Source organism: Hevea brasiliensis, chromosome 6 (genome assembly GCF_030052815.1).
Source record: "Hevea brasiliensis isolate MT/VB/25A 57/8 chromosome 6, ASM3005281v1, whole genome shotgun sequence".
NCBI classification, from domain to species: domain Eukaryota; kingdom Viridiplantae; phylum Streptophyta; class Magnoliopsida; order Malpighiales; family Euphorbiaceae; genus Hevea; species Hevea brasiliensis.
Genome location: NC_079498.1, coordinates 75,754,768 through 75,826,856, shown reverse-complemented (window position 1 = coordinate 75,826,856; position 72,089 = coordinate 75,754,768). Strand labels below are relative to the sequence as shown.

At 31.6% G+C, this 72,089-nt stretch overlaps 1 protein-coding gene, 1 non-coding gene and 2 pseudogenes across 2 annotated transcripts; 1 reads left to right on the top strand and 3 right to left on the bottom strand.

The window, feature by feature from the left end:
• Positions 1-21,966: 21,966 nt before the first annotated feature.
• LOC110664269 (serine carboxypeptidase-like 35) lies at positions 21,967-42,976 on the bottom strand. Its single transcript, XM_058148574.1, has 8 exons — positions 42,594-42,976; positions 38,432-38,539; positions 37,928-38,116; positions 37,735-37,823; positions 37,317-37,598; positions 36,682-36,818; positions 26,340-26,432; positions 21,967-22,355 (listed from the first exon to the last, which is right to left on the bottom strand). The coding sequence occupies exons 1-8, from the start codon at positions 42,892-42,894 to the stop codon at positions 22,103-22,105; spliced, it is 1,452 nt and encodes a 483-aa protein (XP_058004557.1). The 5' UTR covers positions 42,895-42,976; the 3' UTR covers positions 21,967-22,102.
• A 559-nt stretch (positions 42,977-43,535) lies between these two features.
• LOC110651920 (serine carboxypeptidase-like 35) lies at positions 43,536-60,339 on the bottom strand (annotated as a pseudogene).
• Positions 60,340-61,628: 1,289 nt separating this feature from the next.
• Positions 61,629-64,654, bottom strand: LOC110638865 (serine carboxypeptidase-like 35; annotated as a pseudogene).
• Positions 64,655-67,996: 3,342 nt separating this feature from the next.
• On the top strand, positions 67,997-68,146 carry LOC131181286 (small nucleolar RNA snoR145). Its single transcript, XR_009149912.1, has one exon. It is a non-coding gene; the product is annotated as a small nucleolar RNA snoR145 (small nucleolar RNA).
• Positions 68,147-72,089: the final 3,943 nt, after the last annotated feature.

Below are 72,089 nucleotides of genomic sequence, written 5' to 3'. Positions count from 1 at the left end.
TTTGCGGTGCAGGAGCAGGTCTGTCTGTTTGTGTTGGAGCAGCTGTATTAGTTCTGTGTGGACAGTTCTTCAATTGATGCTCTGTTGACCCATACCTTAAACAGGCACCAGTCACTCTCCAACACTCCCCCTTGTGCCACTTCAGACAGTGTGGACATGCAGAAGATGCTGGGGCTGGTCCCCTGAACCATATCCCTGGAGAGCTGCCCACTGATGGTGTGGACTGACCTCTCCTAGGGGTGAACTGTGGCCTGGGCCCCTGAGACTGACCCTGACCGTGTGGTTGACCTGAACTCTGTGCAGGTGGACCCTTGAACCTCTTCCTAGGTGCAGGAGATGAACTAGACTGACCCGGGTCCCTCTTCTGCTGTCTATCCCTTCTGGTCTGCTCACTGATTCTTACTTTTTCAACCTTTATTACAGCTTCCACTAACTTGGTAAATTCTGTGATTCCCAGGGCAGTGAGCTGGATCTTTATGTTGTCATTCAGTCCCTCTTCAAATCTCTTACACCTTTCAGCTTCATTAGGGACTATCTCCCTTCCGTAGCGGCTTAATCTAACGAATTCCTTCTCATACTCGGCCACTGACAGCTGTCTCTGCCTCAGGTTAATGAATTCGCTTCTTCTCTCTTCTAGGTATACAGTACCCACATATTTCTTCTTAAATTCGGAGAGGAAGAAATCCCATGTTACTATTTCTGGCTGCACTTCACTGGACACAGTATCCCACCATTCATAAGCATCATCTTGCAGCAAAGATACAGCAGCTTCTAGATTTTGCTCTGGAGTGCAGTGGAGTTGTTTTAAAACTCTGCTCATTCAACCAATTTTCTACCGCAATGTAATCATCTTCTCTCTTGCCAAAGAAGTCCACTGCTCTAAATTTTCTTAATATTTCCAAGTGTGATTTCTGCTGTGGAGCTGGTGGTGGTGCTAGTGGTACTGGCATTACCCAGGCCATTTGTCTGAAGAATTCGGCCATTTGCTGAAACATGGCCTGTGGAGGCTGAGCAGGCTCGGCTTGAGCTGGCGGAGCAGGTTCTCCCATACCCCCAGTCTCAGCTGCTGCAGGTGGAGCATGACTCTCCACTTCCTCCTCAACTGCTCTCTTTGATGTAGGGTCCATATCCTATTCAAAATAAGAAAGACAAACAGATCTGCATTAGTGTCACCTCGACTCTTACAAATGCAATGCATGGTATGGACTCAATCTAGGCCCAGAAATGCCTAAACCGTGCTCTGATACCACTAAATGTGACACCCCTTACCCGTGTACAGTATACCCGAGTAAGCAATGTCCCACGGTGTATCGGCACCCTCTATTTTAATTTAATCAATTTTTGTCATAGTTTTGAATATATCTTGTGAAATATAATATATTTGAGCCATTTGTCAAAATTATAATTTATTTGGGGTTCCGAAAATTTTAAAGAAAATCCGGCAGAGTACCGGCTAAAAATGGAGAAAACAGTTCTTCGGAACCTGTGAAAAACACTTCCAAAAATCATTTCAAACAATCCCAACTCCTTTATATCAACAAAGTCTCAATATGATTTTCAACAACCTTTCCATTACTCAAACATTCATTTCTCATGATACTCATATATAAGCTATAAATAAATGCTCAAATTTTACATTCATAACCACAATTCTCATTATTTATATGAGCATCAAAATACATTACATAAGTTTCATTTACACAAAGGAAAATAAAAATCAATTACAAAATACCAAAAAGAAGCCTAGTGTCCTACCAATGCACTGTAGATGGTGAGGTGACATGGACACTGTGCGGAGTCGCGAGATGGACTCGCCCGATCTGCGGTCTCTTTGAGCTCACGTTCAGTATCTCCAGAACCTACGCGTGGCAAAAGCAACGCGCTAAGCAATAATGCTTAGTGGTGCAATAATAAAATAAAAGAAAATAGCAGAAAATAAATATGTATATGTCTTATTTGTTTGTGTTTGTTATATTCATTTATTTCATTAACTTTGTCCATTTTCATTCATTAGGTTGCCCAAGTAACCTATCTTTGACGATCGATGGATAAGCGGGTAAACCGCACTTTGGGTATCAAGTACCTCGGGCGTCACACCATCGGTCACATATGTATCTCCGGTGTGCATGAGCGGCTAACAAGTAAATAATATTAGGCACGAGGCCAAGTCTCAACACAATATCAAAATGGCTAAAAGCCATAAAATCCTGAGAATGGCATAATGCCATGTGCGATCGCTAATCGAACCCTATTGGCATGCCAAACTATCCAAACCAATCTTGTTAGGTATACTAGGGCATTTGATACTTTTAAATTCTTCAATTTGTGAATTTCAAGTTTTGGTGTCACTATTCACCTCATTGGTCAACAAAAATGTTGACTTTTGGATAGAAAATAGGTGCATTAGTTTTAACACCCCCAATGTACCACATTTTGCATTTAAAACTTGTTGGAATTAAGCATTTATACCATTTCTAAGTTTAAACCAAGGGAAGCAGAATTTCAGTTTTTGTAACCAATTTTACTGTTCCATTGGGCACTGTTGCAGTGGGAATTTGAGGAAATAGAAAACATGAAAGTTGTTCCTTATTTTGTCTAGTTGAATTTCTTTTTTTGAATCACTCCATTTGGAGTTTTGTAGCCCCAGATATGGTCTAAAAACCACAGCTGGCCGGATTTCAAATCTGCAGAATTTATCAAATCTATAGTACCATAAACAGTGATTGTGACTGCCATTTGGGTTAGGTTCTGGTCATAATTTGGGGTAGGTTTCTTCATGAAAGTTGTTTTTCTATGTCTCATCTTGTTTCTATAAAAATTTCAGGTCAATTGACCTTATCTACAGTGAGTTATGGCTAAATGAACAGTTACTGTTCATTTGGTCATTCTGCAGAATCAGTTTGCAGGGTATCCGGATTGGGGCCAACTTTTGGTCCATTTTCTTTGGTCTTTTGGACATGGTTTCTTCAGAAAAATTGTGCCATTATAAGTCTAGTTTCATGTCCAATTGGCCAAACACCAATTGGACCTACACAGCCAAAGTTATGGCTGTCTAAGTAGGCTGGAATCACAGCCACCCTTCTTTCTTGTCCTAGGCAGCCTACCATTCCACTTTGCCATTCTATATTTCAGTCCAAATTATGGTCAACTTACCTCAAATGGTCACTAATTGACCATTATAATGTTCTTTAACAATTTCATAAGCCAAGTCCACATTTTACTCTCAAAACCCTAGTTTCCATTTTAAATTTTCACAACATACCTTAATTACTAACTCATTCACTAACCACATGCATACATGCTTTAAACATGATCTCTAATCCACTTCAAGTCCATCAAAAAACTCCATCATTGTTCCTTCCTTAGGGCTGCCGAAATTCATGGTAGGCATACACACAAATTTGGTTCATTTAATTCACAAATTCATGTTGATTTCAAGTCCCTAACATGGAAAATAAGAGTTTTAAGTAGATAGGTGCACTAACCTTTAAGTGGCACTTCTTGGACTTGTATTCTCCTTAGAATTCTCCTTTTTGTGGCTGCGTAGAGCTTCCTTAGGGTGTGTGGATTAATTTTAGTGAAGATGACTTAGGGTTTTGGGGTGAGGTTTGAGAGGTTTTTAAGCTTGATTGAAGATGTTAATGGAGGTTTAGGTATGGCTTGGGTTTCGGCTGGTTTGGGGAAGGAGATGGCTGCTGGCTTTTTGATTTTCTTTTGGTCTCAATTTGTCTCTTTTATTAGTTAGTTAATTGGTTGTTTAATTGTGATTGGTTATAGCTTTTAAATGACATCATCAAGATGTCATAAATGAGCCTTTTTTGATTTTTTTTTTCTTTTCTTTTCATCACTACTCAATTTCAATTTTATTTTTAGTAATGTTTATTCATATTTTAGATCATAATAATTATTTACTCAACTGGACAAGTCGGCCAAAAATCATTTCTGAAGGCGAAATGACCAAAATGCCCTCCGTTTGGCTTAACGGGTCAAAATTGTCTGTACCGATGGAAAAAAATTTCTAGATATTTTCTTGGCATTCTAATGTCATAGGGACCTCAATAACCCTTCTCTGGAGTCCAAAAAATTATTTTATAATTTTTCCCTGGGTCTAGGGCTCCTAGTTTCGAGAACCGCAACTTCCCTCTGGGTTACCCATCGCTTGGGCCCCAGCTCGTTTAACTTGGTTATATTTTATTTCTAAAATTTTTACTAAATTTTTCTTATTAATATTTGAGTTAATTATGGTCCCTCACTTTAATTTAAATATTTTTTCGAACGTTCTAGCTGTCCGGACCAACACCGGTCACCGGAACAGTAGAATGTACGGAGTTGCTACCGGGAGGGTGTTACATGACTCCTGACCTAACTGTCAAATAAAATCAAAAAAAAAAAAAAGAAAATTTTGAGATCAAGAATTAAATTAAAGAACTATGGAAAAAGAAAGGAAAAAAGAAAAGAAAAGAAAATTTGAATTATGACATCATCATGGATGACACATGCATGACCCAATAAATGATAATTTTTAATTTAAGAAACTTTGAGATAATTTTGACTTAAAAGAGAATTAAAAGAAAAAAATGAAATGATGAAAATTTCAAAATATAATTGAATTATGACCTCATCCATGACATAATAAATATTAATTTTTAAAATTTGAAAATTTGGAGATAATGCAACATAAAAATGAGCCAATAAGAATTAAAAGAAGAAAAAAATTCATTTTTTTCCCTTTCTTCTTCTTCTTGCCGTGAGCCTATTCTCTCCTCTCTCTCATTTTTCTTTTCCTTTCTTCCATTAAAGCTCTCTTTGAGCTTTTGAAACCCCAAAATTAACCATAAATTCCATAAATTCCTTCATTAAACCTTGTTTTTGAAGCTTGGTAAAACTATTGACAACAAAAAGAAGAGGAAAGAAAGGAGATTTGAAAAGGAAAAAAATTCAATAAAAGAGGTTAGTGGTTAGTTTTCAATTTTATGTTTAAATTCATAATTAAGTAGTTGAATTACACTAGAAATTGTGAAAAAATGAAACAAAAATAACATGTATAGAATTCCATGGAATTTTAGCCAACTTGAGATGTGGTAGGAATTGATAGAGTTTGATTAAATTAAAAGTTTACATGCACTTGAATAAGTTGATTGGTAATGTTTATATACTTTGATTTAGTGAGATGTAACAATTAGTGAATTAGGGTTCTTGACATAGGGTTTGGGAGACAAAATTTGGAGAAATGGTCAAATGGTATATTTGACCTTGTTTGAGCTAAAAAAATGGTCATGTGTGACCAATTGTGGTGTGTAGGAAGTGTTGGAATTGCGTTTAAATTCGGATTGGTTATAGGCATTCTGCAGGCAGCAGGACCAAGGTCCTTTTCAGGGATCAAAACTGAAAAATTACCAACCCAATTGGTGTGAGGCCAATTGGGAATGAAACTAGACACAAAATGACACATTTTTCATTTAGGAATCATGCCTAAAAAGTGACCATAGCATAGTGAACAAATTGGCCAAATCCAGAAGTGAGTGTTCTGCCCTATACAAAAATGACCAAATGAATAGTATTTGTTCATTTAGCCATAACTTGGGCTAGGCAGGTCCAAATGACCTGAAAATTTACCAGTAAAAAGCTGAGATATAGACCTACAACTTTCATGAAGAACATAAACCCAAAATATGCCCTTAACCAAGTCATTTAGCCACCCAAATTTAGTGACCTAAAACTGCCATAACCAGTTTTGGCACCCATAAATCTAGGTTAGGCCAATCCGGCCAACCATGTTCAAATGGCTATAACTTGAGCTACAAAACTCCAAATGGAGTGATTCAAAAAGGGAAATAAATTTAAGACATTAAGGAACAACTTCTATGAAGGAAACTTAGCTAAATTCTAACAACAACATGACCAATGGAACAGTACAAATTAGGACACTAAAACTAAAAATTTGAAAGTTTGCCTAAAAGACTTAAGTTTTGAGAAAATGACCAAAACCAACAAGTTAGGTGACCAAATGTGGTATGTGAGTATAATTGGATTTCCCATACCTGTTAAGCATAAGAAAGTCAATATTTTGACTTGAATAGTATGATGAATAGTAACCTCAATATGAAAATTTTCAAGAATATAAGTTTAAGCATATTGGAGCTAGAATTGAACATATATAAATTAATTATTGGAATTATTGTGAGATAAGATACTGAAACACTATAAATTTCGTGTTTCAGCAAAAAAAGACCTAGAAAATGATAGGGCAAACTGAGTCAAGGCCTAGAGGCGACTCACATCAGGTTTGTGCACAACAAACTTAAAATTCTTTGTTTCTACTTGACAATTCTTAAAATAAATGTTGTGAGTAATTTTAATTATTATGGCTTTGAAAATATTATTTGAAAAATAGTGTGTTGCCTACTTTGTAAATAAAAAGTTTGGAATGAAATATGATTTGTGAATTGTATGAAATGTTTGAACAACTTGATTTAAATTGTTTTTTTTATTCACACTTGGCATGGCAATATTAATATGTTCCTCTTCCACTTGTGGGGTGAGTTTGATATAAGACTGCATTCCTCCCTCTCTGGCTTCCCAGTCTGAGGGGTGAGTTTGGATGAGTACTCATTAGCTAGCTAGCCACCTCCCTCATTGATTTCGATTAATGGGGTGAGTTTGCCTTGTCGTGGTGTACAACACGGCATGTTTGGAAATTTTGTGTCATGGCCTAAGTTGTGTTATTGATTGGCAACACTATGATTATTAAATTGTTTGATCAAATTTGTGTTATATTAAGTTTTGAAAATTATGAAATATTTAAATTATGATTTGCTATAAATGTGATTTGAAAATTTGTGAAATGTGATTGTGAGATTTTTGAATTATGAATTGTTCATAAATATTTTATATTACACATTTTGTATTTTATTATGCACCACTGAGTATTTTTATACTCAGAGATAGCTTATTTTGCTGTCGCAGATAAGACAAGGAAAAAGCAGTAGAGTGAGCTACTGATTATTGGGACTTCACTGATCTTTTTGTACGGGTATTTATTTATACCCTTGTAGTTATTTGATGTAAATATTGTAATGTCTTATGTATCAATGTAAAGTTGAGCAGTTGTATAATAAATTGTAATAATGATATTTTGAATTTTCTTTTTGTAAATTAAGATCTGTATTTGTAAATTTAGTACTATTGGCAATGTGAATGAATTTGTGAATTATTTTGAGATGACAATTTTCAGTTGAGTTGTGGATTTAAATTGAATTGTGTTGACTTGAGTTTATTTGGATTGGGAGTTGTGAAAAAAATTATTATTGGAAGTGTTTTTTTCAGGTATTTGAAGAACTGTTTTCTCAAAATACAGACGGCACTCTGCCGAAATTTTTATAAAATTTACGGAAATATAAAGTGGAACAAAAAATTTTTCTAGTTTTGAACTTCAATTAAATGTCTTTAATTTCTACCAAAATGCTCACCACTTCCAAAATGTAAGAAAATGATTTTAAAATCCCTTGTAGTATACTTAATGAGTTATCGGTAGGTGAAGTTCGATAGTTCATTAGGTATTCTACGGGATCATGTTGTGCCTTACAGAGGGGTAAGGTGTGACATGTTTTAATGGTATCAGAGCATGGTTTTGCAATGAATTTTGACTATGTATGTGAATATTTCTTTGATAAGTACAACTGCTCAAGTGTCTTTAATTGATACGTATGACATATTTACATCATGAATATGCACTAACGGAGGTCAACCTCCTTGTGTTTGATCTCAGAAAGTAGAAATTTATGGGAAACGGAATGGAAAAGGGAGATCATTTCGTGGAGCAATCTGTCGAGGCTGAGGTCCAAGGGGAAGCCCCAGCACTCCAGAATGTGAGTGGGTCAGCCACTCTAGCTCCTACTCCAGCACCGCAGTTTCCTGCTCAGTTTGCACAGCAGATGGCTGCATTTTTCCAACAAATGGCGGGAAATGTGCTACCTCAAGCTCAAATGCAAGCACCTGCAGCACAACCACAGCCCTCAGCTTGGCAATATGAAAAATTAATGAAATTTGGGGCCACCAAGTTTAAGGGCATTGTGGATCCACTGGAGGCAGAATAGTGGTTAGAAAGAATGGAACAGTTTTTCAGAAAGCTGTAGTGTGTAGAAGAGTTGAAGTTCGAATATTCAGTATCACTTTTGTAAGAGGATGCATATGAGTGGTGGAAGAACATCCCCCACAGCCTGGTAGAGCCACCAGTCCTCACATGGAGAGACATTTTAAGGGAATTTTGGCAAAAGTGGGTCCCCAATACTTATGTAGACATGAAACTGTAAGAGTTTTGAAGTTTGAAGCAAGGGGACAGAACTGTAGCAGAGTATGAGCGGGATTTCTCTCGACTAAGCCACTATGCCGGAAGTTTGGTCACCACCCTTAGAGACCGGTGTAAGAGGTTTGAGGCTGGGTTGAGGCCTAGCTTGAGAATGCAAGTGGTAGGGTTTTGACACCATAACTTTTTTGAATTAATTTCACAAGCCCTGGAACTGGAAAGGATAGAATCATAATGGGCAGTGAAAAAGAGTACAAAAGAGAAAGAGAAAACTGAAAAGGTTACTGGCCAAGCTACTGAGAGTGGCTCTGGAAAAAGAAAACATTTTGGAGGATCTAGCTCACGTGAATCGGGTAGAGGTAGATCTTCTGGACAGAAATCATCCCAATCCGATCAGCAAACTCAACAGACACGCAGAATTATGCTGTCAGATCGACTTTGTAAAACTTGTGGTAAACCACATAGTGGAGTATGTTATAGAGCTATAGGAGCATATTTTAATTGTGGAGGGACTGGTCAGTTTGCTAAGGATTGTGTAAGTCCATGCCATTATGGATCATTTACCACGTCAGAAGGATCAACCCAAGTTTCTACCCCGAAGAGTTCACCAGCAGTTGGTAAAGGCAGAGGCAGAGGTAGGGGTAGTACACCTAGAAGTCAGAGTACTGTGAATCAACCAGGACAAGGTGATGCTCCAGTGAGAGTATACACTATGCGACAGAGGGACGAGGATGAGACTTTTGATATTGTAACACCCTCCCTGTCGCAACTCCCTACATTCTACTATTCCGGTGACCAGTGTCGGTCCGGACAGCTAGAACGTCCGGAAAAATATTTAAACTAAAGTGAGGAACCATAATTAACTCAAATATTAATAAGAAAAATTTAGTAAAAATTTTAGAAATAAAATACAACTAAGTCAAATGAGCCGGTGCCCAAGCAATGGGTAACCCAGTGGGAAGTTGCGGTCAGCTGACGGGATTAGAGTAGATCCCAAGAAAATAGAAGCAGTGATGGAATGGAAGCCTCCTAGAAATACAACTGAGGTCAGAAGCTTCTTGGGGCTAGCTGGGTATTACAGAAGATTTGTGAAGGGATTTTCCTTAATAGCTGCTCCAATGACCAAGTTGTTACACAAGAATGTCAGATTTGACTGGAATGACAAGTGTCAGACCAGTTTTGAGAAGCTGAAGGCTATGTTGACAGAGGCACCGCAGTGTGCACACGCCGGTGTCGAGAAAGGACTTTGTGGTCTACAGTGATGCCTCTCATAATGGGTTAGGGTGTGTATTGATGCAAGAGGGGAAGGTGGTCGCTTATGCTTCCAAGCAGCTAAGGCCACATGAACAAAATTACCCTACCCATGATCTAGAGCTTGCAGCAATTATCTTCGCACTGAAGATATGGAGGCATTACTTGTATGGTGAAAAGTGCTACATTTACACGGACCACAAAAGCCTGAAATACTTACCAACCCAGAAGGAGCTCAACCTTAGACAGAGACGATGGATTGAGTTCCTGAAGGATTATGATTGTGTAATTGACTACCATCCTGGGAAGGCAAATGTAGTTGTTGATGCTTTGAGCAGAAAATCCATCACAGCTTTGAGATCATTGAATGCCCATCTATCTTTGGTTCGAGATGGAGCTATTTTGGCTGAGTTGCAAGTGAGGCCAAACCTGCTACAGTAGATTTTAGATGGGCAAAAGGCAGATGAAAAGTTAATGGCTATTATGAGCAAAATCTCAGAGGGAAAAGCAACTGACTATGAGGTGAAAGCAGATGGGTGTCTGTACTACAAAGGAAGAGTATGTGTACCAGATGATGGGGAATTAAAGGCCAGTATTCTGAAAGAGGCACATACCAGTGTTTATGCTATGCACCCAGGAAGTACAAAAATATATCATGATCTAAAGCTTCAGTATTGGTGGCCTGGTATGAAGAAGGACATAGTTGACTATGTGACTAAATGTTTGACATGTCAGCAAGTCAAGGCAGAACATCAAGTTCCATCAGGTTTGCTACAGCCTATACGCATACCAGAATGGAAATGGGATCGGGTCACCATGGATTTTGTGAGTGGTCTACCTTTCACCCAGAAGAAACATGATGCAGTATGGGTGATAGTAGATAGATTGACAAAGTCAGCACACTTTCTGCCAGTTAGGACTGACTACTCACTGGAGAAGTTAGCAGAATTGTATATCAGTGAGATAGTTAGACTACATGGAATTCCACTTTCCATCATATCTGATCGAGACCCAAGGTTTACATAGAGATTTTGGAAGAAGTTGCATGAGTCCTTGGGTACACAACTCCACTTCAGCACAGCTTTCCATCCTCAGACGGATGGGCAATCAGAAAGAGTAATCCAGGTAAACAATTGAAACCAATGGAATTGATACAAATATTGAATTAAAATGATAATAATAACATGAAATATATGCCAGGTCCTTGAGGATATGCTGAGGGGTTGTGTCATTGAATTTGAGGCAAGTTGGGATAGATACCTCCCACTGGCAGAATTTGCATACAACAATAGCTACCAAGCTAGTATCCAAATGGCCCCGTATGAAGCACTGTATGGGAGGAAATGTAGAACTCCAGTGTGCTGGATTGAATTGGGCGAAGACAAACTGGTAGGGCCAGACTTGGTGAAACAGACTGAGGAGAAAGTAAAACTAATCAAAGCCAATCTGAAGGTTGCCTCGCATGCATGAGTAAATCTTATGCCGACCTGAAGAGAAAAGAAATAGAATATGTGGTTGGTGACAAAGTGTTCCTCAAGGTGTCACCGTGGAAGAAGGTATTGAGATTTGGAAGAAAAGGTAAGTTGAGCCCTAGGTTCATTGGCCCATATGAAGTCATGGAACGTGTGGGTCCAGTGGCCTATAGGCTAGCTTTACCACCAGAGCTGGACAAGATCCACAATGTGTTTCACGTATCTATGCTAAGAAGATACCACTCAGATCCTTCACATGTCATCTCCAGGGAAGAAATTGAAATACAACCGGATTTGACATATGAAGAAGAACCCATACGGATCCTGGCTCGAGAAGTGAAAGACTTGAGGAATAAGCAGATTCCACTGGTGAAAGTGCTTTGGAGGCACCACAATACCGAAGAGGCAACTTGGGAAAGTGAAAAGACGATGAGGCAACAGTTTCCTCAACTATTTGCATCAGGTAAATTTCGAGGACGAAATTTAAATTAGAGGGGAAGAGTTGTAACACCCTTCCTGTCGCAACTCCGTACATTCTACTGTTCCGGTGACTGATTAGGTCCTGGCTAGAACGTCCGAAAAAATATTTAAACTAAAGTGAGGAACCATAATTAACTCAAATATTAATAAGAAAAATTTAGTAAAAATTTTAGAAATAAAATACAACTAAGTCAAATGAGCCGGTGCCCAAGCGATGGGTAACCCAGTGGGAAGTTGCAGTTCTCGCAACTAGGAGCCTTAGATCCGAGAGAAAATTTATAAAATAATTTGTGGGACTCCAAAGAAGGGTTATTGAGGTTCCTATGGCATTAGAATGCCAAGAAAATATTTAGAAAAATTTTTCAATCGGTACAGACAATTTTGACCCGTTAAGCCAAACGGAGGGCATTTTGGTCATTTCGCCTTCAGAGGCGATTTTTGGCCGACTTGTCCAGTTAAGTAAATAATTATTATGACATAAAATATGAATAAATATTGCTAAAAATTAAATTGAAATTTGGTAGAAAAGAAAAGAAAAGAAAAATGAAGGAAATTAGGGATAATGACATCACATGATGTCATTTACATACCCTCCACCAATCACCATTCAACAAGCCTTCTTAAAACAATTAAAAGAGACAAAATGGACCCAAAAATTCTGGTGTTTTCTCCTTCTTCTTCAGCCAACCGTGAGTTTCTCCTTCTTCCTCCATAACTCTCATTCTCTCATACCTTCAATCTTTGATTTCTCACCCCAAAACCCTTAGGTCCCTTCACTAAAATTTGTCACCCAACCTTGCTAGAGTGTTTGGCAGCCAAGAAAACAAAAGAAAGTGGAAGAAAGTGAGGTATGAACAAGCTTAGAAAATCACCAAAGAGGTTAGTGCCATAACTTTTGCTTTTACATCTTTCTAATCATGAATTTGAGCTAAGTTAAAAATTTGACAAAAATTGAATAAATGAAGCATGGTTATATTCCATGAAGTTTTGGCAGCCTTGACATGAGTTAGGGTTAGGAGAAATCTTTGGTTTAAAGTGACATATTGCTGCCCCTCTTATAAATTATATGATTAGTATACCAAATTAGGAGTGGGATGCATGAATTGGAGCCTTGGTCAATTAGGGTTAGGGTTTTGGAGAGAAACTTGGACCTTGCTTAGGTAATGGTGAATGAACATTTTAATGGTCAATTAGTGACCATTTGAGGTAAGTTGACCATGACTTAGAGTGAATTATAGCATTACAAACTGATTTGGTATGCTGCCTAGTGAAACCAGCAGGGTGGCTGTGAGTCCAGCCTGTTTGGACTGCCATAACTCTGGCTGTGTAGGTTCAATTGGTGTTTGGCCAATTGGACATGAAACTAGACACATAATGGCACAATTTTGGTGAAGAAACCATGCCCAAAAGACCAAAGCAAGTGGACCAAAAACTGGCCCCAATCCGGATGTCCTGCAACTAGATTCTGCAGAATGACCAAATGAACAGTAATTGTTCATTTGGCCATAACTCATTGTAGAATGGCTCAATTGACTTGAAATTTTTACAACAATATATAGACCAACAACTTTCATGAAGAAACCTACCCCAAATTATGACCAGAACCTATCCAACAAGGCAGTTGCAGTCACTGTTCACTGCACTGTAGATATGGTCACATTTAGAATTTTGGTGAAGAAACTATGCCCAAAAGACCAAAGGAAGTGGACCAAAAACTGGCCCCAATCCGGATGTCCTACAACCAGATTCTGCAGAATGACCAAATGAATAGTAATTGTTCATTTAGCCATAACTCATTGTAGAATGGCCCAATTGACCTGAAATTTTTACAGCAACAAGTTAAGATATAGACCAACAACTTTCATGAAGAAACCTACCCCAAATTATGACCAGAACCTATCCAACAAGGCAGTTGCAGTCACTGTTTACTGCACTATAGATATGGTCACATTTAGGCTTCATTTATTCAATTTTTGTCAAATTTTTAACTTAACTTAGCTCAAATTCATGATTAGAAAGATGTAAAAGCAAAAGTTATGGCACTAACCTCTTTGGTGATTTTCTAAGCTTGTTCACACCTCACTTTCTTCCACTTTCTTTTGTTTTCTTGGCTGCCAAACACTCTAGAAAGGTTGGGTGACAAATTTTAGTGAAGGGACCTAAGGGTTTTGGGGTGAGAAATCAAAGATTGAAGGTATGAGAGAATGAGAGTTATGGAGGAAGAAGGAGAAACTCACGGCTGGCTGAAGAAGAAGGAGAAAACACCAGAATTTTTGGGTCCATTTTGTCTCTTTTAATTGTTTTAAGAAGGCTTGTTGAATGGTGATTGGTGGAGGGTATGTAAATGACATCATGTGATGTCATTATCCCTAATTTCCTTTATTTTTCTTTTCTTTTCTTTTCTTTTCTACCAAATTTTAATTTAATTTTTAGCAATATTTATTCATATTTTATATCATAATAATTATTTACTTAACTGGACAAGTCGGCCAAAAATCGCCTCTGAAGGCGAAATGACCAAAATGCCCTCCGTTTGGCTTAACGGGTCAAAATTGTCTGTACCGATTGAAAAATTTTTCTAAATATTTTCTTGGCATTCTAATGCCATAAGAACCTCAATAACCCTTCTCTGGAGTCTCAAAAATTATTTTATAAATTTTCTCTCGGATCTAGGGCTCCTAGTTGCGAGAACCGCAACTTCCCACTGGGTTACCCATCGCTTGGGCACCGGCTCATTTGACTTAGTTGTATTTTATTTCTAAAATTTTTACTAAATTTTTCTTATTAATATTTGAGTTAATTATGGTTCCTCACTTTAGTTTAAATATTTTTCCGGACGTTCTAGCTGTCCGGACCGACACTGGTCACCGGAACAGTAGAATGTACAGAGTTGCGACAGGGAGGGTGTTACAGATATGGTTGCTGGTATTTTCTCATTTCTTAACTAAGATATGTGTAGGTGTAAAAAAAAAAATTTTTTTGATATGTTAGTGACTAGTCTTTTTAAAATTAATTTTGAAAGAGTTTGTCAGTGAAAAATATTTGCTAGCATACAAGAATTTATAAAATTAATTAGTAAGCCTAATTAGGTAAGGCAAGAGAACCTAAAAGTAAGTTATAGTAATATAGCTACCTTAGATGCGGGTAAAGGTATTACTGCTGATAGGTGTCAATGGATACCATAATCAAAATAAGTTTAAGATATTAGTGGATTTGAAAGAAATAAGATATAGGGAAGTTTGATCTATTGGGATGTATCGTAGTAACCATGCAATATTCTTTATATTTGTGCTGTAAGCTGTAGATTATAATACTGACTTGGGTTTTATTGTGTAGAGCTACGTACTACCCAGTAGTACACAAGGATAAGAATAGTTGCAAACGGCATCTGTTTGGTATAGTTATGATAAGATAAAGTTTTCTTATTGGAAAGGAGTTGGAAAATCCTAACCTGGGATTTAAAACTCTAAAGTTAGAATATTGAAAGGTTATAGTTCAGTACAAAAGAAAGTAATGACTACACATCAATGCAAAATAAGCTATAGAATATTAATAGAATAAAAAAAAAAGATTACAAAGAAAAATAATTGCTAAAACAACAGCAAGAAAAGACTAAAATATTTTAAACTAAACTGAAGGTTACATCAAATGATTAAGAGATTTGATAAGAAAAGAGTAAAACTAAGTTATCACCCATACGATCATACGAAGTCCTAGAAAAAGTAGATCCATTAGCACACAGATTTGCTTACCTCTAAAATTGAAATGAATTTGAATCTAACTTATGACAAAAGCTCATAAGAAACTTGGCACACGAGGTAAGCAATGGATGAGTAAATAGTATTGGTTAAAGTGCTACGGACCATTATTTCGATTATGAAGCTACGTAGAAATATGAGAAAAACATGAAAAAACAACACGTATGACTATTTGAGGACAGATAGTGGACACAATTTTGAGGACAAAATTTATTTTCAGAGGGGAAGAATTGTAACACCCCTATTTGCATAGCCTGGTAAACTACACTATTCCAGAGACCGGTGTTGGTCCGGACAATTAAGAGGATTAAAACTATGTTTAAGACACCTAGAGAAGCCTTGAACACAAATAATTAGTAATTGTCAAATAATTAAGTATAAATAAGAAAAACATAACATAAAAAGTTAAGTGAGCTGAGAGTCACAGCGACGGGTCACCTTCTCGGGAAGGACTGCGAGGTTGATTTAAACTCAAATTTCAAACCATAAAATGTGACGCCGTGGTCCTTAGGACTATTGCGAACATAGTGGAAAAGAGAAAATCACGAAAAAGAATTGTTAAGCAGGTCAAATAATTAGGTCAGGGATCCGGAAGAAATATTGAATTATTTGCAAACCGGATCGAATGGGCGAGGGGCAATTTGGTCAATTGACCCCTAGAGCTGACTCCTGACCTAACTGTCAAATAAAATCGAAAAAATAGAAAATTTTGGGATCAAAAATTAAATTAAAGAACTATGGAAAAAGAAAGGAAAAAGAAAAGAAAATAAAATTTGAATTATGACATTATCATGGATGACACATGCATGACCCAATAAATGATAATTTTTAATTTAAGAAACTTTGAGATAATTTTGACTTAAAAGAGAATTAAAAGAAAAAAAAAATGAAATGATGAAAATTTCAAAATATAATTGAATTATGACCTCATCCATGACATAATAAATATTAATTTTTAAAATTTGAAAATTTGGAGATAATACAACATAAAAAGGAGCCAATAAGAATTAAAAGAAAAAAAATTCATTTTTTTCCCCTTTCTTCTTCTTCTTGCCGTGAACCTATTCTCTCCTCTCTCTCATTTTTCTTTTCCTTTCTTCCATTAAAGCTCTCTTTGAGCTTTTGAAACCCCAAAAATTTACCATAAATTCCATAAATTCCTTCATTAAACCTTGTTTTTGAAGCTTGGTAAAACTATTGACAACAAAAAGAAGAGGAAAGTTAGTGGTTAGTTTTCAATTTTATGTTTAAATTCATAATTAAGTAGTTGAATTACACTAGAAATTACGAAAAAATGAAACAAAAATAACATGTATAGAATTCCATGGAATTTCAGCCAACTTGAGATGTGGTAGGAATTGATTGAGTTTGATTGAATTAAAAGTATACATGAAATTGAATAAGTTGATTGGTAATGTTTATATACTTTGATTTAGTGAGATGTAATGATTAGTGAATTAGGGTTCTTGACCTAGGGTTTGGGAGATAAAATTTGAAGAAATGGTCAAATGGTGTGTTTGACCTTGTTTGAGCTGAAAAATGGTCATATGTGACCAATTGTGGTGTGTAGGAAGTGTTGGAATTGCGTTTAAATTCGGATTGGTTATAGGCATTTTGTAGGCAGCAGGACCAAGGTCCTTTTCAGGAGCCAAAACTGAAAAATTACCAACCCAATTGGTGTGAGGCCAATTGGGAATGAAACTAGACACAAAATAACACTTTTTTCATTTAGGAATCATACCCAAAAAGTGACTATAGCACAGTGAACAAATTGGCCAAATCCGGAAGTGAGTGTTCTACCCTGTACAAAAATGACCAAATGAATTGGCCATAACTTGAACTAGGCAGGTCCAAATGACCTAAAATTTTACTAGTAAAAAGCTGAGATATAGACCTACAACTTTCATGAAGACACAAACCCAAATTATGCCCTTAACCAAGTCATTTAGCCACCCAAAATTAGTGACCTCAAACTGCCAGAATCAGTTTTTGCGCCCAAAAATCTGGGTTAGGCCAATCCAGCCAGCCATGTTCAAATTGCTATAACTTGAGCTACAAAACTCCAAATGGAGTTATTCAAAAAGGAAAATAAATTTAAGACTTTAAGGAACAACTTCTATGAAGGAAACTTAGTCAAATTCTAACAGCAACATGACCAATAGAATAGTACAAATTATGACACCAAAACTGAAAATTTGACAGTTTGCCTAAAAGACTTAAGTTTTGAGAAAATGACCAAAACAAACAAGTTAGGTAACCAAAATGTGGTATGTGGGTATAATTGGATTTCACATACCTATTAAGCATAAGAAAGTCAATATTTTGACTTGAATAGTACCATGAATAGTAACCTCATTATAAAAATTTTGAAGAATATAAGTTTAAGCATATTGCGGCTAGAATTGAACATATATAAATTAATTATTGGAATTATTGTGAGATAGGATACAGAAACATTATAAATTTCGTATTTCAGCTGAAAAGGACCTGGAAAAGGATAGGGCAAACTGAGTCAAGGCCTAGAGGCGACTCATATCAGGTTTGTGTGTAATAAACTTAAAATTCTTTATTTCTATTTGACAATTCTTGAAATAAATGTTGTGAGTAATTTTGATTATTATGGCTTTGAAAATATTATTTGAAAAATAGTGTGTTGCCTACTTTGTAAATAAAAAGTTTGAAATGAAATATGATTTGTGAATTGTATGAAATGTTTGAATAACTTGATTTAAATTGTTTTTTTTTTATTCACACTTGGCATAGCAATATTAATATGTTACTCCTCCACTTGTGGGATGAGTTTGATATTTGACTACATTTCTCCCTCTCTGGCTTCCCAGTCTGAGGAGTGAGTTTGGATGAGTGAGTTTGGATGAGTACTCATTAGCTAGCTAGCCACCTCCCTCATTGATTTCGATTAGTGGGGTGAGTTTGCCTTGTCGTGGTGTACAACACGGCATATTTAGAAATTTTGTGTCATGGCCTAAGTTGTGTTATTGATTGGTAACACTATGATTATTAAATTGTTTGATCAAATTTGCGTTATATTAAGTTTTGAAAATTATGAAATATTTAAATTATGATTTGCTATAAATGTGATTTGAAAAATTGTGAAATGTGATTGTGAGATTTTTGAATTATGAATTGTTCATAAATGTTTATATTATGCATTTTGTATTTTATTGTGCACCACTGAGTATTTTTATACTCAGCGATAGCTTATTTTGCTGTCGCAGATAAGACAAGGAAAAAGCAGTAGAGTGAGCTACTGATTGTTGGGACTTCACTGATCTTTTTGTACAGGTATTTATTTATACCCTTGTAGTTATTTGATGTAAATATTGTAATGTCTTATGTATCAATGTAAAGTTGAGCAGTTGTATAATAAATTGTAATAATGATATTTTAAATTTTCTTTTTGTAAATTAAGATCTGTATTTGTAAATTTAGTACTATTGGCAATGTGAATGAATTTGTGAAGTATTTTGAGATGATAATTTTCAGTTGAGTTGTAGAATTAAATTGAATTATGTTGACTTGAGTTGATTTGGGTTGGGAGTTGTGAAAAAAAAAATTATTGGAAGTGTTTTTTTCAGGTATTTGAAGAATTATTTTCTCAAAATACAGACGGCACTCTGCCGAAATTTTTATAAAATTTGTGATAAAATAAAGTGAAACAAAAATTTTTACTAGTTTTGAAACTTCAATTAAATATTTTTAATTTCTACCAAAATGCTCACCACTTCCAAAATGTAAGAAAATGATTTTAAAATCCCTTGTAGTATACTTAATGAGTTATCGGTAGGTGAAGTTCGATAGTTCATTAGATATTCTACGGGATCATGTTATGCCTTACAGAGGGGTAAGGTGTGACAGAGAAAATAGAACAGAAGAAGAATATTGAGAATGATTGAAGAGCTTGATTATTCCCTCAAGCCAATGGTGACAATTTATAATCTATACAGGACAAATAAATAGGAAATATAATCCTAATTAAAATACGTAATTATAGCCATGATTCTAGCACCTAAATATATTCACACAGTCAGTACAGATACACATATCCTAGCTATTTATGATACATATCTTAACAGCATTTAATTAAAATAAATAATATATATTCAGGAATACATATAAATAACGCAAAGAAACAACAATACTAAAAAAATGCTTTACACACACACACACACACACACACATATATATATATTCTAAATATCTACCATAATTATAGATATTCAATACTGAAAGCATTAACTTCAAACTTATAGGGAAAAGTCTATTCAAAAAGATAACAACTGTAGTACACTTTAACAAGCATCGAATCTCTTAATACTTTCATTTGTTTAGGATCAGGCTTATAGTCCACTTTAGGTATTAAATTCCCCATCAGTTTTTTCTTCTTGCTTTAGCACAAGAAATTTATAGCGACCATTATTGTTTTCATTTAGTTTGCACCACAGTGCATCAAGAATTCTCTTCTGATTTGGGATAATTAAGGTTCCCCTGAAAACCATATATCTTTCATTTTCTTGTAAAAGGCCACCTTCCTGAATAAACCCATTAATTTTGATAATATAATTAACTAAATGAATCATTGCATCATTGTAACTAATAGGGTCTATTTGATGACTAGCAAAGTTATTAATCATTCCATTGACTTTGTCTCTCTCTTGGACAGTTAGAATCCTCCTAGGGGTTCGCACAGTTCACACCATGATCTGTAACAAATACAAATATAAAAATAAGTTTTAAAAAAATAATATCATTTTCATAAAAAAAAAAATGACTTCTTTAAAACAAATATCATTTTACAAAAAAAAATTATCATAATAATAAAACAAAATTTAATATTATTAAAAAATATCAGTTCATACAAAAATGATGCACATAATAATAAAACAAATTTATTATTATTAAAAAAATATCATTTTACATAAAAATGATGCCATAATAATAAAACAAATTTATTATTATCATTAGCAATGAAATAAAATAAAATTTCTGGATAGGAAAAAAATTTTATCAATTATTTTTTTAAATAAAATAAATAAATAATTTTTTTTATTTTATATTCTAGAAGAAAATATATTCTTATCACTACTACAATTTTTTTTAATTTAGAACTAATTATTTATTTTATCACTACTATAATTTTTTTAATTTAGAACTAATTATTTATTTATTTATTTATTTATTAAAATTTATAGACAGGTCTAAAACAACCTATCATCTGGACCAAATGACATGTAGTTTACCCAAAACTACACGCTGTTTGGCACGAACTATATGAGAGCTACTTAGCGGACCGAGTGCGCATGAGCAGACCGGCACACGTCGCTGGGCTATACTACATGCTAGGCCTAGCACCAGCCAGGCCAAGCTCTAGCAAGTGGGATGCATGTGACACACACATACGCTTGTCAATGAGCCAGAGGAAGCGCCTGTAAGCCATATGCTAGCAAGATGGCCTCTATTGGCAGTGAAAAAAATTTTAGTAGGGGGTTTTGGGCATTCTGAGTATTATGGGATGGTCAGTTTTTACAAACAAAAGCTCTAACTAAGTTTTGACAAGCATTCCATTGAGCTAAAATTGGGATAAACTAGAAAGGGCTTTGTTCAACCTCTACCTAGGGCAAATTTCTATGCGATTTCAGCAAATTTTTAGCAATTTTAAGAGGTCATAACTTTCTTAATTTAAGTCCAAATTATGCAAATAAGGTACCTTTGAAAAGCTCGCAATATGTACTTAGCTATAGATTCAAAAAAGACCCAAATAATGATCAAACATAAAGTTATAAGGTCTCAAAGAAGGATCATTGATCATGTTTGTAAAAATTCCAGAACAGAAAATTAAAACTCCAAATTTAATATGTAGCATATTTTGACATATTTGACACATCAAACATCACAAATAGGCTATTTACATGTCTAACACCTATGTTGGAATATTAAAACAAAGGTCTAAGTGTATAAATATGCATCAAGACATAGCTAAACTTGTATTACATAGCCACATATATAATCACACTATTTTAGATGAACTGTATATATAGATTTCACGATCTAAATGTACCTTAACATTAGTGAATCTTCAGAAAAAGATAGACTTTTGTGAGAAGAGCACCCGCGGCAGAGAAAAACTTCTTTTTCTTACTATTCTTGCAGGTTATGAAAAAACAAGCATAAAGTCACTTTTTCCTAATAAGTTAAATCTCTTGTTATGCCATTATCAATTCCCATAATTCCTTAATTATGAGCTACATAATTTCAATTTACCATTATAGAGAATATGAGTAGATTATTGACAATTATAAGAGATTCTTGCATATAATTTTCTGCATATGTTCTATACACTTCTACATGGACTAAGACCTATCATAAGTGGTATATGCATATATGGTTTTTAGGCCAAGACCCAACTTATTACTTATTCCATAATTCTTCATTTTAAAATCAAATTTAAATTTTAGAAAATAACAATTACAGTATATATATATATATATAAACTATGTTAATTTTTATCAATACATATTAATTTATATATTTATATATACACTCTCCATAAGCGATGTGCAATCCACGCATTTGAGATGCTAAAAGTAGTGTATAACGCCAAACCACATACGAATTACTTTATAATTAATATTAGAACTCAATGGTTTTTAAATTACCTATAAATTTATAATTAAGAAAGGAATTAATAAAAAATATAGCAATTATACTATCTGATATCATATTGATCTCTACCATGCAATAATCCAAAATGTCTACATTGAAATAATAATATTTAATTTGGTCTGGAAAACATTGAATATATAATAATTGCCGGTGAGCTAAAAACTGGGCAAGGTCTTGCCAGAGAGGAAATGGGAAAAGAGAGAGAGAGACTGTTGAGGTGCAATGACAGGGACCTGATGGCCAGCACCTCTCACAGTGGCCAATATGAGGCCACCTTCATATGTCTCCACCCAACCTGCCACTTGAGTTTTATGAAACCACGCCCTCCATTCTTCCTTTATTTTTAACCTCATTTTGTTGATGCTGTACCTTGTTGATGTCACCGGCACTCTCCCATCTGTGTCCCCACTGCAACATTGTTTTATTATTATTATTATTATTATTATTATTATTATAATCATAATATCTTATCATAATCACAATTGGTTAACATTGAATTTACAAAACGAATAAAAAGTTACCATTTTTAATATTTTTTCAATACTTATATTTATTTTTCCAAGTAAATAGGCTTTCTAAAATTTATAAATAAAAATATTATATTAAATTTTGAAATTTAGTGGTCTATTTAATTTGAGAATTACGGTCAATTGTTAGTGATTAACGTTTAATTATCAATGTTGATGATGTGAACAATTATGTGCTTAATTATAAAAAGAAAATTTAATTTTTATTACAATTTTTAAAAATAATCCAGAATTTTATTTTTTTAATTATTAATATGAAATTTTAAATTTATATTAATTATAGTATGTCGTTGGTTTCTGGTCAATTGATTAATGGAATTTGCTTACATAGCACCCAACTTGAAAAATCAAAAAAAGTAACAATAAAGTGAAAACTAAAAAGGGTAATTGTTTTTTTTTTTTAGAAACAATAATGTATCTCTCAAAGTCTTAATGATTTTTCTAAAGAAGAAATTCATCATTGCTATAATTTTTGGCAGAATCTATATCATCGTAGGGGGATCATAAATGCCTACGGTGGTATCGGTAGATTTTTTTTTTTTAATTAAATTACACACCGTTGTTATTTTGTCGAAAATTTCATCATATTTTAAATAATTTCTGATGAATTTAAATCTGTTAGAATCATCGCTGATGTCAGTGTACTGAACATTTCAAAGAGGAGTTTGCATGATCAATTAGTTATTAACGAGGTCCTTTTTATATATACTTTTAACTACGATGCTGGTTCAGGATCTAATCAATTAGTTATTAATGAGGTCCAGTGGAGCTTGCGTGATGCATTGGGTGTGGTTAGATTTTTGGTGAATAAGCGATTTTTGATTAGGCGGCGGCACTTTGGAGATTGAGCTGTCCGGGAATCTTGGGGCATGGGCAATTGAACAAATTTGTTGCATGCAAGGAAGTTTTTGGTGTTCCTTGGCGGACGTAGCGTATAAAATGAAGCGTCAATTGATTTTTTTTTTTTTTAGATATATATATATATATATATATATATATATATATATATATATATTCAAAGGTTTATATACTTTTAAAATTTTAGTTAACTTTTTTAATAATACATTTTATTAAAATAAAGTAATATAATTATATATGTAATAAATAGACTATTATTTACTTACATAAAGAGGTATATATTTGATATATGAAAAAAAAAAATTAGCAATCGACTTAATCTATTAAAATTGATTACTAATCGATTTAGTAATCGATTCAGTCGATCACAATGAAGTTGATCGTTAAATCAATTAACAACTACTGATAAATTCATTGCTATTAACAATAAAAAACTGATTTGGTTGCTAAAACAATTAAATTTATAAAAAATTATTAGAAATTATCGATTACTATTAATAATCGGTTGCGAAAGAATCGGTGCCTTTAATTTGACAATTTTACAATCACTTTATAAGTCAGTTGCTATTTGTAACCGATTTAACAATCGATTGATAATTGTTAATTTAAAAATAAAAAATTTTAAAAATTTAAATTTCCACATAACAAATAAAAATTTTCATAAATAAATTGTTCTAAAAGTTACTAAAATAATAATTTATTAATAAAATATTAATACTACAAAATTAATATAAAATACTATAAAAACAAATTACTAATAGTAATTATTAACCAAAATAATAACAAAAAATTAAATATAAAATATATTTATAAGACAAATTAGTAGAAGACATATATATTATAACAAAAAATTAAGAAAAAAATTAGTTAGCATTAAAAATTAGTACTACAAATAAATAACTAACAAAAAATATATGAAAAAAAATAAATTATAATAAAAATAAATTAAATAAAAAAGATAAGAAAGAAAAAGAAGATGAAAAAGAAATTAAATGAGAAAGAAAAAGAACAAGATGATGAAGAAGAAATTAGATGAGCAAAAAATATGATGAAAAAGAAAAATGAGAAATAAAAAAATAATGAAGAAGAAAATAAATGACAAAGAACAAGATGATGAAAAAAATATATTATAAATGAAAAGATAATAAATAAAATAAATGAGAAAGAAAAAGATGATAAAAAAATAATAGAAGAGAGAAGAAAAAGAAAAAGAAAATGAGTAGTGGAAAATAAAAATGAATAATAGTTTATATAAGAGAATTAACAATTGATTGTTAATTTTTTTTTTAACTATTGGGTGAGAATTTTTAAAGAGAAAATTTTGTAACCAATTCACAATCAGCTGCAAAATCTATTGTCAATCACAATCAATTTCAATCGATTGTAAAAATTCATTACTATTAGTAACCGATTTGTAAATCGGTTACAAATAAAAAAAAAATGGACAGGAATTGTTGGAAGAAATTTTGCAACCAATTTCCTATCGGTTATAAAATCGATTGCTAAATAGCAATCAATTTTATTTAGTTGTAAAAAATGATTACAGTTAGCAACTAATTTATAAATTAGTTATAAATAAAAAAATATATATTAAAAATTAAATAGAAATTTTTAAGAAAAAAAATTTTAATAATCGATCTACAATTGATTTCTAATAGCAATTGGCAAGAAATCGATTGCAAATTTAGAGCCTTTTCAAAAAATTTCTAAATGTAATAATCGATTCGCCAATGGGTTGTTAATAATAACTAATTTTACTAACCGATTCACAAATTGATTGCTACTAACGATCGATTTTAAATTTGAGAATTAATTAAAATAATTATTTAATTTAATAATTGATTCTTAAATCAATTGCTAAATAGTAATTGATTTTAAAATTGGTTGCTAATTGTATATTCAAGTTTTATTTTCTAATATCGATTAGTAACTTATTTAACAATCAATTATAGATCCGTTGCTATTAACAACCGATTGAGCAATTTATTCTTGAATCGGTTGCTAAATTTAAAAAAAAAAATAACTATTTTACTAAAAAAAAATTAAAATCTTAAATTGATTGTTAATAACAATCAATTTCAGTTAGTTACAAAAGTAATTATTTTTTTTAGTGATATTGTAACTTTTTATATTTTTAAGGGCATTCAATTTTGTTGGGTCTAATTATTATATATTAATGTTTTATTTTTAACTTTTTATAATTTTTTATTTTTTTATTTTTTATACGTTAAGAGAGAAATTATCAAAAATTTTTGGATTGATTTAAGCCAAAATTTTGGAAAAGAAAGAGAAATTATTTGGATTGATTTAAGCTAAAGTTTTGAGTTGGAAAGGTTTGATCGACTGCAATTGAAAATTATGGGCATATTTGATTATTAGATTAAAGTAAAGGGTTATTAGATAATTAATTTACTGCAAACTGAACATGTGCTATAATTAATATAAATTTAAAATTTTATCTAAATAATTGAAAATTTAGAATATAAATTTAAATTATTGATAAAAATTATGATAAAATTTAAAATTATCTATAATTAACTCAAAATTTTAAGTCGGTTTATAACCCTGCCGCATATAAATTGCTTTTTTCATTTATCGTTAACACACATAGTATATAATAAGAAATTAAAATATCAAAATAATGTTTCAATAAGTAATTCATTATAAGTACATGTTAAAAGTTATAAATAAAATTAAGCATATATAAATTAATTTTAATATTTTTAATTTTTCATATAAGTTGACGTAATTATAATTAAAAAAAAGTTGTTTGAAATCCAGAAATTATAATTTTTTATTGAAAATTTAGCTTTTAATTTAAAATTTTTAAAAATTAACATTTGAAAAAAAAAAGCTTTATGTTTGATTTATCAAACACTCATTTTCAGGAATTAGTTCAATATCGAAATAGCAAAGAGCTAAAAAGCTAAAAATCAACTAAACATGATTATATATTATATTATTGAATAATTAATTGAAAATTAAGAAATATTGAAATAAAAAGTACCTGTAGACCCAGATGCGCAATCCGGCATTCATGAGCTTGCGAATGATTGGCAATATTGTATCCGCCGAGTCATTCCACCTCTCAATCACACGGCTGCCATGCATATTATCAAAGAGATCATACGCCTTAATGGAATTTAAGTAATAAAAATGAAAAATTATATTTTAAATAATAATTTACAATGTATATAAAAATATAAATAAAAGAATACACAAACTTACTAAAAAAATTATATATGCCCTTAAATTTAAATAACTTTACCTTTCCATGTGTTTATATTAATTTCAATTATTTATAGCTATAATTTGATCACAAGAGAAATTAAATCCTACAATTTTTTTTTTTAACCTTAATTCTTATTTTCAAATTTAGAACCTTTTATCAAGGTTTTGAGTTCCTTAAAGGGAATTTAATCCCATATTTTTACTCTTATTTTTTTTTCTTAAAACTAATTATGTTTAAATTTATTAATATATAAATTAAAAAAGAAAAAACGAAAGGAAGGATTTTGATAAGAAAGGGACATTGGTTGGACTGATATTTGTAGGATTGCTAGCTTATTTGACAAGCATTTAAGGATTTTTCTTTTTTTTTTTTATCTGAATCGAATAATTATAGGCATACTTGTCCTTTTTCTTCATATACACTCCTATTACTATAAATTATTTAATTAAGTGAATTACTATATACACTCCTTTTTCTTCATATGTGTCCTTTTTCACTTTTAACTTCGATTAGCCTACAAGTGAAGTACTCATGATTGCTCATAGGATCTCACTCATCTAAGAAGAGGCCAATGAGCCTTGTAGAATCTTAGGAAGTTTCAGGAGGTTTTTCCTAACCCATGACGAGATAGGGAATCTTGCTATACTTAAGGAAGTGTAGCCAATAGTCTTCACTAACCTTAAGAAGTTGACGAATGCTTATGACACTTTTGGAAGCACAGCGAAGGTATTTGCAATCTATAGAAGCTAGAAGATCTTAGATCACCTTTGTAAGTACTACTAACCTTTTGAAGTTAGGAATGGGGTGTAACAACCTGATTTTTTATATATATATATATAAAACATTTTTAATTAGACTATTAATTTATTACTATTTTATTTATGATGTTAAATTAGTATTTTCATAATAATAATATTTTTGTTTTATTTTATGAATATTATTTTACATGTATTATTATCACTATTATTATTTTAAATTGTTATTTGTAATATTGTTATTATCAAATTCAATTAGAGTTATTTAAAAATTTAAATTATATTATATGTAAAAATAATTAAATTTCTTTAGAGCATTATTATTATTATTATTATTATTATTATTATTATTATTATTATTATTATTATTATTATTACTAAAGTTTTATTTAAATTAAATAAAATAAAAGAATTTTGGACCTATTTGACTACACCTAAAAAGTTCAAAGACTAAAAAGAGAATTAAAAGTTGAAAAAAAATAGAAATTTCAAAAATGCAACAAACCCCCTTCTCCCTCATCTCTCTTTCCCTATACCTTTTCACCCCCTCCCCCCTTCTTCCTTTCTTCTTCCGGTAAGGCCTAAGAGCCACCGGCCGGCAACCTTTCTGCTGCTCCACACTGACTGGCAACACTTCAGAGGACATGAACGGTGGTAGAAATAGCTGCAGCGGTGGCAGGCAAGGGAGGATAGAGAAACGGCACGCATGAAGGCAAGATTTTTCCGGTGTCGTTCCAGCGGGCGTCCAGCAGCCTTTATCGACGATCTAGGTACCATTGGAATCCTCATGAACCCAACTTTCTTTTGAGACCAATTTTGCATCATTTGGTGGCCAAATGAGTGAGATCAAAGGAAGAGAAGTTTAGAGTTTTCGTGACTTTCCGACCACATCCTAGCCAACCAGCGGCTGATTTGGACGATCGGACTTGGGGATCATGATCTACACTCCTCAAGCTTTATTTTGACACCGATTAAGCCTTGATCGGAGATCGAATGGAGTAGATGCTCATTGGATGGCCTAAAATAAATCGGCTAATATTGAGCAATCGAAGCAGAGTTTTCATGAACCAGCAGCGGACTCATCACCAGTAGCTCATGGGCATCCCGGACGTGCACTCGGATCAATGATAGCTCACCGGTAGCTAAGACTGAGTTTCCTACTTGATCCGACTGCCCAGCAGTCCATCCTAGAACATAGTCAATATTATAATCGATCCCAATATTTTCAAACATTTCGAACGTGTTCCAAATAGCAGATTTGCAAAAGTAGTCCCTAACTCAAGTTGTGTAGTTTGTGTTTTAATTAAGTTAGCTGGTTAAATCTATAAAATATTCCTGACTTAGTAAAATTAAGTAAAATGACTTTAATTAATACAATAATGATGTAAAGGACCTCCAGGAATATTTTCATAATTTTTGAAGTGCTGAAAATAATTATTTGGGTTATAAAGGAGCTAGGGACCTGAGCGGGAGTTTAAAAGATTGAACTTAGATTAGGTTTCTTGTAGGCCCAGGATGGGCATTATAATTATTGTTGTGGGCCTGAGGCCCTGTGTGTTACTGTTGTTGTGTTTTTCTTGCAGGAAAGTTAGGTCCAGTTATAGGGGAGACTTTGCCAAAATTTCGGCATGACCTTAGAAATTATTCTTGCTTGTTTAACTAAATTAATTAGGTAATTTTGTCAGTCTTTTGATGGAGGTCAGTGTGCATGTTTAGGTAACCGATGCCAGCCATATTCTCCTTCTAGCCTGACCAGCTGCAGTCAAGTCAATTAGTCAATAAGTTGGATATTGATTATTTTTATAATTTCAATATTAATTATATATCTGGCATGCTCATGCATTCTATAAATAATTAATTATGCACATAAATAGTTAATATATTAGGGACATTTTGATTGCTGCATAATTAATTATTGTTATTTATTTGTAATTGCCTGCTTGAGGATAATTTGGAGCTCTGTGTATGTGTTAGCGTGAGTATAGTGTGGATATGGATATGGGTAGGACAGGTAGTTGTGGCTGAAGCTTAACTCACTAGGACTCGATCCTTATATATATATAAGTCGGGGTGAGCATGGCTTTGAGTTGATCTCGTTGGCCCTTGTATTGGGATTATTAAGTGAAAGTCCAGCTTGGGCTGACCTCACTAGCAGGTATTAGATTAAGAGAGCTGTATAGGGGATCAACTTTCATGTGCGTGTGTGTGTGTGTGTGTGTGTGTGATACACTGGGTGTGTGAGTAGCTCCAAATTAACTTCTCGTGTGAATATTGAGTGAATTATTTATTTTATGTATTGGATGTGCATTTCATGGTAGGACTACACTAGTTTTAGATGGTTATAAAAATTGCATATATATATGTGTGTGTGTGTGTGTGTGTGTGTGTGTGTGTGTGTGTAAAACATTGGGTGTGTGAGTAACTCCAAATTAACTTCTCGTGTGAATATTGGGTGAATTATTTATTTTATGTGTTGGATGTGTATTTCATTGTAGGACTGCACTAGTTTTAGATAATTATAGAAATTGCATCTATAATCAATATCTAAACTCTCTGAGTCAAACGCTCATTATTGTTCAAATATTTTTCCCAGGTTGCAAAAGGAGCGAGTTTATTTTTTAAGTCTAACCTGCATTTTCCTTCACAGGTTATGCTTCATAGTTTAATAACTTTTATTGCATCTATTTATTTATTTATTTTTCTATTTGTTTAATTACTAGAACTCCATTGTGACATTAGTTTATGAATATATTGCACTAATTAATGAAATTAAATGGTTGGTACTTGCTATGTATCAGGGTTGAGCTAGATTCCCCTAGTGGTGGATTTCTAATAGTTATCGAGTTGGGTTGGCCCAAATAAAATTATAATAGTTTATTTTCATTTGTTCGCATGTTGGGCATTAATGGTGGTCCTAGTTATGAGTTTGGGAACAGTAAGGCTTACTATAAGCCTCAAGAGTTTTATACCTGCCCAAGTCTTAGTGCCGGTCCGGTCTGTAGGATCGGGTCATAACTTGGGGTAACCATTAGAATCAGAAGAAAAAAAAAAGGCATATAAATCTATGGTAAATATTGAGATAATTTCATTGAATGAAGTACGCACCCTTTTATAAAGTGATGTAACACTCTATAACATTGATGAGCCTAATCCTATACAATGATTATCTACAGGTGGTAATCAGCTATATACAAGAACTATATACAAGATGAGTATGAATAGGATAATCTTCATCCCATTTTATTTGTAACAAGACTCCTTTGATTGGGAACAAATCTAGAAATGATTGCAACTAAGCCTTAAGTGTAACACCCTTATTTGCATAGCCTGGTATATTTCACTATTCTAGTGACTGGTGTCGGTCTGGATAATTAAGGGAATTAGAACCACATCTAAGACAACTAGATAAGCCCTGAAAATAAATAATTAGTAATTGTCAAATAGTCAAGTATAAATAAGAAAAATAGAACACAAAAAGTTATATGAGCCGAGAGTCACAACGATGAGTGACCTTCTCGGGAAGGACTACGAGGTCAGTCTAAACTCAAATTTCGAATCATAAAATGTGACGCCGCGGTCCTTAAGACTATTATGAACACAGTGGAAAAGAAACAAATCAAACATGAGGGACCAAACATGAATTTTAGCCAGCTAGGGTTAGGGTTTGTTATAAATGAGTTTGTTAGTTTCGAATGGCTATTTGAGGTGAATTAGGTGTGTAGAACATGAATACACACTTTAAATTGTATTAGATTGAGCTTTGTGTGAAGTTAGGATTTTGAGCATGTGAAAAATTGAAGAAAAATTTGAGAATTGTCCAAATGATGTTATTGACCTTATTTGAGTTGAGAAATGGTCAATTGTAACCATTTGTGATGTGTATGAATTGTTAGAAACAAGTTTAAATTCGGATTGGTAAGGGTCAATCTGCAATAGGTCCCTTTCAGGGACTAAAACTGAAAATTTACAAACCCAATTGGTGTGTGGCTAATTGGGAATGAAACTAGACACAAAATGGCACATTTTTCATTCGGGAATCATGCTCAGAAAGTGACCATAACTTAGTGAACAAATTGGCCAAATCCATATTAGGAAAACTGACCTGTACAAAAATGATTAAATGAATAGTAGTTACACAAATGACCATAACTTGGTCTAGGAAGGTCCAAATGACCTGAAATTTTACCAGTAGAAAGCTGAGATATAGCCCTACAACTTTCATGAGAAAACAAACCCAAATTTTGACCATAACCTTTTTGAAAACTCACCTACAGTCAACCCACAAAAACTGCCATTAACCAATAAATGCCCAGAATTCTAGGTAAAACCAAATCTGGCCAGCCATGTTCAAATGCTATAACTTGAGCTACAAAACTCCAAATGGAGTGATTCAAAATGGGAAATAAAGTTAAGACAATAAGGAACAATTTCTATGAAGAAAACTTAGCCAAATTCTAACAGCAACATGACCAATGGAACAGTGCAAAATAGGAAACCAAAACTGAAAATTTGAAATTTGTGCCTAAGGGACTTGAAGTTTGAGAAAATAACCAAAACCAACAAATTAGGTAATCAAAATATGGTATGTGGATGAAATTAGAATTCCCATACCTGTTAAGCATTAGAAAGTCAACAAATTGACTTGAATAGTGTCATGAATAGTAACCCCGAAATACAATTTTAAAAAACATCAAATTAAGTATATTAAAGTTAGATTTTAAATTATTTTTGGACTTATGATAATTTATGATACTGAAACACTGTGAAATTGTGTGTGTCAGTTGAAAAGAATACCGGAAAAAAACTCGAAGCATCGAGTCAAGGCTAAGAGGCGACTCGCTTAAGGTTTGTGCACAACATTAATATTTTTTAAAATTCATTTGCAAAGTGCATGAAATGAATTACTTATATTGCAAAATGTGTATTATACTTTTGACTTAAATTGTTAAAAGTTTACTTGTATGTGTTTGAAATGACAATAAATGTTTAGTAAATTATTAAGATAGTTTTGAAACCACAGTGTCATGACCATATATTTGAATACCTCACTAGCATGACTAGTGGGAAGAAATAGTTTCGAATTTTGATTCCTTCTCTGACTGAAGTGTTGAGGTGTGTGTCAGTAGAAGAAGAAATTGAATGGGTACCCATATATTTGAGCTAGCTAGCCTTGTGATTTCTCATAAGCCTCTGGCCATTAAGATGAATATGTTTCGAATGGCATGATATAACTGTATGTTTTTATGAATTCGTTTTGAGTTTTCCTAAATGAAATTGTTTGGACTAAAAGTTTATAAATCATGTTTTGCATATGTCTTCCATTTTCAGTAATGTGTTTGAATAAGTATGATTTAAATTATGCATAAATGTTATTTTAGTATGTTGTGCACCACTGAGTTATAATACTCAACGATGGCTGTTATTGTTGTCGCAGATATAAAGACTAGAGGAGCAGCAGAGTGAGCTGCTAAGGATCGTGGAGCCACCTTCCCTGAAGTTCTGTCGGGTATATTTTATACCCTATTTGTAATATTTATTTTGATGTTTGTAAATGTATGTATATGTAATAACTAGTCATGAACAGTTATATAAAGTTTGTAATAATATTATTTTGGATTTGCTTATGTAAAGTTTGGCTGATGAATGTAAATTGATTTTACTTTAATGAAATTATTTAGTATTATTTTTTATGATATTTGAATTGAGAATTATGTTGGAATTTTGGAGTTTGGGAAATATTTGATGTTGTGTTGTTGTGGTAGTGATGGATTTTGATGAAAAATAATTATTGGAAGTATTTTTACAAGTTTTTGAAGAACTGTTTTCTCAAATATAAACGGCACTCTGCCGAAATTTTTCCAAAAATTGCATAAAAATAAATTGGACAAAAATTTGAACTAGTTTTTACACTTCTATTAAAAAGTAAGAAAATGTTTTTAAAATCCCTTGTAGGGTACTTAATGAGTTATCGGTAGGTGAAGTTCGGTAGTTCATTAGGTATTCTACGGGATCATGTTATGCCTTACAGAGGGGTAAGGTGTGACATTAAGTGCTCTATGACTCTTTTCTATAATATAGTTGAGTCTCAATGAGTCACTTTACTTACTTGGTCAACTTCCATTTCATGAGACAATAGGTCAATAATGCTTGGTGAAATATTTGGCTCTAAGTAGAATTTTTTGCAGGCTTAGTCCTCAATTGTGATGTAAGTTTCTTAGAGTCGTATCCCTTGAGTACTCATGCATCACTGGGTGAGGGGTTGGTCACCTAGAACTCCCTCAAGAAGACTTGTTGGTTGTGGGCAACCCATTCCTCTCTTGGGTATTCTTCAGGGTATTACTCACCTTTCATATAGGTCTAATTTGTGGATGTGCATGTTTTAACACTTTTAAGCCTTGCTCACGCTTTCTTTTATCACTAGTAGCCTTGTGCCTCAACTTTATGTTTTTGAACAAATGTCTTATTGTGATCATTTTGTTAAGGAAAAGCATCTACATGAAGCCACTATGTTCTTAGAGCAATCTCTACAAAGTTAGTTTACTCTTGAATGATGCAAGGTAGAGACGAGCTTAGTCATAACCCTGTTTAGTGGCCAAGGAATGTCATTTATCTTTCATCGAAGGCCATTCCTTACCACAAGGAATGTCAATCACTCATTTCTAGACGATGAAGGTTGTTAATCAACTACTCTCTTTTTACAAGGCTCGAGGATTGATTATAAGACACTTTTGCGGCTTTGGGTTCAGCACCTTTCCCGCCACTTCTCAATTACTCTCGCACTTGGCATGAGGTCAGAATACATCCCTAGAGAGCCAAACGAGCTCCTGCATATAGAGGTCTTTTAGTGGTAATTGACCGCTATCCTTTCTAGAGCCCTTGCGATTGCTTTCAATACTCCTAGATGCCCCAGAGCTCGAAACTCTGTCACTCTGAATTCTGATTACTCCCAAGTTTGGAATGACATTGCAATATATCCTAAGAAAGCTTGTGGAACTCCAATTGCTTGTTTTGGGCTCTTACCCAAGCCAATTATCCGTTTCCCCCTAGCTTAACTTCTTGGTCACTTTTAGGCATTGTTGAGGATTCTAAGTCTTAACTCTCCTTCATATCGATTTCTAATCGCTCCAATTACTTAACCCTAGTTTTTCCACGTCCAAAGGGCCCCTTCCTCATGCCAATTGCATGTTTTAGGCTTGCCTTTAATAGTAATCACTTGCTCTCTTTGTGAGATGTTCACCGATTGCTCCAAGGCACTTTTAATGGTTTCATAACTTTGAAACTTTCTGCTTCATTTTTTAATACGTGTGGGCCTTGAACCCTTGAACATACATGGCCAAAGGATTTCTCTTGCATTATAATCAACTGCTTAGCTATCACATATGAGTGAAATTGGTAAGTGCCTTCACTAAGTAACCGATTGGCTGCCTTAAGGTGCTTCTTAGAGTCTGAAGGCCAGAAATTAGTGAGTTCAGATCCTTCTCGTTATGTACCTTGATTAAGTGGAAAAGTGGCGTTTCGAAGTTTATTTAATTATCAGAATCAGCCAAAATGTTATTCCTTTGCCTTGAAGTTAGCTGGGATCTCTTTAGGGCTTTACGATAGTCTCTTTAGGCTTACCATGTGCTCTAGTGACTCATTTGGCTACTCTTGTGTTTACTTACTCCATGCTTAAATTTAGGTCAAGCGTCAACACCTCGATTCTTAGCGCTAACAACATAACAACCATGCCCATCTCTTTGGTAGATACTTTCCAGGATCCAATTCCCAATCGCTCTCTTTTCTTGGAATCCAATGACGATAAGCTCGAGCAACTCAAGCCAAGTTGGCCAGCTACTATTCAATAAAAGTCCATTTTCGCCCTCACTTCGCCACCTCCCAGACAAAGTGCTTATCCTTGCGTTAGTAGTAGATCCTCTACCTCTTTCAAAATTGGATTCGGCTAGCAAGCGAAAATATTTGTTTAGCTCCAGTGTCCATTTTCTTCATTCAAAATCGATGGGTTAATTTTTAACTTTTATATTATATATATTTTAATTTTAAAATAGTTAAATATTTAGGTACATAGCAAATAATTTTTTATTATTTAAAATTAAAAAAATTTACTATTTTAATTTTTTATTAAAAAAAGACTAAATTGAGTTCAAATAATATATATATGTATATATACTTCAGTATGAACCTAATTAGACTCTAGCGAAAAAAATTCAAGGATATTTAAGCTTTATTTTCCAGCTTTTTGTCTTTGCCAAGGTCTTACAGGGAATCCTAATCGAATACAAGTTGCTAAAATGGGCAAAAAAAAAAAAAAGTGAAAATGAACAACAGCAAGTGCAGTAAAAATCTGGTGAAATTTGCACTTTCTCTGAGTGGCAGCTGTGGTAAACACAGTGCCTGCAACACATTGATTGAGGCCAATGTAGAAAAAGAAAAATAAATTTAAAGACAAATTTGATAAATTCAAGGCACCAAATGGAAGGGAGACAACAAGAACAGTGAAATTGGACAACGGATTGCCTAGCTTCGTTATTTTGTGTGTTTTCGCAGTTGCCAGTTGGAATGATTGAAGAACGGTGGGTGAAAAATATTGAAGGAAATGAGAAGGAGATGTCAACATTTCCACTGCCATATTACATTTATTTTCCATGGCAGTGAAAGCAGAAAGAAAGTTATGCTTCATTGATTTGACACATGCTCTCACTAAATGTTTGAATGTTCCAGGTGCCTCAGATTTTATCTGTATATTATATTTTTTTTCTAATTAATTTTAACTAAATTACAATTAAATTCTTAATTTAAAACACAATTTATAAATTATTATTACAACATGTAATCTTTAAATTTATTTTTATTAATAAATTAATTCGTCAACTGCTTTTTAATTTAATAATTTAATTCTTAAAATTTTATTTTATTAATAGAATAATTTTTCTATCTAATTTTATATTTTATATTTTTACTATTTTACATTTTAAAAATTAAAAATATAAAAATATTAATTATTTTATAAAATATATAATTAGTAAACATAAAATAAATAATTACTTAAATATAAAATTTAAGTGCAAAGACTATTTTATTAATAAAATAAAATTTTAAAAATTAAATTATGTCAAATTAAAAAATAATTAACAGAATTAAATGTCCATTTAGATGGTAGGAATTAATTTCTTCATAGAATTTAAATTTGAGGGTCAAGTTATTATTCAAAAGTTTGTGAATTTGATTTAGTTATAATTTTTAAGTGAATTAAATTCATAGAGATTTCAATATCACTAATTTTAGCACAATTATATATATATATATATATATATATATATATACTGACCAGGAAAGTAATGTTGTTAGGAATAATTAGTTAATACCTGCATGGAGTGTAAGGATAGGACAATTTGGTGACATTGGCATGAAGGGCGCTCTGCACATCTTCTCTGTTGAAAAATTTTTCAGCATAGCCTTCAGTACATGGATCGTAGCCTGATGGCAGCATGTGCCAGAGGTCCTGAAAACAAGAAGCAAAGAGACAAACATATAGCGTTCAAAGAATCCCTCTATTAATCCTTCAGATAGTACAACTTGTAATTCCTGCTCATGTTACTGAACCATTTCTCGCACACTAGTTGGTCCAGCTTCACGTCAAAATTAATAGTTTACCCGGTAGAATCTGAGGATCAAAATTGAATTATGGCCCCTTTTTTTTTTTTTATTCTAGTGGTTTCTATTTTAGTTTAGGTTAGTAGAAATTTTGACTCTGGTTTCAGTTCGAGAGACATTTCAATTTCAACTTCAGTTTAAATTGATTTTCAAATAAATTAAAATTATTTTTATTATAAAAATAAAATATAAAAATTATATAAATTTATAAATAAAAGAAAAAAATTAAAATGTCTATATATTTATATTTTGAATTAATATTATATTAAGTTTACGTAAGTTTTTCTTTCTCTTGGTAGAACTAATAAAGCAAATTAAAGTAATAGAAGTTGGTTGGTTATCTTACATGTATTGCTAGGGGACGAGGCCCGAAGACGAGTTTCCTAGAGGATTGAGAAGAAGTGAGGCAAACCGGAGTGTAGATGCTATAAATATCGATCCCAGAATAGGCATCCATGAATCCTTTGAAATGGGCAGAGCAATTGCTTGCAGCAGCAGCATCAACTGTTTGCTTAAAAGCACATTCCTTTACGTTGTGATAGAGATGGTCTGATATGATCGCATGACTCCATGCGTAGTCCACAATGCCGGATAAATCCGTTTCATCATGAATCACAGCATTTCCAATCTGTTCCTCAATCATAATATAACCATTAAATAATTTTTTTTACAAAATTAATAATTATAACTATTTATTTATGATTGATTTGCATAAAATTAATATAACCACTTCACCATATAATTTATCCAATTGAAAGACGTACCATGAAGCCCTTGAGGTTTATATGAGAGTCTTTGGTGGCTTCTTTGTTTCTATCATGGATGAGCTCAGCTAGCTGGGGTACATAATGACCTAATTAAGGGTATATATAGTTTATAACAATAAGCAGAAAATAGCTTTAAAAAAAAAACTCAAAAAATTTCCAGTGTACATATATATAGAACAAGTACACATACCAGCATAGCTCTCCCCTGCTATATAAAAATTATGAGATTTGAAACTTGGGAACCTTTTAAACCAATTTATTAAGAAGGCATGAGAATCATCTGCTGTAACTCGATCACCAAGCTCATGCAAATCTTTGGAATTGTTTGTGTACGAAAAGCCCACACCCACTGGTGCTTCCAGAAATAACATATTTGCAACTGCACATAGCACAAATTAATAATAATAACAATAATAATAATAATAACAATTAAAATTCATAATTCATCGTACGTAATAGATTCAAATTTAAAATGGGTGAGACTCACATACTTATATTTTAAGTTTATATTGTATTATATATATAATTAAATTTGATTTATTATAGACTTCAAATATAAATACATAAATTTCACTTATTTTATATGTGAATTTCATCGTATATATTATGTTTTGAATTCAATTGAGTAGATTTGGACAAAAATTTCCTAATAATTGATAGTGGGGAAATCAAAGGCAAAGGCAAATTAATCTACCTTTGTTCCAAGAGTACTTGTTAAGGATAAGCTGACTCCCATCTCTGCGAACAAGAAAAGGGCCAAGTTCCTGTGCTGCACCGTAGGCTATGGAGGAGCATCCAGGTCCTGAGAACAATTTTAATTTTACACATGCGTGTCAATAACTTTCCCATTACCGAGAAAAAAAAATATTTTTCTTATTTAATTATATTTCATTATTATACTTTGCTTAATTACGAGAACAATATTCTATTGAATTTAATACTTGATAATTTCATTAATAACTCCATTAATAGAAAATTATATTAAATATTACAAACAGTAAAATTTTAAAATCTCTGCAAAGAGATCTCGTGTTGCAAACCTGTTATCAAGCATTATAATTATATTTTATTTTTATGATACTTCAAATAAAAAATTTAGAAATTAATTCTTAATAAAAAAAATATTACGCCTTCTATATTTATACATATTTACAAGCATTTCATCATACCTATATCGAAGTTAAAGTTTAGGAGTTAATTAAATTCATTACCGCAGCAAGATCTCAGTGACATACTCAAAGTTGAATAAATAATTTTCACCACTTGATCCAATTTTTGAGGGGCTTATTTTATTGAAATTTACAGTGAAGATAAAGTGGCAAATTGATATTTTATCGAAAGAAAAAAAAAAGTTGGGTAAGATAGGGGAACATACATGTTCATGAAAGGTGTATAGAGGGACCACGTTGTACGTATCATATCGACTGATGTTAACGGTCGAATGGAAAAAAGAAAAGTGAAAAAGAAAAAGACAATGATTTCTCCAATTTTCAAAAAATTGCCTTCGATTCTTTCAAACAGACAAAAAATCGTAATGGGTTACGCTCATTGACCATATCATCATTCACCCACGCATCACAATAAAAACAAAACATTCGAGACCCACTCTGCTTTTCCAGGCAACTTCTTCCATTCTATAATTTTAAATGGGCCCCAATTCCTGTCCCCTTCACAGCCGAAAGCTGAGGAACTTAGAAAAAAAAAATAAGAATAATAATAATAATAATAATAATAATAATAATAATAATAATAATAATGTGGAAAATCATCAAGTGTTCACATAATAATTAAATTTTAGTATTTTTTATAATTATATAAATGTAATATCTTTTCATTCTTTTGTGTAAATGAAAAAGTATTTGACTCATATATTGTAGAATTTGCCAATGTGAAATGGTTGAAAGATTTGGTTCCTTGCAACTTTTAAATTGAGTTCAAAAGTAATTTATTTTCACACAATTGTCAATTATTTTTTTTCATAAACTTCACATTTAATTTGTATATTTAAAAATATTAATTTTTAAAACAATTATAGCATATATTGAACCCAAAATAATAATTACTACTTAGAAAATCTTAATATTTTTTTTATTTTATTACTAAATAATAATAATAATAATAATAATAATATTTTCTTTTATTGTTTCGCTATAAAATAACAAAGTTATTGATATATAGCTTAGGACAGATTTATAAGATTAATAATTTAATGATTCATCTTGCATTTATCATAAATACAAGACAAAATTAATTTAAATTATCTCATTTTACTCAATTTATGTATATATCATGAAATATTAAAAAAAATTAAATATATTTAATTTGTCTATTATTTTACATGATACAAATGCTAGTTTTTGTTCTGAAAATTCATTTTTAAAATCTTGAAATTTATAATTTTATTTTTATTTAAAAAATTATAATTAGGATGAGTTTTTTTAATAATTATTTTTAATTGTAATTCAAACCTGAAACTTTATTATTCTAAAAATTATTTTAATATAATTAAATTAAAATTTATTAACAATTGGAATGAGATTTTAATATTTTGTTTTATTATGCATAAAAATTTAAATAATATTTTAATAGGCAGAATTTTGGTAAAAGACATTTATTTTAAATAAATTAAAATAAAATAAATATTTTAAAAATATTTAATTTCAAAAATCAGGCGTATTGTTGGAGCCTTCAAAAAAAATTTTAAGAGAATGACAGCTCGGTTCTTCTCATAGGAAAAGGATCCATAAGGATGAATTGTTAAAGATGATGGCGAATATACTTTTATAGTAACCGAGTCCATTACTGCGGCAAAATATACTAAATAACTGAGCCACCTGATATATCTAACACCGAAGATAATTAGACAACTGTCATATCATTACTTAAGGAAATGTGAATTGAAATAGTAACCAATGGAAGTAGGGGTAGCCAGGTTTATGAACCACTATTTACGGTTACTAAATCGCCTATTAAGATTTAATAAAATTATGAATTTAAACTAAATCATCATGGGACGGTTTAAAGAGCAATTCCAAAGGGACAGTTCGAGACGGTTTAGAAGGCAATTTAGGGGTGATGTAGACAAAAAAAATTGGAGAAAAATTTTATTGATTTAGAATTAAGTTATATTTATAAAAATATTTTAATATTTCTTAAAAATTGTTCAATCAAAATAAAATTAGAAAAAAAAAAAGAGAATAAAATTAATTTATCCTTAAGAAAAATTTAATAAGAAAAGACTAGGACTTTGTTAAAAAATTAGAAATGAAATTAATTCTTTTAAAGGAAATTAGAAAAAAGGTGCATGTATTTAATTTTGTATATGTATCCTCTTGGAATTTAGTAGAATTAAAGTTTCCAATTCTATTGCTTGCTATTTTTTTAAAAATTGTATAATACTTTGATAATTAAAAAAATATAAAAGAGGAAAAAAAAATTAAAATAGAGGGTATTAAAAATGTTGTTGAGGTTATAAAATTATAACAGAGTAATTTATATTATATTAAAAATTTCAGTGAGTGTATAAAATAATAAAGTAGAAAAGTTGAAAGAGTATCAAGAATTAAAAAGAGTGTAGAAAATAATTATTTAGAGAAATTGAGGAAAATTGATAGAATATTGAGAATTCAAGAGAGTGTAGAGAATAATTATGTAGAGAATTTAAAATTTATATAAATAAATTAGGAATGGGGTGAAATATTTTTTGAGTTATTTTATATTTAAATAGTTGGTTAGGTCCAACTCGAAACTGTCGGTTCAATTCAGTTTGAAACTACTGGTTCACGGTTCCTAAAAATATAAAAACATCAATCAAGCCACAGAAGGACAGTTTCGATCCAATTCAATGTCGATTCCGATTTTAACTGGTTTTATTCTGGCTTTGACCAAACTAGTTTCAATTTGATTCCAATTTAAAAACGGACCGTGAACACTCCTAAATGAAAGACAAAGCAAACTAGCCTCTAGGTGGATAGAATTTATTTCAAATAGAAAAAAAAAATAATTTAATTTAAAAATTCATTTTATTTTTGAATTAATTTAATTTGATTTTAATTTTAAGAAATTCATTCTACTCAATTTAATTCTATCTTCTAAGAAAAAAAAATAAAACTGAATAATACGAATAAATAATTTATTATTATATTTAATATTAGAGTTAAAAATTAAAAATATAACTGAAATTAAATCTAAAAGGAGTTTAAACTTAAAAAAAAAAAAAAAAAACTCAAAATAAAGAACAAATAGATTAATTAAATTGAATCCAATTAAATCAAATCAATTGAATTCCAGTCAACTTAATCTCTCTCTAATTTAATTTGATTCATCTTAGACTTTTATGTGAAAATTCATTAAGTTTTTAATTTTTTTAATTTTCTAAAGAAAGAGTTGCTTGATTAGTTAACTTAATTCAAAAGCTTCATTTAGTTGGCCATGTGTCTTGACTTTCTCTTATTTTCTTAATCACACTGAAAGTAACTCACTCATCTTAACCGGTTAGATTGATAAGTTAATTTTTAAAAAATTAACGCCATTTAAATCAAACAGATTCTAACCCTAACTCAACCTATTTCTCCCCTTTGCTTTGATTTCTTCTTTATTTTATTCTATTTTATAATATTATAAAATAAACAATTAATACGTATTCCTCTGCTTAATTGTAAGTTGAATTCTATTTTTACAAAGAAAAGTGGACTGCTCTGATTGATTTGTACCCTATGCTTTCAGAATTGTACCCTACCGAAAAAATTGTGTAAAATATAAAGAAAAAGAGAAGATGATATAAGATTGTTACCAAAATTTAGAGCTGTCAAATTCCAAGTATCAATGAAAAAAGCGAGAGGAAGAGATGAGCTAACCTCCATTTAGCCAAAGAACAAGAGGCTTTTGTGAGACACCATCTTCAGCTTCGAAAAACCAGTAGAACAATGCCTTCTGATCATTGCGTCTCAGATTAACATAACCGGAATAGTGCCTAAATCTCACCGGCGGTTGTCCAGGCAAGCTGGTCACTCTGTCCGCCTCTCGCCGTGCTTCTTCGCCGGTTTCTACTTTGGAAAAACTTGTTGCTGCTGCTACTAGTGTTATAGAAACTAGGAAAAATAATAACAGTTCCCTCAAGTGAGCCATTTTTTGAATTTCTTGAAGAAATAGAACCATTAACGCTCTTAGTTGGGGAGCAAGTCTATAGAATGTGTAGAATAGAACACATACTTTTATATAGGAAATGTGGGGACAGAATACAATAATTACATATTAATTAGTTAAATGGGTTGGTGGTAGCATGTGCAAATTTTCTTTTATAATTTATTTTTTTGGTAGATACAAGAAAGAGCCAAAGCTCTAAACACCAAGCCACAACAGCCTTATAATATATATATATATATATATATATATATATATATATATATATATATATATATATATATTTCAAACTAATTATCTAATTAATTGATACGTATCAAATGTATTAATTAAAAATATTTTACCTAAATTATCTATATATAGGATAAGTAAATGTCATTTATAAAGAGAATGAGTAAATATAAATAAAAAAAAAAATCTTAGAGAAATAAATATATAAAAAGAATTTAAAATACACACACAATAAATGCATAATCTAACAAACGGAATATAAAATGTAAAATTAAAGGGGATTTCTTGAAGGGATAATTTGAACATATACTTCAGGATGAACCTAATTAGACTTTCACGAAAAAATTCAAGGATATTTAAGCTTTATTTTCCAGCTTTTTGTCTTTGCCAAGGTCTCATGGGGAATCCTAATCGAATACAAGTTCCTAAGAAGGGCCAAAAAAGTGAAAATGAACAACGGCAAGTGCAGTAAAAATCTGGTGAAATTTACACGTTCTCTGAGTGGCAGCTGTGGTAAACACAGTGCCTGCAACACATTGATCGAGACTAATGTAGAAAAAGAAAAAAAAAATCAAGACAAATTTGATAAATTCAAGGCACCAAATGGAAGGGAGACAACAAGTTGCCTAGCCTTGTTATTTTGCGTGTTTTCCAAGTTGCCAGTTGGAATGATTGGAGAATGGTGGGTGAAAAATATTGAAGGAAATGAAAAGGAGATGTCAACATTTCCACTGCCATATTACATTTATTTTACATTTATTCGACACATGTCCTCGCCAAATGTTTGAATGTTCCAGGTGCCTCTGTTCCAGATTTTATATGTATATTATATATTTTTTTCTAATTAATTTTAACTAAATTACAATTAAATTCTTAATTTATAACTAAATTCATAAATTAGAATTACAACATGTAATCTTTAAATTTATATTTTATTAATAAATTAATTCGTCAACTGCTTTTTAATTTAATAATTTAATTCTTAAAATTTTATTTTATTAATAGAATAATTTTTCTATCTAAATTTTATATTTTATATTTTATATTTTTTACTATTTTACATTTTAAAAATTATAAATATAAAAATGTTAATTATTTTATAAAATATATAATTATTAAACATAAAATAAATAATTATTTAAATATAAAATTTATGTGCAAAGACTATTATATTAATAAAATAAAATTTTAGATATTAAATTATTTCAAATTAAAAATAATTAACAGAATTAAATGTTGATAAAATTTACATTTGAGAGTCAAGTTATTATGCAAAAGTTTGTGAATTTGATTTAGTTATAATTTTAAGTGATTTAAATTCATAGCGATTTCAATATCACTAATTTTAGCACAATTTTCTATATATATATATGAATTTACTGACCAGGAAAGTAATGTTTTTAGGAATAATTTGTTAATACCTGCATAGGACAATTTGGTGACACTGGCATGAAGGGCGCTCTGCACATCTTCTCTGTTGAAAAATTTTTCAGCATAGCCTTCAGTACATGGATCGTAGCCTGATGGCAGTCTGTGCCAGAGGTCCCGAAAACAAGAATCAAAGAGACAAACATATAGCATTCACTCCCTTTAATTACTTGGTACTACAATAATTGGACTGTTGAATCCCTCTATTAATTCTTCAGATAGTACAACTTGTAATTCTTGCTTATGTTAACCATTTCTTGCACACTAGTTGGTCCAGTTTCACGCCAAAATTAATAGTTTACCAGGTAGAATCTGAGGACCAAAATTGAATTGTGGCCCTTTTTTTTTTTTATTCTAGTGGTTTCTACTTTGATTTAGGTTAGTAGAAATTTTGGCTCGAGTTTCACTTTAAGAGATATTTTAATTTTAATTTTAGTTTAAATCGACTTTTAAATAAGTTAAAATTATTTTTATTATAAAGATAAAATATAAAAATTATATAAATTTATAAATAAAAGAAAAAAATTAAAGGATCAATATATTTATGTCTTAAATTAATAATATATCAAGTTTACGTAAGTTTTTTCTTGTCTTAATAGAATCAATAAAGCAAATTAAAGTAATAGAAGTTGGTTGGTTGTCTTACATGTATTGCCAGGGAACAAGGCCCGAAGATGAGTTTCCTAGAGGATTGAGAAGAAGTGAGGCAAACTGGTGTGTTGATGCTATAAATATCGATCCCAGAAGAGGCATCCTTGAATCCTTTGAAATGGGCAGAGCAATTGCTTGCAGCAGCAGCATAACTGTTTGCTTAAAAACACATTCCTTTACGTTGTGATAGAGATGGTCTGATACGATTGCATGACTCCATGCGCAGTCCATAATGCCAGATAAATCTGTTTCATCAGTAATCACAGCATTTTCAATCTGTTCCTCAATCATAATATAACCATTAAATAATTTTTTTTACAAAATTAATAATTATAATTATTTATTTATGATTGATTTGCATAAAATTAATATAACCACTTCATCATGTAATTTATCCAAGTGAAAGACGTACCATGAAGCCCTTGAGGTTTATATAAGAGTCTTTGGTGGCTTCTTTGTTTCTATCATGGATAAGCTCAGCTAGCTGGGGTACATAATGACGGTATATATAGTTTATAACAATAAGCAGAAAATAGCTTAAAAAAAAAATTCAAAAAATTTCCACGGTACATATATATATATATAGCTCTCCCCTTCTATATAAAAAGTATGAGATTTGAAACTTGGGAACCTTTTAAACCAATTTATTAAGAAGGCATGAGAATCATCTGCTGTAACTCGATCACCAAGCTCAAGCAAATCTTTGGAATTGTTTGTGTATGAAAAGCCCACACCCACTGGTGCTTCCAGAAATAACATATTTGCAACTACACATAGCACAAAATAATAATAATAATAATAATAATAATAATAATAATAATAATAATAATAATAATAATAATTAAAATTCATAATGCATCATACGTAATAGATTCAAATTTAAAATGGATGGAACTCACATACTTATATTTTGAGTTCATATTTGTCACGATCCAACCTATGGGCTGGACCGGCACTAGGACCTGGGCCAGCCTAAACCCCCAAGACCCGTAGTAAGCCTAATTATTTCTCAACCCAACTCTAAGGCCCATTTGGGCGCAATTCAAGAATTCAACCGAACAGAGTTCGACCATAAAATGGACCATTCAACGCGAAGTTTTTGACTCGCCCGACCTGTAAACACAATATATAATAAATTGGGGAGCTTAGCTCACCCTCCACGTAATCAAAATGTCATAACTCAAATAGGAGCTCAGCTCCCTCATCCGATACCATCATGCATACAGTTAATAATTTTACAGGTCCAACATAACTTTTATAATACAGGCCCAAAATAAAAATAAGTGCTTCTAATACATGCGGAGTCTAAAATTTAACTCAATTATACAAAATACATTAAATACTATTAATGGACCTGCGAAGAAGAAGAGCAGGTTAGCCACAACAAATGATCCTCCTGTAGCCTGGAAAAATAGATGAACAGGAGTGATCGTTCAACTCAGAGAGTAAAATATCAATTTTAACCATAATCTCTATAGCTATCTAAAACTAATGCACTCTGTGGAGTAAAATGCAACATCGTCATAAATTTCATATAAATCACCTCAAAAAGGCAATTTGGAGCACTCACACACCCAACACTGTCAAACAATACCTATATGGGAGTTGATCCCCTATACAACCCTCTTAATCCAACCTCTGCCAGCGAGTGTCTCTAAAGCCGGACTTTCACTTAATAAACCAAATACGAGATCCCAGCGAGTGTCTCTCAAGCCGTGTCTACCCGTCTTGTCCATATCCAATACCATATCACACGCACTCCACGCACACACACTGCTCCAAATTACCACAAACAACATCCATGGCACTTCAACATTTATGAATGCAATATAAAATGTGCCTAGTGTTTAACTAAATAGATACATATTTATAAGTGATGCATGGGCATGCTTGAACATATAGTAATATAGAAATTACAATTAAAATTAATATTTTACTCACAGACTCAATCGAAGTCACTGTGGTGGCTGGGTGGAGGAGAAAGGCTGTCCCGACTCATCTGCCAATTTTATTACAATTATTTAATACATTTGACTCAATACAAACTAAGAAAAAATTAAAGATGTCCTAAGTCGTGCTGAAAATCTGGCAGAGTCTCCCCTATACCTAGGATCACCCAACCTGGAAAAGGGCTTAAAACGCACTTCTATATCCACAAACCATACACTCACAACTCAATCACATCACACAGCCCCTCTTGGGCCTATCCAAACAGTCAACAATCACAATATGAAAAATTATAGTTTAGTCCTTATAATTTAACCCTTTTGCAAAAACTACCCAAATGAGTTCTAAAAATTCTAAAACTTTGCCCCGCGGTCCTTGGCATTATTACTAAGCTAATGCAAAGGGAATTATAATTTTCTAAGCTACCATGAATATTTTATTAATTTTTAATCCCATTTAAGCACTAGATAATTAAGAAAAAGTAAGGTTCGGGTTTACCTATGCCGATTCCGACATCGGGAACGCGCTCGGGATGTCTGACAACGGTGGGGTAGCCAAAATCTCAATCCAATTCTAATACTTTTTCGATAACCTGTCTGCTGGACCTGAAATTTACAGACTCGGGCAACCATTGAATTTCTGCAAATTGAAGGTACCTACACGAAGCTCACAACACGAGGGTTAGTATATAATTTTTTACGGAATTTTCTAAGGTCATTTAGTGCTCGAAAAAATACTACGAAGTTTCGTGGGACCCACCAAAAAATGGTGTCGAAAAATTTTGAAATTGATATTGGTGTGAAGCTCTCGATGAGTGGAGCACTCTGGTACTCTCGGTTTTCTCATGGGGTTCACGGTCTGCGAGAAATTTAGCCCAAAAGTCGAAATGGGCTAAAACTTCTCGAACAAAAATTGGGCAACTGCTCAATGGATTTTAGTGTTCTTAGTGTCTATGGAAAGCTTTTGAGGTGTAGAAGAGTTTTAACAAAAGACCCGATCCGATCGGTGGTCGGATCGGCCGGATTTTGGCCAGGAAGGTGTAGCGACGCGCTGCGTGTTGGGGTGCCTTTGGGCACATTTTTTCGGCGCCTCAGGCGATGTCCGACGAGCTGGGAAGGTTGGGGCGGGACGCCAGCGAGTGGGGAAGACTGGGCCAATGGCGGCGCAGCTAGGAGAGAGAAAACGGGAGAGAGAGAGGAAGCGTCAGGCGTGCGTGCGAGGAAGGAAGAAAAAGAAATGTCTGATCCGATTTGACCAGTCCGATCCGGTCCAATTTGATTCGGTCGGTCCGATTCAGAATATAAAATTTTGAATTTTTACTTTACCTTGGGATCGAAAACGAGGCCCAAAAATTCTGAAAAAAATTCTAGAAAACTCAGAAAAATTCGTTGAGTCCAAATATATTTTTAGTTTCGCCACGTGGTCTTTAAATTAATTTTTAAAAATCATCAAAGTTTTATATTTTCGGAAAATCGAATCCGATTTCTAAAATTCGAAAAATTTCAAATAATTTCCTAAAATTTAAATAAAATAAAATTTGAATATTTACCCACAAAATAATAAATTTAAAAATTAGGGGTGTTACATTCTTCTCTCCTTACAGAAAATTCGTCCTCGAATTTTACACAAGGTAAAATAAAAGATCAGAATTACACATTGAATAGATAAAGGTACTTGCTATGCATGTCTCGCTCTGACTCCCAAGTTCACTCTTCTACTGACTGGCTCCTCCACAAAACCTTAACCATAGGAATCTATTTTGATCTTAGCTACCTCACTTGGTAGTCCACTATGGCTACTGGTTGCTCCTCAAAGATCAAATTCTTATTTAACTCCACTACTCTCGACTTGATATTTGATAACTTTAATCAACTTTGGTGCTTACCTTGCTTTTATTACGCCCTAACGTGTCTCTTGGTGACTTCAGTCCTCATTCCTTTGTTTCAATAATCTCTGTTCTCCAAAAACGTGACTTATGTTCCTTACCCTATAGTATCCTATGAAATGCTTTCCTGTAGCACCTATCATATACATCTCGTTTGAAACCTTTACTTGTCCTATGACCTCAATGGTCAATACCAATAAATCTTCTCACTCCCATGATACTTCAAATTTTCAATCTCTTTTGTGTCATTACTAAGGTCCTTAGACCAGCTCCTGTCCATCTTATGTAACTAGTTATGTAGAGCTCCATCCAAGTGTCAAGCGTACCCTACACCACTTATCAATATTGGAAAGTGAATTGGGTCTCTTCTCTTATAGGATAAATGTATTTGTATTCCCTGACAACCCAGTTAATGCAACTTTATCGTTTCCCACTCCTTCTCTAGAATGGAAATATATAGACTTCTTTCTAAAGCTTCTTAGCATATGGCTTACTTCTAACACATTGGCACTTAGATCGAGACTCTACTACTCCTTTAATCTATCATCTCATAATAACTTGTTTCAAACATCTCTTAGTGCGTTCCTAGCATACCTATTCCTTCTTATCCTTATCATTATAATTAGCTCTACTGAGCTTTCTTTCTGTCCTTTGGATCTTATCCACTTTCTTTTCCTATTTCTGCTATCGTTAATATCTCTTCAATAAGCTGTACTTATTCCTTAATCTTAGTCCTATTTCACCCTTACACTTTTTCCTTCAAGGATGTCCATCCCATCATTAACTTTAACTTTCATTTTATTTTTTAGTCTTATCTTGATTACTAGTTCCATTACTTCGGGAATTCTAACCTTACGATTTACTCCTACCAGCACATTCTTCACCTTATGTAACACTTGTAATTAACCACAGAAAATTCTTTTTGTAACCCCTTTCCCAACTTACCTATCAGAACATTATCATTCCCTACCAGCCTTAGTAGGAAATTGCTCATCCTGGATGGATAGAAGCCCTAGAAATTATAAGTTCCATCTGAACTAACACGGCTGTGGAAAATATGTGCCATGCCTTAATTCTGAACAAGTTACTTCACATGTTCATTCTCCTTAATATAATCACATATACTACCCATAGCTTTCCAAACTTCAGCCTCAACTTTTCCCATTAGCAACAATTTCATTCGCTGTAACTCGTTAGCAAATAGCACTTCCTCTAGCTTATAGTTCAAAAGGGTTATAAGCCCTAGTAACTAGCTCAATTTAACTCCTGCCACCTCTCTGATCATTCTTTCATACTTAACACTAGGTATGCACTTACTGTCATTCTCATATAAAGACATTGTGTATGAATTGGTGCCTACTAAACTCTCAAATAACTAGGTCTCCTTGACTCAGTCTCTGTTCCTTATATAATCCTCTAGAACCAAAAGCACAAGCTAAACTTGAAAAGAAAGAAAAATATCCTCTTATATTCAACTATGCCCGATTGTCCATATAATAACTTTTAACGTATGTTTCTTGGTCTTTCTATTCAAATTTCATCATCTTCTAGCACAATTGTGCTCTACCTATAAGGTATCATCTGCATGAACCCTTTATCGTACCATTGTCCTTCCTAACATAATATTTTATAATTTATTAACTTTACTTATACTAGACAAATGATTCATATCTATCATCGTTTATATTGTGCCCTTAACTTTTGTTGAATCCTGAAAGATTTCTCTCACTAATAGATTCTTTCAGCACTAATTCCACCATTATCTATGGTCATTAATTTGATCCTTGAACTTTCTAGTGATTTATAACCACCCATACTTGTTGCTTTTCGTTTTACCCCTCCTGTTGTTCTGTTGTTATTGCTTCACTGCAAAGTGATTCTGTTGATCACACTAAAAATGTTTGTCTGACATTCATAACAAAGCTCTAACTACCTTCTCACTATCTCAAAAGTCTAACTTAAAGCCTATGTGTCATTATCTATCATTCTTTTCCTCTCATCATACCTATTTGATCCCTTAGATTGACTTTTATTCAACTTACTACTTACTAACTTCTTTTTCTCTGCCTAATTAGATAGTCCGCAATACCATCGCACACCTTCTAGCTTTCGTTCATTATTATTATATTCCTCGCCTAATCTTCTTGATGCTGTTAAAAAGTTAAAAAAATCTTGCCCCATTGTTATCCACTTCACTTTAGGAATAGGGAATAGATAGAGTATGATCCAATCATGCAACTCCAAGCTCTATATTTTAGCCCCTGGCACTACCTTAACTACATCATGCTATGAGTATCACATTATTAGATTCCATACCTCCATCACTATTCTCACTAATGTGGTCCCATTTTGGGTTCTCCATCCTTATCATTCACCTTGCCAAGAATAACACTTAGCCTACCCTATATCTTAACTTTGTTCCTTTTATTATGTGCCCTTCAAGTTGTCCTTTCATTTATTTCCTTTGTCTTACCCAAAATAGAACTTGACTATTCTATCTCCGGTTCCATTCTTCTTCCTAATATGACAGCTGTACTTGCTAAACATATCTTTCAGAGTCCCTACCGTGTTATCACATATCTGTGCTACTTAGATTTGGTCCTTTGACCACTTTAGCTAGTACTTCCACTGGCATTTGGATTATATTTGGATTATATTGCATCTGCAATCAATTGTCCAAACTTTCATTCTGCACTTTCTCTATCCAACTCTTTTTATCTTACCCAAATCCGAACTTTCACTCTTCCATCCTTTAGCTCTATTTTCTTTTTGAACCTGATTGTCATATCAGAAACTTATACCTTTCCACTATCCCTACCACGTCATCTATACCTCAATGTTACTCAATTAGCCAAAACTTAAGATACTGGGCACCCAAACCCGTCATTCAATTCAAAGGCTTTACATCCATCATGATCTAATCATTTATGGTTCATATAATGGAACTTGTATCAATCTCCAGAACACCTGAGCTAACTCTTTATCTCACGCAACAGTCCCATCTGGGACACTATTCCATAAGTCATCATTATTAATAATAACCTTCTATCCCTTCTGAAAAGATAGGATTATACCCTACTGCAACAAAGGTACTACATTTACTACCTTGCCAAAATCATGTCAAATTAATGACTCTCTTATCATATCATAGCTCTGTAAATCATCAATTCATAGTTTCGACCTTCTTTGGGTAGTAGGGTTGTACTTTACACCTTACTAATATACACAAGGTATACTATTCTTACTAAACTCTAAGCAAAACGTCTGTCGTACTACAAAAACTATTCAAAATTCCATACCAAAGACCAGACGGTCTCACTCTATAGATGTCACCTTTACTTTGCAACTAATCCGCAACCTCTGGTCTAATGGCAACTCTTGATGTAACTCGAGCTTATGCTAGGGTAATCGAGTTACTGACTCTAGTTACCACCCAATTGTGACCTTTCGATATTCTAGCTCTAGATCCCTAATCAGGAGTTCTCAACTCCTCTGCAAATATAAAACTCTGTTCTGGCATAATTGTACCAAAACAGAGGCCATTCGCAAACACCCTCATTATGAAGCACCACAGGGATGCACGCAGCTCTACACAATAATCTCATGTCAGTACTATAATCTATAGCTTACAGAGCAAACATCGAGAACATTGTATAGTTACTACGATACGTCCTGACATACTAGGTTTCCTAATTTTTTATCTCTCTTGAATCTACTATTATTATAAACTTACTCTGACTGGGACATCCACTGATGATTACCAGCAGTGGTATCCTCACCCTTATCTAGTGCAATTATACTATCAAAACTCACCTTTATGTACTCGTGCCTAGAACCAGATAGGCACTACACTTGGACCCATACTGATAGAAATATAATATTTCTTGGAGAACGTATTTCCATGGCAGACCTCCACATGTTTGCTAACTCTATTTCACATTTCTATGTACTCCATGAAAATTAGGACACTAACTGAGGTACTCTTATATTTCCTGAGATATAACGCAGAATCTAGAAACAAAGAATTATAGAAAAAGACAAAACAGAATCCTATACTCCACATGTAACATCCTAACAAGACTCCTTTTACACTCCCAACTATATTCTTCCCCATGAATCTGGAGCCTAAGCTCTGATACCACTTTTGTCACGATCCAACCTATGGGCCGGACTGGCACTAGGACCTGGGCCTAAAGGCCCCAAGGCCCGTAGTAAGCCTAACTATTTCTCAACCCAACTCTAAGGCCCATTTGGGCCTAATTTTAAGAATTCAACTGGACAGAGTCCGACCATAAAATGGACTATTCAACGGAGAGTTTTTGACTCGCCCGACCTATAAACACAATATATAATAAATTGGGGAGCTCAGCTCACCCTCCACATAATCAAAATGTCATAACTCAAATAGGAGCTTAGCTCCCTCATCCAATCCCATCATGCATACAGTTAATAATTTTACAGGTCCAACATAACTTTTATAATACAGGCCTAAAATAAAAATAAGTGCTTCTAACACATACGGAGTCTAAAATTTAACTCAATTGTACAAAATACATTAAATACTATTAATGGACCTGCGAAGAAGAAGAGCAAGTTAGCCACAACAAATAATCCTCCTGTAGCCTGAAAAAATAGATGAACAGGAGTGAGCGTTCAACTCAGAGTGTAAAATATCAATTTTAACCATAATCTTTATAGCTATCTAAAACTAATGCACCATGTAAAGTGAAATGCAACATCATCATAAATTTCATACAAATCACCTCAAAAAGGTAATTTGGAGCACTCACACACCCAACACTGTTAAACAATATATATATATGGGAGTTGATCCCCTATACAGCCCTCTTAATCTAACATTTGCCAGTGAGTGTCTCTCAAGCTGGACTTTCGCTTAACAAATCAAATACGGGGTCTCAGCGAGTGTCTCTCAAGCTGAGTCTACCCTGCAGGACTGGGTCCCAGCGAGTGTCTCTCAAGCCGTGTCTACCCGTCCTGTCCATATCCAATACCATATCACATGCACGCCACGCACACACACTGCTCTAAATTATAACAAACAACATCCATGGCACTTCAACATTTATGAATGCAATATAAAATGTGCCTAGTGTTTAACTACATAAATATATATTTATAAGTGATGCATGGGCATACTTGAACATATAGTAATATCGAAATTACAATTAAAATTAATATTTTACTCACAGACTCAATCGAAGTCATTGTGGCGGCTGGGTGGAGGAGGAAGGCTGTCCCAGCTCACCTGACAATTTTATTACAATTATTTAATACATTTGACTCAATACAAACTAAGAAAAGACCAAAAATATCCTAAGTCGTGCCGAAAATCCGACAGAGTCTTCCTTATACCTAAGATCTACCCAACCTACAAAATGACTTAAAACGCACTTCTATATCCACAAACCATATACCTACAACTCAATCACATCACACAGCCCCTCCTGGGCCTATCCAAACAGTCAACAATCACAATATGAAAAATTACAGTTTAGTCTTTATAATTTAACCCTTTTGCAAAAACTACCCAAATGAGTTCTAAAAATTCTAAAACTTTGCCCCGCGGTCCTTAGCATTATTAATATGCTAAAGGAATTATAATTTTCTAAGCTACCACGAATATTTTATGGATTTTTAATCTCATTCAAGCACTAGATAATTAAGAAAAAGTAAGGTTCGAGTTTACCTATGCCGATTCCGACCTTGGGAACGCGCTCAGGACGTCTGACAACAGTGGAGTAGCCAAAATCTCAACCCAATTCCAAGACTTTTTCGATAGCCTGTCTGCCCGGCCCGAAATTTACAAACTCGGGCAACCGTTGAATTTTCGCGAATTGAAGGTACCTACACGAAGCCCACAACACGGGGGTTAGTTTATAATTTTTTACAGAATTTTCTAAGCTCATTTAGTGCTCGAAAAAACACTACGAAGTTTCATGGGACCCACTGAAAAATGATATCGGAAGATTTTGAAATTGGTATTGCCGCAAAGCTCTCGATGAGTGGACCACTCTGGTACTCTCGGTTTTCTCGTGGGGTTCACGGTTTGAGAGAAATTTAGCCCAAAAGTCGAAATGGGCTAAAATTTCTCAGACAAAAATTGGGCAAATCGCTTGATGAATTTTGGTGTTCTTGGTGTCTATGGAAAGCTCTCAAGGTGGAGAAGAGTTTTGACACAAGACCCGATCCGATCGGTGGCCGGATCGGCCGGATTTTAGCCAGGAAGGTGAAGCCACGTGCTGCGTGTTGGGGCGCCTTCGGGCTCATTTTTCCGGTGCCTCAGGAAATGTCCGGCGAGCTGGAAAGGCTGGGGCTGTGCGCCAGTGAGTGGGGAAGACTGAGGCGGCAGCGACGCAGCTAGAGGAGGAGAGGGGAGAGAGAAAACGGGAGAAAGAGAGGAAGCGTCGGGCGCGCGCGCGAGTAAGAAAGAAAAAGAAATGGTCGATCCAATTCGACCAGTCCGATCCGATCTGATTCGATTTGGCCGATCCGATTCAGGATACAAAATTTTAAATTTTTACTCTGCCTTGAGACCGAAAACGATGCCCAAAAATTCCCAAAAAAATCTAGAAAAATAAAAAAAAATCGTTGAGTGCAAATATATTTTTAGTTTCACCACGTATTCTTTAAATTAATTTTTAAAAGTCATCAAAGTTTTATATTTTCAGAAAATCGAACCCGATTTCTAAAATTCGAAAAATTTCAAATAATTTCCTAAAATTTAAATAAAATAAAATTTTAATATTTACCCATAAAATAATAAATTTAAAAAATAGGGGTGTTACAATATTGTATTGCATATATAGTTAAATCTGGTTTATTATAGACTTTAAATATAAATATATAAATCTCACTTACTTTATATGTGAATTTCATCGTATATATTATGTTTTGAATTCAATTGAGTAGATTTGAACAAAAATTTCCTAATAATTGATAGTGGGGAAATCAATGGCAAAGACAAATTAATCTACCTTTGTTCCAAGAGTACTTGTTAAGGATAAGCTGACTCCCATCTCTGCGAACAGGAAAAGGGCCAAGTTCCTGTGCTGCACCGTAGGCTATGGAGGAGCATCCAGGTCCTGGGAACAAATTTAATTTTACACATGCGTGTCAATAACTTTCCCAGTACCGAGAAAAAAATTTTTTTTTCTTATTTAATTATATTTCATTATTATACTTTGCTTAATTACAAGATCAATATTCTATTGAATTTAATACTTGATAGTTTCATTAATAACTCCATTAATAAAAAATTATATTAAATATTACAAACAGTAAAATTTTAAAATCTCTGCAAAGAGATCTCGTGTTGCAAACCTGTTATCAAGCATTATAATTATATTTTATTTTTATGATACTTCAAATAAAAAATTTAGAAATTAATTCTTAATAAAAAAAATATTACGCCTTCTATATTTATACATATTTACAAGCATTTCATCATACCTATATCGAAGTTAAAGTTTAGGAGTTAATTAAATTCATTACCGCAGCAAGATCTAAGTGACATACTCAAAGTTGAATAAATAATTTTCACCACTACAGTGATTTCTCCAATTTTCAAAAAATTGCCTTCGATTCTTTCAAACAGACAAAAAATCGAAATGGGTTACGCTCATTGACCATATCATCATTCACCCACGCATCACAATAAAAACAAAACATTCGAGACCCACTCTCCTTTTCCAGGCAACTTCTTCCATTCTATAATTTTAAATGGGCCCCAATTCCTGTCCTCTTCACAGCCGAAAGCTGAGGAACTTAGAAAAAAAAAAAAAGAACAATAATAATAATGTGGAAAATCATCAAGCGTTCACATAATAATTAAATTTTAGTACTTTTTATAATTATATAAATGTAATATCTTTTCATACTTTTGTGTAAATGAAAAAGTATTTGACTCATATATTGTAGAATTTGCCAATGTGAAATGGTTGAAAGATTTGGTTCCTTGCAACTTTTAAATTGAGTTCAAAAGTAATTTATTTTTACACAATTGTCAATTATTTTTTTTCATAAACTTCACATTTAATTTGTATATTTAAAAATATTAATTTTTAAAACAATTATAGCATATATTGAACCCAAAATAATAATTACTACTTAGAAAATATTAATATTTTATTTTATTTTATTACTAAATAATAATAATAATAATAATAATAATATATAATAATAATAATAATAATAATATTTTCTTTTATTTTTTCGCTATAAAATAACAAAGTTATTGATATATAGCTTAGGACAGATTATAAGATTAATAATTTAATGATTCATCTTGCATTTATCATAAATAAAAGACAAAGTTAATTCAAATTATCTCATTTTACTCAATTTATGCATATATCATGAAATATAAAAAAAAAATTAAATGTATTTAATTTGTCTATTATTTTACATGATACAAATGCTAGTTTTTGTTCTGAAAATTAATTTTTAAAATCTTGAAATTTGTAATTTTATTTTTATTTAAAAAATTATAATTAGGATGAGTTTTTTAATAATTATTTTAATTATAATTCAAACCTGAAACTTTATTATTCTAAAAATTATTTTAATATCATTAAATTAAAATTTATTAATAATTGGAGTGAGATTTTAATATTTTGTTTTATTATGCATAAAAATTTAAATAATATTTTAATAGGCAGAATTTTGGTAAAAGATATTTATTTTTAAATAAATTAGAATAAAATAAATATTTTAAAAATATTTAATTTAAAAAATCAAGGGTATTGTTGGAGCCTTCAAAAAAAATTTTAAGAGTGATAGCTCGGTTCTTCTCATAGGAAAAGGATCCATAAAGATGAATCGTTAAAGATGATGGCGAATATACTTTTATAGTAACTGAGTCCATTACTACGGTAAAATATACTAAATAACTGAGCCACCTGACATATCTAACACCGGAGACAATTAGACAACTGTCATATCATTATTTAAGGAAATGTGAATTGAAATAGTAACCAATGAAAGTAGGGCTAGCTAGGTTTAGGAATCACTATTTACAGTTACTAAATCACCTGTTAAGATTTAATAAAATTATGAATTTAAACCAAATCATCGTGGGATAATTTGGAAGATGGCTCCTAAACTACAAATTCTAGTCTAAGCTCCAATTTAAAACGGTTTAAAGGGCGATTCGAAAAGGGACAGTTCGAGACGGTTTATAAGGCAATTTAGGGGCGGTGTAGACAAAAAAAAAATTGGAGGAAAATTTTATTGATTTAGAATTAAGTTATATTTATAAAAATATTTTAATTTTTCTTAAAAATTGTTCAATCAAAATAAAATTAAAAAAAAAAGAGAATGAAATTAATTTATCCTTAAGAAAAATTTAATAAGAAAAGACTAGGAATTGATTAAAAAATTAGAAATGAAATTAATTCATTTAAAGGAAATTAGAAAAAAGGTGCATGAATTTAATTTTCTATATGTATCCTCTTGGAATTTAGTAGAATCAAAGTTTCAAATTCTATTGCTCGCTATTTTTCTAAAAATTGCATAATACTTTGATAATTAAAAAAATATAAAAGAGGAAAAAAATTAAAATAGAGAGTATTGAAAATTTTATTGAGGATATAAAATAATAACAAAGTAATTGAGATTATATTAAAAATTTATGTGAGCGTATAAAATAATAAAGTAGGAAAGTTGAAAGAGTATTAAGAATTAAAAAGAATGTAGAAAATAATTATTTAGAGAAATTGAGAAAAATTGATAGAATATTGAGAATTAAAGGGAGTGTAGAGAATAATTGTTTAGAAAATTTAAGATTTATATAAATAAATTTGGAATGGGGTGAAATATTTTTTGAGTTCTTTTATATTTAAATAGTTGGTTAGGTCCGATTCAAAATTATTGGTTCAATTTAGTTTGAAACCACTAGTTTACGGTTCTTAAAAAATATGAACTTCAATCAAGCCACAGAATGACAGTTTCAATCCAATTCAATGTCGATTCCGATTTTAACTGGTTTTATTCTGGCTTTGACCAAGTCAGTTTCAATTCGATTCCAGTTCAAAAATGGACCGTGAACACCCCTAAATGAAAGACAAAGCAAACTAGCCTCTGGGTTGATAGAATTTATTTCGAATAGAAAAAAATAATCTAATTTAAAAATTCATTTTAGTTTTTTAATTAAGTTATTTTGATTTTAATTTTAAGAAATTCATTCTACTCAATTTAATTCTATCTTCTAAGAAAAAAAAATAGAACTGAATAATCCGAATAAATAATTTATTATTTTTAATTATTTATTATTATATTTAATATTAGAGTTAAAAATAAAAATATAACTGAAATTAAATCTAAAACGAGTTTAAACTTAAAAAAAAAAAAAAACTTAAAATAAAGAACAAATAGATTAATTAAATTGAATACAATTAAACCAAATCAATTGAATTCCAGTCAACTTAATTTCTCTCTAATTTAATTTGATTCAACTTAGACTTTTATGTGAAAATTCATTAAGTTTTTAATTTTTTTTTTAATTTTCTAAAGAAAGGGTTGCTTGATTAGTATAACGTAATTCAAAAGCTTCATTTAGTTGGCCATATGTCTTGACTTTCTCTTACTTTCTTAATCACAGTGAAAGTAACTCACTTATCTTAACCGGTTAGGTTGATAAGTGAATTTTTCAAAAATTAACGCCATTTAAATCAAACAGATTCTAACCCTAACCCAACCTATTTCTCCCTTTTGCTTTGATTTTTTTCTTTATTTTATTCTATTTTATAATATTAGAAAATAAACAATTAATAAGTATTCCTATGCTTAATTGTAAGTTGAATTCTATTTTTACAAAGAAAAGTGCAGAAATAGGACTGCTCTGATTGGTTTGTACCCTATGCTTCAGAATTGTATCCTACCAGAAAAATTGTGTAAAATATAAAGAAAAAGAGATGATGATATAAGATTGTTACCAAAATTGAGAGCTGTCAAATTCCAAGTATCAATAAAAAAAGTGAGAGGAAGAGATGAGCTAACCTCCATTTAGCCAAAAAACAAGAGGCCTTTGTGAGACACCATCTTCGGCTTCGAAGAACTAGTAGAACAATGCCTTCTGATCATTGCGTTTCAGATTAACATAAATGGAATAGTGCCTAAATCTCACCGGCGGTTTTCCAAGCAAGCTGGTCACTCTGTTCGCCTCTCGCTGTGCTTCTTCGCCGGTTTCTACTTTGGAAAAACTTGCTGCTGCTGCTACTAGTGTTATAGAAACTAGGAAAAATAATAACAGTTCCCTCAAGTGAGCCATTTTTTGAATTTCTTGAAGAAACAGAACCGTTTACGCTACTAGTTGTGGAGCAAGTCTCTATAGAATGTGTAAAATAGAACACATACTTTCATATAGGAAATGTGTTATAAATAGCTTGTATGTTAGATAGTATAGAGAGAAAGAATTCCTATATTGTTAAAATATAAGAAAGTGAAGGAATGACCAGAGTGAAATATGTATAGAATTATATATATAATTCAATATATATTATTCTATTATGGCACTTGACAAGTATATGTGTGAAATAAAATAATTATCATATTGTAATTTTCATAAATAAATTACGAACATATGTGTTTATTAACAAGTAGATGTGTCTGTTAATAGAGAGACATATCAATTCTATACAAACAGTCACAACTGTTTGTATAGGTGTCTGTTAATAAACAGACATGTCTATTCTATATAAAAAGTCATAACTATTTGTATAGGTGTCTGTTAATAAATAGATATGTCTATACAAATAGTCACAACTATTTGTATAGGTATCTTTTAATAAACAGACATGTCTATTACATAAACAGTTATATTATTTAGAGATAGAAAGATGTGTCTATCTAGTAAAGGTGCCATGACTTTTCATTCTTTATAGATATGGATGAGTTTTTCAATCCAAATATATACTATTTCTACTTCTTCTTCTTTTCTTCTAGTCTCTCTAAATTCAGTTCGTATAAAGAGTTCTTAAGGGAAATCTTCAGGAATTGCTGTCTGCAGATTTCAGGCTTTGTTGTATCCTGGAGGTATATTGCTATAACCTTGCAGCAATCTAGTGGGAGCAATTAATACCTTAAAGATAGTGATTCATCACGCCTCAAAGCCTATTCTACACCCACTGCCTCAACAAAATGTGGGGACAAAATACAATAATTACATATTAATTAGTTAAATGAGTTGGTGGTAGCATGTGCAAATTTTCTTTTATAATTTATTTTTTTGGTAGATATTAAAAAGAGCCAAAGCTCTAAACACTAGCAACAACAGCCTTATATATATATATATATATATTTCAAGCTAATTATCTAATTAATTGATACGTATCAAATATACTAATTAAAAATATTCTGCCTAAATTATCTATATATAAAATAGGTAAATATCGATTATAAAGAGAATGAGTAAATATAAATAAAAAAAAAATCTTAGAGAAATAAATATACAAAAAGAATTTAAAATACACACACAATAAATGCATAATCTAACAAACGGAATATAAAATGTAAAATAAAAGGAGATTTCTTGAAGGGATAATTTGAACATATACTTCAGGATGAACTAATTAGACTTTCACGAAAAAATTCAAGGATATTTAAGCTTTATTTTCCAGCTTTTTGTCTTTGCCAATGTCTCACGGGGAATCCTAATCGAGTACAAGTTCCTAGAAGGGGCAAAAAAGTGAAAATGAACAACAGCAAGTGCAGTAAAAATCTGCTGAAATTTACATGTTCTCTGAGTGGCAGCTGTGGTAAATACAGTGCCTGCAGCACATTGATTGAGACTAATGTAGAAAAAGAAAAAAAAATTTAAAGACAAATTTGATAAATTCAAGGCACCAAATGGACGGGAGACAACAAGAGCAGTGACATTGGACAACATATTGCCTAGCTTTGTTATTTTGCGTGTTTTCCAAGTTGCCAGTTGGAATGATTGGAGAATGATGGGCGAAAAATATTGAAGGAAATGAGAAGGAGATGTCAACATTTCCACTGCCGTATCACATTTATTTTCCATGGCAGTGAAAGCAGAAAGAAAATTACTATTCATTGATTCGACACATGTCCTCGCTAAATGTTTGAATGTTCCAGGTGCCTCTGTTCCATATTTTATATGTATATTATATATTTTTTTCTAATTAATTTTAACTAAATTACAATTAAATTCTTAATTTATAACGAAAAACATGTAATCTTTAAATTTATATTTTATTAATAAATTAATTCGTCAACTGCTTTTTAATTTAATAATTTAATTCTTGAAATTTTATTTTATTAATAGAATAATTTTTCTATCTAAATTTTATATTTTATATTTTTTACTATTTTACATTTTAAAGATTATAAATATAAAAATGTTAATTATTTTATAAAATATATAATTATTAAACATAAAATAAATAATTATTTAAATATAAAATTATTTCAAATTAAAAATAATTAACAGAATTAAATGTTGATAAAATTTACATTTGAGAGTCAAGTTATTATGCAAAAGTTTGTGAATTTGATTTAGTTATAATTTTAAGTGATTTAAATTCATAGCGATTTCAATATCACTAATTTAGCACAATTTTCTATATATATATATATATATATATATATATATATATATATATATATATATATATATATATTTACTGACTAGGAAAGTAATGTTTTTGGGAATAATTTGTTAGTACCTGCATAAGGCAATTTGTTGACACTGGCATGAAGAGCCCTCTGCACATCTCTGTTGAAAAATTTTTCAGCATAGCCTTCAGTACATGGATCGTAGCCTGATGGCAGTCTGTGCCAGAGGTCCTGAAAACAAGAATCAAAGCGAGAAACATGTAGCATTCACTCCCTTTAATTACTTGGTACTACAATAATTGGACTGCTGAATCCCTCTATAATTCTTGCTTTCTTTAACCATTTCTTGAACACTAATTGGTCCAGTTTCACGTCAAAATTAATAGTTTACCAGGTAGAATCTGAGGATCAAAATTGAATTGTGGCCCATTTTTTTTTTTATTCTAGTGGTTTCTTCTTTGGTTTAGGTTAGTAGAAATTTTGGCTCCAGTTTCACTTTAAGAGATATTTTAATTTTAATTTCAGTTTAAATTGACTTTTAAATAAGTTAAAATTATTTTTATTATAAAAGATAAAATATAAAAATTATATAAATTTATAAATAAAAGAAAAAAAAATTAAAGAGTTAACATATTTTATGTCTTAAATTAATAATATATAAAGTTTACGTAAATTTTTCCTTATCTTAATAGAACCAATAAAGCAAATTAAAGTAACAGAAGTTGGTTGGCTGTCTTAAATGTATTGCCAGGGGACAAGGCCCGAAGACGAGTTTCCTAGAGGATTGAGAAGAAGTGAGGCAAACTGGAGTGTAGATGCTATAAATATCGATCCAAGAATAGGCATCCATGAAATCCTTTGAAATGGGCAGAGCAATTGCTTGCAGCAGCAGCATCAACTGTTTGCTTAAAAGCACTTTCCTTTACGTTGTGATAGAGATGGTCTGATATGATCGTATGACTCCACAGTCCACAATGCCAGATAAATCCGTTTCATCATTAATCAAAGCATTTCCAATCCGTTCCTCAATCATAATATAACTATTAAATAATTTTTTAAAAATTAATAATTATAATTATTTATTTATAATTGATTTGCATAAAATTAATATAACCACTTCACTATGTAATTTATCCAAAGTGAAAGACATATACCATGAAGCCCTTGAGGTTTATATAAGAGTCTTTGGTGGCTCCTTTGTTTCTATCATGGATGAGATCAGCTAGCTGGGGTACGTAATGACCTAATTAAGAGTACAGATAGTTTATAACAATAAGCAGAAAATAGCTTAAGAAAGAAACTCAAAAAATTTCCAGGATATATATATATATATATATAGAACAAGTACACATACCAGAATAGCTCTCCCCTGCTATGTAAAAATTATGAGATTTGAAACTTGGGAACCTTTTAAACCAATTTATTAAGAAAGCATGAGAATCATCTGCTGTAACTCGATCACCAAGCTTATGCAAATCTTTGGAATGGTTTGTGTATGAAAAGCCCACACCCACTGGTTCTTCCAGAAATAACAAATTGGCAGCTGCACATAGCACAAAATAATAATAATAATAATAATAATAATAATAATAATAATAATAATAATAATAATAATAATAATAATAATAATAATTAAAATTCATAATACACCATATGTATTGGATTCAAATTTAAAATATGTAATACTCACATGTTTGTATTTTGGATTTATATTATATTACATACATATATAGCTAAATCTGATTTATTATAGATTTCAATATAAATATATAAATCATATTTATTTTATACGTAAATTTCACCATATATATATATTATGTTTTCGATTAAATTGAGTAGATTTGGACAAAAATTTCCTAATAATTGATAGTGGTAAAATCAATGGAAGAGGCAAATTAATCCACCTTTGTTCCAAGAGTACCAGTTAAGGATGAGCTGACTTTCATTTCTGTGAACAAGAAAAGGGCCAAGTTCCTGTGCTGCACCGTAGGCGATGGAGGAGCATCCAGGTCGTGAGAAAACAAATTTAATTGTGCACATACGTGTCAATATTTTTCCTATTTAATTTTGTTTCTTTATTATAATTTGCTTAATTACAAGAAGACTATTCTAATGATTTTAATACTTGATAATTTCATCAATGACTCCATTTATAGAAAATCATATTAAATATTACAAACAGTGAAATTTTAAAACCTCTACCAAGAGATCTCATGTTGAAATCCTGTTATCAAGCATTATAATTATATTTTATTTTCATAATACTTAAAATAAAAAATTTAGAAATTAATTCTTAATAAAAAAAATCTAAACTCAAATTTAGAAGTATAAGCAATCAAATAATTTTTTTTTATTATAATAGGAAAAATTTTCAAATATTAATAAATGAGGAGTTCAAGTTTAACAGCCTCATATAGGTTAAACCAAATAAAAACTCTTAATTATATATAAAACGTAATTGGATAGAAGAGTCAATATGACTTTGAAAGCAATAATTCATATTTGAAATTTCAAACGGAAAATAAGAACATGAGAGTCACCAATAATTCTGTTTGAAATTTTAATGGAAAAATAAGAATAAAATGGGAAACAGAATAAGATTCAATTTCCCTCCTTATCTTTATAGCAAGATTTTATTTATTATAAAATATGAAAGTTGAGTTAATTAAACCCTGAAATTATTAAACTGTCATAAAATGTACATTAAGCTTGTGAAAGGCCAAAAATGGCAAATTATATTATAATCCAATTAAATTGCTATTTAGTTTTTAAAATTTTAAAAATAATAAATTCTTATATTTGTCCAAAAAAAAATATAAAGAAAGTATTTTTTTTGAAAAATTTTTTTGTTATTGGAATTGTCAATTATTTATTAGATTTATTGATTTTGATTTTAGTTTTAGGAGAGATTGGGAGAGAAAAAAATTAATTTGCAGTACTTTTTATTTTAATTTTTGATCAAATTTTATTTTTTATCATTATTGCAATTTTTTGAGAGAAATAGTAGATAAATGAAGGGAGAATAAAGAAATAAAAAAGCATAAAAGAGATTAATTTTTAATTTTTTTGTAAACTTTGAGAATCAAGTTGTACATATTAAATTTGAGATAAATTGACTTAATTTATTAATTTAGAATCTAATTAATCTAATTTTTACATTTTATATCACTACAAGAAAAATAATTTTTTCACAAATTAGAGACAAGTTTTTGATAGATTTCATTATTCGACGGATTTGTGATGGAATATCCGTCACAAATTTTTTAGCTATTTTTTTAATATTTTAATTATTAATGGACATACTATTCCATCTCTAATATGTCACAAATTTGTGATAGACGAATTAATCCGTCATTAATTTGTGATAAAAAAATATTACCGTAAAAAATTTGTGACAGAATATATAATGCCGTCGTAAATTTATGATGGATAACTAATTTCATCACAAAATTGTGATGGATGTGTTAATTCGTCACAAATTTGTGACGAAATTACGCATTCCGTCAAAAACTTTGTGACGGAATGTATTTCTGTCACAAAAATGATTGTTCGTCACAAATATATGATGGATCTCTCAATGCGTTACAAATTTGTGACGGAATTTCATATTCCGTTAAAAACTTTGCTACAAAATATATTTTCTGTCACAAATTTGTGATAAAAAATGATTTTTTCGTCATAAATTTGTGACGGAACAATATATTTTATCACAAATTTTGTGACAAATTTACTTATTTATTATAAATTTTTGACAAAATTATGTTTTTCTTTAAAAAATTTGTGATAGAATTATGTTTTTCTTTTACCCATGCAGGTTTATAAGACTCTCCCGAACCCTAATGGGATTAATTTAGATATTTTTTAAGTGAATTTCGTATAGTTCAGATTTACTATTAAAGAATCGGATAGTGGGTACCCCGTGAATACTTGTATGTATCCATTATTTATTACCTGTGAAGATAGTTATATTTGTGAATATTTTTAGTAGGACTTGAACCCAATACGTCAAAATTTCATGGCTTAAACTCAACCACCAGACCAAATACTCGCTACTAGTATTATTATATATATATATATTGTTGCAAAATCTCCCTTCTCCTCACACATCCATTGTGCAACGGCTGCAGCATTATGAGAAGAAGATTTTCTTTGCTTCTAATATAAAAAATAAAAAAGCATGTAAAAAAATATTAAAAATAAAAAAGTTAAAAGAAGATTATGCATGTTTAGGTGAAGTTGACGTGGAAGATTTAATTAAAATAGGAAGGTTATTCCCTTCTACTTCATGCTCCTTAGCATTGGTGAGCATAACGTTATTTTTATATACCCCTCTCTGTAATTTTATCCACTTCTAGGGGTTGGATATTCAATTGTTTTGCTCCTTATTCATAACGATTACATACTTTTCTCCCTAATCTGCTAGAAATTCTTGCTATGCTTCATTAATGGTATTAATAATCACAAGTCACCCCAATACGATTTGACAAAATCAGAATATGGCTATTTAGGTATAGCTATTGAAGCTGACAAAACAAAATTTTTTTAATTTAAATTTAATTTTAATGCATTTTAATTATAAAAAATTTGAAAATAATTAAATATTTTTAATTATTTTTTAATGAATATTTAAAATAATATATTTTTTAAATTTCTTAATAATAATGTGAACAAAACAAGTGCATCTTTTTCTTTTTAATCCTTAAATATGTTTTTACATTTAGTAAACATGGTGAAAAAGTTTGAATCTTATAAAGGAACGATCTTCTACGGCTTCCATACTTTACACTTATTGATACCAACAACATTTAGTATCACTTGAACCGTCCGATACAAATCGATACAAATCAATACAAATCAGCGGTGATTAATTCCGTCATAAGTACAATATCCTTCTCCAATCTGGTACACAAAAGCAGCTCTCTTTTCCCTCTCTAAATTACAGAACTCTAAACAAGGTTTAACACCGCGAAAGAGCGACAGAAAAAAAGACCTTACGACACGGAAGATGGTTTGCCGCATACAACTTCACTCTCTCTTTGTTTAGGCTCAGTCTCTATTTCGCCGCATACAACTTAACGATTCGCTGTGCCATATCGCTGAGCTCTTGTTTTGGTTTCATAACCATACCGCAAGATGAGTCTCTTGTTCTGGTTCATATTCACTGTGCATCTTCTTCTTTTCTGTGGAAAAAATTTCAATTAGATAGGGAACGAAGGGACCTATGAAGGGAGTGCTATGAGAAATGCACTCTTATCCAAGTTTACCTTTGAATACTGGTGTCGATGGAGGATCTTGTGAACTGTGATCTCATTGAAATGATTGAGTTCTTAGAACCAATTTCACACAAGTAAAAGGTTTTGTTTTGAAATGTAATAATTTTATGAGCAAAGGTCCCAGTAGAGAGGTAAAGATTCTGAATTGAGGCCTCTCGAACTAGAATACAAACCCTTCGTCGATTAATTAGCCGAATCGTAGGATACCCAGAATGAATTTTCCATTTTTGTGGCATCTGGAACCCTTGGTTATATTTATACTGAATTATTTAATCTTCTCTGATTTTTATGAAGCATAGTTTCGTTATATATGCTTTTCAAAACTTGTAAATTTGCTTCCTCAATTTGGAAGTTGTGATGTGTTAGAGATTTTGTTGATGGGGTGCAAATTGTCTAACTAATGTTGGCTGCTTCACTCCCAAATTTTCTTCCTACATTGGCATTTCTTGAGAAAGGTTATACATTATAGGTTCTTGGGAACTCACCGATAATATTGGCACTGTCAGAATAATATAATTTCTTTGATTTCTCTTTTTAGGTTGGAGGTATTATGTTTGCTGGATAAATTCTGAGGGTGTTTTGTGATCTTTATGGGTAAGAATCTCATATTAAACTCTTTTTCTTGTTGTGCATCATGATAGTAGTTATTTTGGGCTTTTATTTTACTTAAGCAGTATTATTTTGTCTATCTACTAATCTGTTCTACATATCTTTTGTAATGTAAGTAGTTGTTTGTTTTGGGGAAGATTAGGATATGCTTTTGATTCCATATAGTCAAAGATTTGTTCTGGGTTTTCTAAGCACTTACAGGGGCAAGTAAGCTCCTTTTGCAATGAAAATTGTTGTAAGTTTGGTTGCAATGTTTGTGTACATGTCATTCTGCATTAGATTTCTTAAAGATTGCTCTTTTGAGGCAAAAATAACTGTTTCAAGTTGTGATTGCATTTTCCAAAATCAATTCAATAGCTATTTCAATTTTGGATATACTGTTGCACGCATATTAGCAAGGATTAATTAATGTTGGTGTGTCAATGACAATGCAGTGATCATAGCAGTGGTGATATGAATAAAAATAGAAATTACCAATTACTGATAGCAAATTAGCAATAACCATCATCAATAGGAATTCACAAGCATTGGTAGAGGTGCTATAGCCGACCTCAAATTTTTTGGATAAAGGCTTAGTTGAGTTGAGTTGAGTTGAGTTGGTAGAGGTGCTATACTGTTGATAATTCATCACTAGGATTGATAATGATGCACTGAAATTTACTAGTAACTGTGAAGTGTGAAGGCAGGTGGAGTTGTTAGGGATTACAGAAACCACTGTGATGGCGATAAATGATCATCTATGCTTTTAAAAGCTGGAAGGAAATTTCAGCTAGCTTATCCTAATGATAAAACGGATGCCAAATTTTGTACGGGCTTAAGTATGATGAACCTTTGAATGTTGCCCAATGTGTTGCTCTCTCTACCAACTCATTAATTAATTAATTAATCAAAGGAACAGTTAAAATTTTGCAAGCATATAAATCTTGAGTGCATTTGGACTCCTAAAATTTAATTTAAGATTTGGAGCTAATTTAATTCAAAACCCCATAACATTTACATGCCAACAGTTTGACTATATATGATGTATGATTGTGGTTTTAGTGTGTGATTAGTTTATTTAGTTTTCTGCAGAAAAATTTTTGTAATTTTTCCACCTTTGGATGCTAAAAGTTTCTTGAATTTTCAGAAGTTTAAATTTCCCGTTATTTTTCCATGAGACAATGATTTGAATTCTCTCTTTTATATGTTCTAGCATCTATAGCAACAGTAGCTGGTTTGATCTGTGTATGCTACAAATATTCCTAAAGAATAAATTCCTAAAGAATAATTGGTTTAGCTTCTGCTTTTCCATTATTTTTCTAGAACAGATTTCAGTTTATCACTATGCAGGGGATGTAGGCTATAGTTGGTCTTAAATACTTCAAAAATCCAGTTAAATCTAGTGTGTCAAAGTACCTTTATTAGCACCAATTCCAATCTTAAGCAAGAACAGATGGTAGTGTAATATAATTTTAACCAGAAATTTTGAACCTAGCGGGAAAAAAAATAATAATAAGGGCTTTATCCACCTGTGATTCAACAGAAGAGTGAGACGTTTTAACCTTTCATTCATTTAGAGAACTTTTGGTTCTCAATGGAAATGAAATCATTTTAGCCACTAGAAGAAAAGAGAAAAAAAAAATCCATAATGTTTTTAATGGTCTATATATCTCTGCTCAATCCCACTTCATTTCTTGCCCATGTTTCATGTGCAAGAAATCAAACCAAAACTGAATAGCTTTAGCTCTTTGTTTTCTATTATGGCTCTGTTTTATTCTATCTCTACTTCTCCACTCTCCTGGATTTTTTCCCCCAAGTTATAGAAATAACAATATTTAAGAAGTTTAACAGAAAATTTTTAATTGTTTATATTTGTATATTTGTTTTTCTTATAAGAAAATTATGTTGTATTTTTATCTTGTGATTCCTATTAAGTAATTGCTAAATTCTTTTTTTTAAATGAAATACTTCATTTAAATTATCGAATATATATAATTCATTTTCATAAAAAATATGCCATATTATAATAAATTTAATAAAATAATATCTACATTGGCAAACCTTAGAACACCACAATCTTGAAAGTCTAATTCAAAGAAAACTTTCCCATAGATTCAAGTCTCCATCCTCTATTGATTAATATATATGACAGTGTTATTAAGGCGAAAGGTGACACTAAGGCGACAAGAGACCTTATAGCCTTAGGAGAGAGGCGAGAGGCGAGAGGCGAGGCTAGGCGAGGCGAGGCGAGGCGAGGCCTTTTCGAAGCGAGGCGCCATAGTTTAAATTGTCTAAATTATATATATATATGTGTACTTGTAACATAAAATTCATACTTTTAACTAGTTTGATATGTAAAAAAATGCATATTGAAAAGAAAAGAAAAACATTATTTATATTATGTCTTTGTGTAAGATAAAAAAAAATTGAAAAATTGTGCATACTTGCATTTCTAGCTTAAATGAAAGATAAAAGTGAGGCTGTAAAATTAAAACTCATAGTATAAGCAATAATACAAATAATAATAAGAGATGTTAATATAAAAAAAAAAAAAATTGTGCATGCCTACATTTCTAACTTAAATACAAGATAAATGTTGATATTATAAAATTGAAATTCATAGCATAAGTAACAATACTAATAATAATAATAAAAGTTGTTGAATCATAAAATAGAACATGCAAATTCTAGAAGTACAAACTTTAATAATTATACATCATGCCATATTGATATATTTCAAAAGCATTTATAATACTAACAATAATCAATATAGAGAAACAAATTACAAATTAATTAATTAAGCAATAATTCTCAATACTTTCCCAAACTCCCAATTCAAGCAAATAAGAAATTAAAATATTAAATATTTGATTTTTTCATAAATTTGCATTATTATACATCATGCTATATTGGTATATTTCAAAATCATTTATAATACTAACAATAATCAGCATAGAGAAGCAAATTACAAATTAATTAATTAAATCAATAATTCTCAATTCTTCCCCAAACTCCCATTTCAAGCAAGTAACAAATTAAAATATTAAACATTTGATTTTTTTTTTCAATAATTTGCATAATTATAGATCATGCTATATTGGTATATTTCAAAAGCATTTATAATACTAACAATAATGCAACATAGAGAAGCAAATTGTAAATTAATTAATTAAAGCAATAATTCTCAATTCTCCCCCAAACTCCCAATTCAAGCAAATAAGAAATTAAAATGTTAAACATTTAATAAATAAACAGTAATTTGCATAATAAGAAATTACAATTTACACATCAAGAGCATTAATACTAATTTAATAAAAACATATCACATAATCATAATCACAATCACAATACCCATTTAATTACATTATCACATAATACTCATTTAATAATAAAATTATATCACACTAAATTTTTAATAAATTTAAGTATTTAGCAAAAAAAAAAAAATGGACCTTGTAATAAATCGGGTAGCAAAACGGCATATGATGGAGGCATGGAGTAGAGCATAAAAGAGAAAAAAAAAAAGAAAAGAAAAGAAGAAGAAGTAGAGTAGATTGAAGGCAACAGGACAGGACCAGATTGATGGCAGCAGTGAGAGGAGAAGTGCAGATGAG

Coding starts and splice junctions, on each gene's coding strand:
- LOC110664269 (XM_058148574.1), bottom strand. CDS start 42,894: ATGGTTCTATTTCTTCAAGAAATTCAAAAAATGGCTCACTTGAGGGAA. Junction 36,819..37,316: donor CTCGTCCCCTAGCAATACAT/GTAAGATAACCA, acceptor TCTTGTTTTCAG/GACCTCTGGCACATGCTGCC. Junction 22,356..26,339: donor TTGCGCATCTGGGTCTACAG/GTACTTTTTATT, acceptor ACAATGTTGCAG/TGGGGACACAGATGGGAGAG.